Here is a 72,089-nt window from a genome sequence, read left to right as displayed (position 1 = left end):
CAGGCAGACGCCTGGAGTCGCTGTCAAAGGGATCCAATAATTTTTTGAAACAAGGCAGAAGATTTGCCATTTTCATTGAATAAAAAGGAGAAAGGGATCCAATAATACTACACACACGGACGTGTTATGGGGTTTTACACGATCTTCAACTGACTAATCTTCCCCTCTTGATTTTCAGCCGGGGTGGGGCCCAGCCTCCTTTAATCTTCAATTCTATTGGTCCAATTCAGTTAGCCCGTAAAATCCGTGCGTCTAGCATTGCTCCAAAGGGATCACATCACTAGCCTATTATTAGTCGCTTTTAATTTCAAGCACGGTTCATGGCGCTGGTGCATTGCTTTCAGCCTCCTACCAAACGGCGGCCCTTTTTGGCCCATGCATTAGTCAAATTATAGGTTGATACTGATACTGAAGCATATTGTATCGTGCTTTCAGTCCTGGGGTGTTTATCAAATGTATGTCAGCTAATGTCACGTTCGAGTTGTTATTATGCATGCCAAAAAGTTTGACGGTGCGAGACATAAACAGGGACGAGGCGCCTACCTTCCCACTGACATCGCGTTTCATCATTTATATACGCTTCAATTTCTGCCTGACTTTGCTAACGCGGCTGATGGATAACTTCGGAGCAGACAAAGCATATACTTCAGACTCTTTGGTGATTACACCTTTTGAACTGCTTCATCGCATCTTTGTGCCAACTACATTAGGCCATGCTGATGCGAGGGTAAATAGATTAATCTGAACATGCATGGTGACACGCAACACTGAACAATGATATGCTCAAATCCTCAAATGCACGTGTGCATCAAGGCTGATGGCTTGTCCTAACCGATGGCACAAGCTTTTCTTTACTATGCTTGGCAAGCATATCCACTCTGAAGATTTTTGTCCGTCAGGCTGCAGCCTGCATGCGGAGAGGCTTGCAAAAAGACAAGCCAACGAATTCTTGGTCTCGACTGTGCAATCTCAGCAAACTCCCGAAGTTGACTGGTCCTTGGCTGCATTCGCGTTGAACCCTACGTACACGCAAAACCAGAATCAGTATCAGATATGTATTGGCCGCGATAGACGGGCAAAATGTTTATGCATTGCTTTAAGTTTGTTTGGCAGCTCTAATATACTCGTCCACACATGGAGCACGGCTCTCCTTCGATTGCAAGCCACAACAAGATTTGGCTGTCGACTTGCGCCGCGTAGCTACTCGTCTTGCAAGAAAGGATGAAACTACAAGCATTAAGAATGATCCAAGAAGATCGTCTGCGTCTCGGCGTACAGAACGCGCGCTTGTTTCGTCAAGACAACGGGGCAAATTAATTGGGCGACGGCGACGCTTTACGTACTGTGCATCCCAATGCCTCATTTTGGTATAGTACGTAGTACTACTGTAGTACACGTTTTGGGTCGTGAATTGATTCATCAACTACTGCTTCGCTAGTCATTGCTGTACTAACATGTCAGTACTACAGCTAGTCATTAGTACAATCACCAAGCAGAGTTGCATCCTACCTTTCGGCTTCAGATTTCACTCTCGTGTGATTTTAAGGCTGCTTATTTGGCGGTGACTGCTCATAATTCACCAGCTAAGCCGTACAAGTGTGAAAAGCTGAACTTGATTTGCAGCGGAGCTTTCTGAGCTTGTTACTCCAAGTTGTCGACATTCAGGAGATGACAGGTACAATGTGATGAGGCCAGTATGAGCTGCAAGTGTCGGTCAGGAGATGGCAATTAAGAGAGCACTGTTGGCGTCACGAGGATGAGCGGCCCTCCAACTCCATGTCACTTTCAGGTGGGTTCTTGGCTCCCAGTTCTGACCATACATACAGCTAGCTCGGCTCAAAGCACAACCAAGTCGCACGCACGCACGAATGCATGGTGTAGCCGATCGGTGGTTCAAGAGGCGCACACACGGCGACCTCTAGAGGCCAGAGGCCACTACAGCTACAGCCGTCACAGTCTCGCCTTGCTTTCGGAAGCCCCGTGCAAGATTATTCAAGGCGGCCACAGGATCCGCGAGACACGAACCCTAATTGAAGTGAATGCTTCACGTGTAGCAGTGGCCAATGGCGTGTCGCTGCACGCCGCGGCGATCGGCGAGCGCGCGCTGAACGGGGAGATGTTTACGGGCCGTCGGCCGGAGCAGTAGATCACCATGTTTGGGGACGGCGACAGCCGTCGTGACTGTTGGAAATATGCCCTAAAGACAATAATAAAATGATTATTATATTTCCTTGTTCATGATAATCGTCTATTATTCATGCTATAATTATATTATCCGGAAATCGTAATACATGTGTGAATACATAGACCATAATGTGTCCCTAGTGAGACTCTAGTTGACTAGCTCGTTGATCAACAGATAGTCATGGTTTCCTGGCTATGGACATGGGGATGTCATTGATAACGGGATCACATCATTAGGAGAATGATGTGATGGACAAGACCCAAACCTAACCATAGCACAAAGATCGTGTAGTTCGTTTGCTGTAGCTTTTCTGAATGTCAAGTATCATTTCCTTAGACCATGAGATTGTGCAACTCCCGGATACCGTATGAGTGCCTTGGGTGTGCCAAACGTCACAACGTAACCGGGTGACTATAAAGGTACATTACAGGTATCTCCGAGAGTGTCTGTTGGGTTGGCACGAATCGAGACTGCGATTTGTCACTCCGTATGACGGAGAGGTATCTCTGGGCCCACTCGGTAATGCATCATCATAATGAGCTCAATGTGATCAAGTGGTTGATCACGGGATCATGCATTACGGTACGAGTAAAGTGACTTGCCGATAACGAGACTGAACAAGGTATTGGGATACTGACGATCGAGTCTCGGACAAGTAACGTACCGATTGACAAAGGAAATTGAATACGGGATTGATTAAGTCCTCGACATCGCGGTTCATCTGATGAGATCATCGAGGAGCATGTGGGAGCCAACATGGGTATCCAGATCCCGCTGTTGGTTATTGACCGGAGAGTCGTCTCGGTCATGTCTGCTTGTCTCCCGAACCCGTAGGGTCTACACACTTAAGGTTCGGTGACGCTAGGGTTGTAGAGATATGAGTATGCAGTAATCCTAAAGTTGTTCGGAGTCCCGGATGAGATCCTGGACGTCACGAGGAGTTCCGAAATGGTCCGGAGGTGAATAATTATATATACGAAGTGTAGTTTCGGCCATCGGGAAAGATTCGGGGTCACCGGTATTGTACCGGGATCACCGGATGGGTCCCGGGGGTCCATCGGGTGGGGCCACCCATCCCGGAGGGCCCCATGGGCTGAAGTGGGGAGGGGAACCAGCCCGTAGTGGGCTGGTGCGCCCCCCCCCCTTGGGCCCCCCTGCGCCTAGGGTTGGAAACCCTAGGGTGGGGGGCGCCTCCACTTGCCTTGGGGGGCACTCCACCCCCCTTGGCCGCCGCCCCCTTGGGAGATCCCACCTCCAAGGACGACGCCCCTCCAGGGGGCCTATATAAAGGAGGGGGGAGGGAGGGCAGCGGCACCCCATGCCTTTGCGCCTCCCTCTCCCCTGCTACACCTTTCCCTCTCGTAGAAGCTCGGCGAAGCCCTGCTGCGATCACTGCTGCATCCACCACCACGCCGTCGTGCTGCTGGATTTTCATCAACCTCTCCTCCCCCCTTGCTGGATCAAGAAGGAGGAGACGTCGTCCGCTCCGTACGTGTGTTGAACGCGGAGGTGCCGTCCGTTCGGCACTTAGTCATCGGTGATTAGGATCATGGCGAGTACGACTCCATCATCCCCGTTCTCTGAACGCTTCCGCTCGTGATCTACAAGGGTATGTAGATGCACTCCTCTCTCCCTCGTTGCTAGATGACTCCATAGATTGATCTTGGTGATGCGTAGAAAATTTTAAAATTCTGCTACGTTCCCCAACAGTGGCATCATGAGCCAGGTCTATGCGTAGTTATTATGCACGAGTAGAACACAAAGTAGTTGTGGGCGTCGATATTGTCAATTTGCTTGCCGTTACTAGTCTTATCTTGATTCGGCGGCATCGTGGGATGAAGCGGCCCGGACCAATCTTACACGTACGCTTACGTGAGACCGGTTCCACCGATTGACATGCACTAGTTGCATAAGGTGGCTGGCGGGTGTCTGTCTCTCCCACTTTAGTCGGATCGGATTCGATGAACAGGGTCCTTATGAAGGGTAAATAGAAATTGGCAATTCACGTTGTGGTTTTGGCATAGGTAAGAAACGTTCTTGCTAGAAACCTATAGCAGCCACGTAAAAACTTGCAACAACAATTAGAGGACGTCTAACTTGTTTTTGCAGCAAGTGTTTTGTGATGTGATATGGCCAAAGGTTGTGATGAATGATGAATGATATATGTGATGTATGAGATTGATCATGTTCTTGTAATAGGAATCACGACTTGCATGTCGATGAGTATGACAACCGGCAGGAGCCATAGGAGTTGTCTTTATTTATTTATGACCTATGTGTCAACATAAACGTCATGTAATTACTTTACTTTATTGCTAAAGCGTTAGCCATAGTAGTAGAAGTATTAGATGACAAGACAACTTCAGGAAGACACGATGATGGAGATCATGGTGTCATGCCGGTGACAACGATGATCATGGAGCCCCGAAGATGGAGATCAAATGAGCAAATGATATTGGCCATATCATGTCACTATTTGATTGCATGTGATGTTTATCATATTTTACATCTTATTTGCTTAGAACGACGGTAGCTTAAATAAGATGATCCCTCGTAAAATTTCAAGAAAGTGTTCCCCCTAACTGTGCACCGTTGCGAAGGTTCGTTGTTTCGAAGCACCACGTGATGATCGGGTGTGATAGATTCTAACATTCGAATACAACGGGTGTAAGACAGATTTACACACGCAATACACTTAGGTTGACTTGACGAGCCTAGCATGTACAGACATTGGCCTCGGGACACAGAAGACCGAAAGGTCGAGCATGAGTCGTATAAAAGATACGATCAACATGAAGATGTTCACCGATGTTGACTAGTCCGTCTCACGTGATGATCAGACATGACCTAGTTAACTCGGATCATGTTATACTTAGATGACTGGAGGGATGTCTATCTGAGTGGGAGTTCATTGAATAATTTGATTAGATGAACTTAATTATCATGAACTTAGTCTAAAATCTTTACAATATGTCTTGTAGATCAAATGGCCCACGTTGTCCTCAACTTCAACGCGTTCCTAGAGAAAACCAAGCTGAAAGATGATGGCAGCAACTATACGGACTGGGTCCGGAACCTGAGAATCATCCTCATAGCTGCCAAGAAAGATTATGTCCTAGAAGCACCGCTAGGTGACGCACCCATCCCAGAGAACCAAGACGTTATGAACGCTTGGCAGCAGCGTGCTGATGATTACTCCCTCGTTCAGTGCGGCATGCTTTACAGCTTAGAACCGGGGCTCCAAAAGCGTTTTGAGAAACACGGAGCATATGAGATGTTCGAAGAGCTGAAAATGGTTTTTCAAGCTCATGCCTGGGTCGAGAGATATGAAGTATCCGACAAGTTCTTCAGCTGTAAAATGGAGGGAAATAGTTCTGTCAGTGAGCACATACTCACAATGTCTGGGTTACATAACCGCTTGACTCAGCTGGGAGTTAATCTCTCAGATGACGCGGTCATTGACAGAATCCTCCAGTCGCTTCCACCGAGCTACAAGAGCTTTGTGATGAACTTCAATATGCAGGGGATGGAAAAGACCATTCCTGAGGTATATTCAATGCTGAAATCAGCGGAGGTAGAAATCAAAAAGGAACATCAAGTGTTGATGGTGAATAAAACCACTAAGTTCAAGAAAGGTAAGGGTAAGAAGAACTTCAAGAAGGACGGCAAGGGAGTTGCCGCGCCCGGTAAGCAAGCTGTCGGGAAGAAGCCAAAGAATGGACCCAAGCCCGAGACTGAGTGCTTTTATTGCAAGGGAAGTGGTCACTGGAAGCGGAACTGCCCCAAATACTTAGCGGACAAGAAGGCCGGCATCACGAAAGGTATATGTGATATACATGTAATTGATGTGTACCTTACCAGTACTCGTAGTAGCTCTTGGGTATTTGATACCGGTGCGGTTGCTCACATTTGTAACTCAAAGCAGGAGCTGCGGAATAAGCGGAGACTGGCGAAGGACGAGGTGACGATGCGCGTCGGGAATGGTTCCAAGGTCGATGTGATCGCCGTCGGCACGCTACCTCTACATTTACCTACGGGATTAGTTTTAAACCTCAATAATTGTTATTTAGTGCTAGCTTTGAGCATGAACATTGTATTGGGATCTCGTTTAGTACGAGATGGCTACTCATTTAAATCCGAGAATAATGGTTGTTCTATTTATATGAGAGATATGTTTTATGGTCATGATCCGATGGTGAATGGTTTATTCTTAATGAATCTCGAGCGTAATGCTACACATATTCATAGTGTGAATACCAAAACATGTAAGGTTGATAATGATAGTCCCACATACTTGTGGCACTGCCGCCTTGGTCACATAGGTGTCAAACACATGAAGAAGCTCCATGCAGATGGACTTTTAGAGTCTCTTGATTACGAATCATTTGACACGTGCGAACCATGCCTCATGGGTAAGATGACCAAGACTCTGTTCTCAGGAACAATGGAGCGAGCAACCAACTTATTGGAAATCATACATATAGATATGTGCGGTCCAATGAGTGTTGAGGCTCGCGGTGGTTATCGTTATGTTCGCACCCTCACTGATGACTTAAGTAGATATGGGTATGTCTACTTAATGAAACACAAGTCTGAGACCTTTGAAAAGTTCAAGGAATTTCAGAGTGAGGTTGAGAATCAACGTGACAGGAAAATCAAGTTCTTGTGATCAGATCCTGGGGGAGAATACTTGAGTCACGAATTTGGCACACACTTAAGAAAATGTGGAATAGTTTCACAACTCACGCCGCCTGGAACACCTCAGCGTAATGGTGTGTCCGAACGTCGTAATCGCACTCTATTGGATATGGTGCGATCTATGATGTCTCTTACCGATTTATCGCTGTCATTTTGGGGCTATGCTTTAGAGACTGCCGCATTCACTTTAAATAGGGCTCCGTGGAAATCCGTTGAGACGACATCGTATGAATTATGGTTTGGGAAGAAACCTAAGCTGTCGTTTCTAAAAGTTTGGGGATGCGATGCTTATGTCAAGAAACTTCAACCTGAAAAGCTCGAACTCAAGTCGGAAAAATGCGTCTTCATAGGATACCCTAAAGAAACTATTGGGTATACCTTCTACCTCAGATCTGAAGGCAAGATCTTTGTTGCCAATAATGGATCCTTTCTAGAGAAAGAGTTTCTCTCGAAAGAAGTAAGTGGGAGGAAAGTAGAACTTGATGAAGTATTACCTCTTGAACCGGAAAGTGGCGCAACACAGGAAAATGTTCCTGAGGTGCCTGCACCGACTAGAGAGGAAGTTAATGATGATGATCATGAAACGTCAGATCAAGTTGCTACTGAACTTTGTAGGTCCACAAGGACACGTTCCGCACCAGAGTGGTACGGCAACCCTGTCTTGGAAATCATGTTGTTAGACAACGGTGAACCTTCGAACTATGAAGAAGCGATGGAGGGCCCGGATTCTGACAAATGGCTGGAAGCCATGAAATCTGAGATAGGATCCATGTATGAAAACGAAGTATGGACTTTGACTGACTTGCCCGATGATCGGCGAGCCATAGAAAATAAATGGATCTTTAGGAAGAAGACAGACGCGGATGGTAATGTGACCATCTATAAAGCTCGGCTTGTCGCTAAGGGTTATCGACAAGTTCAAGGGGTTGACTACGATGAGACTTTCTCACCTGTAGCGAAGCTGAAGTCCGTCCGAATCATGTTAGCAATTGCCGCATTCTATGATTATGAGATATGGCAAATGGACGTCAAAACGGCATTCCTTAATGGTTTCCTTAAGGAAGAATTGTACATGATGCAGCCGGAAGGTTTTGTCGATCCTAAGAATGCTGACAAGGTGTGCAAGCTCCAATGCTCGATTTATGGGCTGGTGCAAGCATCTCAGAGTTGGAACATTCGCTTTGATGAGATGATCAAAGCGTTTGGGTTTATGAAGACTTATGGAGAAGCCTGCATTTATAAGAAAGTGAGTGGGAGCTCTGTAGCATTTCTCATATTGTATGTGGATGACATACTGTTGATGGGAAATGATATAGAATTCTTGGAAAGCATAAAGGCCTACTTGAACAAGTGTTTTTCAATGAAGGACCTTGGAGAAGCTGCTTATATATTAGGCATCAAGATCTATAGAGATAGATTGAGACGCCTCATTGGTCTTTCATAGAGTACGTACCTTGACAAGATATTGAAGAAGTTCAAAATGGATCAGTCAAAGAAGGGGTTCTTGCCTGTATTGCAAGGTACGAGATTGAGCACGGCTCAATGCCCGACCACGGCAGAAGATAGAGAAAAGATGAGCGTCGTCCCCTATGCCTCGGCCATAGGGTCTATCATGTATGCTATGATGTGTACCAGACCTGATGTAAACCTTGCCGTAAGTTTGGTAGGAAGGTACCAAAGTAATCCCGGCATGGAACACTGGATAGCGGTCAAGAATATCTTGAAGTACCTGAAAAGGACTAAGGATATGTTTCTCGTTTATGGAGGTGACGAAGAGCTCGTCGTAAAGGGTTACGTCGATGCTAGCTTCGACACAGATCTCGATGACTCTAAGTCACAAACCGGATACATGTATATTTTGAATGGTGGGGCAGTAAGCTGGTGCAGTTGCAAGCAAAGCGTGGTGGCGGGATCTACATGTGAAGCGGAGTACATGGCAGCCTCGGAGGCAGCACAAGAAGCAATCTGGGTGAAGGAGTTCATCACCGACCTAGGAGTCATACCCAATGCGTCGGGGCCGATGACTCTCTTCTGTGACAACACTGGAGCTATTGCCCTTGCCAAGGAGCCCAGGTTTCACAGGAAGACCAGGCATATCAAGCGTCGCTTCAACTCCATTCGTGAAAGTGTTCAAAATGGAGACATAGAAATTTGTAAAGTACATACGGACCTAAATGTAGCAGATCAGTTGACTAAACCTCTCCCTAGAGCAAAACATGATCAACACTAGAATTCCATGGGTGTTCGATTCATCACAATGTAACTAGATGATTGACTCTAGTGCGAGTGGGAGACTATTGGAAATATGCCCTAGAGGCAATAATAAAATTATTATTATATTTCCTTGTTCATGATAGTTGTCTATTATTCATGCTATAATTGTATTATCCGGAAATCGTAATACATGTGTGAATACATAAACCACAATGTGTCCCTAGTGAGCCTCTAGTTGACTAGCTCGTTGATCAACAGATAGTCATGGTTTCCTGGCTATGGACATGGGGATATCATTGATAACTGGATCACATCATTAGGAGAATGATGTGATGAACAAGACCCAAACCTAAGCATAGCACAAAGATCGTGTAGTTCGTTTGCTGTAGCTTTTCTGAATGTCAAGTATCATTTCCTTAGACCATGAGATTGTGCAACTCCCGGATACCGTATGAGTGCCTTGGGTGTGCCAAACGTCACAACGTAACTGGGTGACTATAAAGGTACGTTACAGGTATCTCCGAAAGTGTCTGTTGGGTTGGCACGAATCGAGACTGCGATTTGTCACTCCGTATGACGGAGAGGTATCTCTGGGCCCACTCGGTAATGCATCATCATAATGAGCTCAATGTGATCAAGTGGTTGATCATGGGATCATGCATTACGGTACGAGTAAAGTGACTTGCCGGTAACGAGACCGAACAAGGTATTGGGATACCGACGATCGAGTCTCGGGCAAGTAACGTACCGATTGACAAAGGGAATTGAATACGGGATTGATTAAGTCCTCGACATCGCGGTTCATCCGATGAGATCATCGAGGAGCATGTGGGAGCTAACATGGGTATCTAGATCCCGCTGTTGGTTATTGACCGGAGAGTCGTCTCGGTCATGTCTGCTTGTCTCCCGAACCCGTAGGGTCTACACACTTAAGGTTTGGTGACGCTAGGGTTGTAGAGATATGAGTATGCAGTAATCCGAAAGTTGTTCGGAGTCCCGGATGAGATCCTGGACATCACGAGGAGTTCCGAAATGGTCCGGAGGTGAAGAATTATATATAGGAAGTGTAGTTTCGGCCATCGGGAAAGATTCGGGGTCACCGGTATTGTACCGGGACCACCGGATGGGTCCCGGGGGTCCACCGGGTGGGGCCACCCATCCCGGAGGGCCCCGTGGGCTGAAGTGGGGAGGGGAACCAGCCCATAGTGTTCTGGTGCGCCCCCCCTTGGCCCCCCTGCGCCTAGGGTTGGAAACCCTAGGGTGGGGGCGCCTCCACTTGCCTTGGGGGGGCACTCCACCCCCCCTTGGCCGCCGCCCCCTTGGGAGATCCCATCTCTAGGGCCGGCGCCCCCCCAGGGGGCCTATATAAAGGAGGGGGGAGGGAGGGCAGCGGCACCCCAAGCCTTTGCGCCTCCCTCTCCCCTGCTACACCTCTCCCTCTCGTAGAAGCACGGCGAAGCCCTGCTGCGATCACTGCTGCATCCACCACCACGCCGGCGTGCTGCTGGATTTTCATCAACCTCTCCTTCTCCCTTGGTGGATCAAGAAGGAGGAGACGTCATCCGCTCCGTACGTGTGTTGAACGCGGAGGTGCCGTCCGTTCGGCACTTGGTCATCGGTGATTAGGATCACGGCGAGTACGACTCCATCATCCACGTTCTCTGAACGCTTCCGCTCGTGATCTACAAGGGTATGTAGATGCACTCCTCTCTCCCTCATTGCTAGATGACTCCATAGATTGATCTTGGTGATGCGTAGAAAATTTTAAAATTCCGCTACGTTCCCCAACAGTGGCATCGGGCCGTGCTCTGCGTTTGGCAGGACAGAGCTGCGGATCGCGGTTGCGCGCACGGAGAACCCGAGCGGGACCCCGACCGGCCGCGCCTGCGAGCAGTGCAATCGGCCCACCTGCGTTCTGTGTGTGTGGTTGAGATTGCGTCGGTTTTCTGTGGTTCGAGGAAATATCGCGCTCATCGGTGCGAGTAAATTGCACAGAAGTATCACAATTGGGGCATTGGAAGCAGATTGGTATCAAAATTGGTAATTTTTACGTGTCAGTATCAAGATTGGGGCGAGCCGTTGCGAAAAATACTAAAAGTGCATTTTATACGTATTGACAGAAAAACTGACCGGTTGGGCCCGCCCGTCAGGCGCCACGCTGGCTAGTGCGCGCGTGCTCGCGCACTGACTGCGCGCTGACTAGGACGAGGCCGGCTCGCACCGTTTTGGTCGCGCCTGTGCGACCGAGCCAGACCCCGACCCCGCTCTGCCCTCTTCCTTCTTCTCGCACCCTCGCCGGCGGCTGCCTCCCCGCCCGCCCCGCCGCCCTCCACACCACGCCGCCGGAGCCATGGATAGAAGTGCTTAGGCGCTGTCACCTCCACCGCGGTTGCTCCTCCCTCGTGCCCTCCTCTCCCCCGCGGCTGGTGTGCCCTAGCGACGATGGCCTCAGCGACTCCGGCAGGCAGCGATGGCCGAGGCGATGCAAGCGGCGGCGACCTCCCCTCTTAGGCCTCGATGGCAGTGACGGCTACTCCAGCTCGGAGTACAGTAGCGAGGACGAAGATTTTGCGGAGCCAGCGTTGTCGATGGAGCAGAGGCTGCAAATGGTGTGAATTTGGGTGGCCAACCCTAGCACCGCCCATCACTGGACTCATGGCTTCGGTGGTGTTTTGTAAGTGCTCCACTGTTCCATTCTTGCTCACTAAAATTGGGGGTTAGTGTTAGGATTTACTGCCTGCATGTTTAGCGCTCTAATTGCTAGTCCTAACTAGAGTAGAGAAGTATAATGGATTACATGAGTCCTAACTAGAGCAGAGCAGCATTATGTGTTACCTAACTGGAGCAGAGCAGAGCAACATTAGTGGATTACATTGTTATTTCTTAGTCCAAAATTGTCAGAGCAGCATTAGGCGTTACCTAGCTAGAGCAGAGCAGAGAAGCATAATGGATTAAATGAGTCCTAACTAGAGAATAGCACCATTAGTGAACAATTCTGTTAACTACTTATCTGAAAATACAAAACATCAGTTTGCTGTGAGTTAAGTACCCACTCAGTAATTATGGTTGCATTGAGATAGTTGTTTACATTGTTTGATTTTGTAGCAATTGTTTAGTTTATTCATATTGTAAGGGTAAATAAAATCTTTGTTTATATGTTAACTTAAACAAAGCTTTGTTTATATGTTAACATAAACAAAGCTTTGTTTATATGTTAGCCTATATGTTAAGTAAAATTGTTTATTAACCAATTTTGTCTGTTATTTCATTTTGCAGTTTGTATGATGACATTTTGGCTATTAGGTTCCATTTTGATGCTTTATAAATGTTTGAGCTGAAGCTCTGCAGTTCAGATGTAACATACCTGAATATGATTGCGGTGATGGAAACCCAAGGATTTAGTCAATATGATCTGCTATTTCACACTGAGAATCCAGATTTAGGGGAGAAAGGATTGGAGATGGTAGAGAGTAATGCTGAGTTGCAACTAGTAAAGAGGCAAGTTGAGAAGTGTAAGGTTCTAAATTTGCTAGTGAGGGCATGCCCACCTCCTTGCAGCCAGTTTGAGAGGCAAGAATTATCCACTGTTGTGTATGAAGAGCTTGTGTTATATGATCTCAGTGAGCCACCCATCTATGTTGTTGATGAAGAAGGAGTTGCCTTTGAAAGTCAGAGTAGCAGCTGCAGTGTAGCTCATGGTATTGGTGTTTGCACACAAGAGAGCAAGAATGTAAAAGGAAAACTGAAAGCTGTTTTGGAAATAGAAGAAGAAGAGGGATATGATGGCAGTGGTGGTTCTGATTGTGAAGGTGAAGATGACAGTGATGTAAACCCTTTTTATATGGGTGATGCTGATGACATAGAGGTCGATGAGGGAAAGAAGCAGAGAGAGTATGATGAAATAGAAGAGGAAGAAACAGATGATGAAGAATCTAAGGAGGAAGAGTGGTGCATTATGAGGGTGACACAGATGTTGAGGAACCTTTTCAAATGGATGAAGATGACAAAGTTGTTTCACAGGATGAAGAAACTGCAATTGTACATGAATAGAAGAAGAAGAAGAAGAAGAAACAGAAGTTTCCAGTTAGGAAAGGGCATACAACAAGGACACATTCAAGTGTAGTTCAAGAGGAGGAACCTGATTTCAAACCTTAATCTGATGAAGAAGAGAAAGGATTGTTGAAGGAGGCTAATGATGATGGTTATGAGCCACTGTCATTTGTGCTGCCAAAGAAAAGGAAGAGCAGGGCAAAGCAGAGGCCTCCTAGAAAATGGTACAATGAGAAAATGGAGGCACCACATGAGCAATTATGTCTAAAGATGTGTTTCAAGGATCAACATCAATTCAGAGAGGCTGTGTTGAATTTACACATCAGTCAAGGCAGAAACTTCAAATATCATAGGAACTCAGATCAAAGAATAATTATAGAATGCAACCAAAAACATTGCAACTTCTTTATGGTGGTAGCAGTTATAAAAGGTGAAACTACTTTTGTAATTAAGAAGATGAGAATTAAGCACACTTGCCCTATTAGTACAGAGACAACAAGGGTAAGTGCCAAGTGGCTTGCACAGAAGTATGAGTCACTGTTCAGATCTGATCTAACAACTGGCACTCATACTTTGATTGATGCCTGCATGGAGAAGTATGGTGTGGATGTGCCCAAGTCAATGGCATATAGGGCAAAGAACCTAGCTATTGATGTTGTGCTAGAAGACCACAAGAAGCAATACCCTAGGTTGAAATACTATGCTCAGAGAGTGATGGATACAAATCCTGGGAGTAGAGTAGTAGTCACTACTGTAACTCCAACACGCACTAAAAAATCCCCCACCAGGTCCAAGATTCCATGCTATGTTCTATTGCATCAATGGAGCAAGGGAGGGGTTTCTCAAGGGGTGCAGACCATTCATTGGTTAGTTTGTTCACCTTGTGCATTAGTTACATATTGTTTCATCTTGAAATGCATTTGAATGATTTAAATATTGAATTTGCTTGCTCATTCAAGTGTTGATGGGTGCTTAATCAAGTTAACTACTGGTGGTCAACTACTTGCTGCCACTGGTAGAGATGGCAACAACATATACCCACTAGCATTTGGTATTGTTGGGCAAGAGGACACACCTAACTGGTGTTGGTTTCTACACCAACTTAAAATCTGCCTAGGAGGAGAAGAGGACAGTTTGGTCCATATACAATAATGTCAGATAGACAAAAGGTATGTTCTTGCATCTTATGTCCCTGTTCCTATATGGTTGTTTTGTGCTAGATAGTAGCTTAGCTAGTTTAATTATGTGTCCCAGGGCCTACTAAATGCAGTGAATAATGTCTTTCCTAAGTGCAACCAAAGGTTCTGCCTTAGGCATATCTATGCAAACTTCCAAAATGCTGGGTTTAGGGGGGAAGATCTGAAGAAGTGTATGGATAATGCTGCCTATGCATATAGTGAACACAAATTTAACATTGCAATGAATGACCTTAGAGCTGAATGTGAGGAAGCTTGGGAGTGGCTTTGTCAAATACCCAAGAAAACATGGGCAAGGCATGCATTTGACACAAACTGCAAGACTGACCTTGTAGTTAACAATTTGTCTGAGGTGTTCAACAAGTATGTCCTAGATGTTAGGAAGAAACCAATTAGGACAATGTGTGATGGAATAAAGGATAAGCAGATGATGAGGTGGCATAGGAATAGGGAGAGTGGAAAGAATGCTAAATGGGACATAACACCCCATTATAGTGAGAAGCTAGAGGTTGAGAAGGAGAGGGCCAAATATTGCAAACCAATTCAAGCTGGTGTGGACTTGTGGCAAGTTACAAGTGGGCAGCAAACCCACGCTATTAACTTGCAATTGCACACATGTGGGTGCAGAAAATGGAACCTCGGTGGCATCCCATGTAACCATGCCATCTCAGCAATAAACAAGGGCAAAAGAAAACCAGAGGATTATGTCAGCAAGTTCTTCAAGAAATAATTTTATGTGGTAGCTTATGAACCAATGATCTATCCAGTTCCTAGTGAGCATGACTGGACAAGGACCCCTGGTCCAGACATTGACCCACCTGCATTTAAAGTGAAGAGAGGAAGAAAGAAAGAAAGAGAAGAGGATCAAGGGGAAATTTGAAGTTCCAAAGACTAAGGACACACCAAGAATGGGGACTATAACATGTGGCAATTGTGGACTGCAAGGACATAGGTATACAAGCTGCATGAAGCAGTTGAAGCCTGAGCTGGCTTTGAGGAAGAACAAACATGTGGTAATCCTCTTATAAGTAGTAACATGTTTTCCTTCTTGTATATTCCATTTTTTTAAGTACTAACTCATTTTCCTTCTTGTTTATGCAAGCCTCTTGCAAGGAATTCCAATGCTGGTGCTGCTGCTACTACACCAGCAACAAGAACTTCTCATCCAGCTCCTACAACAACACCAACAGCTGGAACAGGAGGTGCTGGGAGAGGTGCTGGGAGAGGTGCTGGGAGAGGAGCTGGGAGAGGTGCTGGGAGAGGAGCTGGGAGAGGTGCTGGGAGAGGTGCTGGTAGAGGTGCTGCACCAGGTGCTGGGAGAGGTGCTGGGAGAGGGAGAGGTACATTCTCTGCCCCAAGGCAATCTGGTCCCTCCACATCTACTGCTCCCTCCACATCTACTGCTGGGAGAGGTGCTGGTGGTAGACATAGTGGATGGAGGAGCTACTTCTATGCAAGTGGTAACTAGATACTTCATGTGTGTGTTCTTGCATCCTATGATACAATGTGATCTTGCTTTGGTGGTGTACTTTAAGAATCAATGTGATCCTATGATACAATGTTATTGATATGTTGTCTATGCTCAAAATGGTTCTTTTTATGATTGATATGTTGATGAGTACTCAAAATGGAGTTATTGATATGCTGGATATATTAATGGAGTTATTGATATGTTGTCTATGCTCAAAATGGTTCCTTTTATGATTGATATGTTGATGAGTACTCAAAATGGAACCACCTAGGGTCTAGGGTGGCTCGGGGTCGACGAAACCACCTAAAGCCATCATTTTGGGTTTTGGTGGCTCGGGGTCGACGGAACCACCTAAAGCCATCAACTAGGGTCTAGGGTGGCTCGGGGTCGACGGAATCACCAAAAGCCATCATTTTGGGTTTTGGTGGCTCGGGATCGATGGAACCACCTAAAGCCATCAACTTTGGTCTAGTGTGGCTCGGGCGCAACGGAACCACCTAAAGCCATCATTTTGGGTTTTGGTGGCTTCGGGTCGACGAAACCACCTAAAGCCATCAACTTTGGTCTAGGGTGGCTCGGGGTCGACGGAACCACCTAAAGCCATCAACTTTGGTCTAGGGTGGCTCGGGGTCGACGGAACCACCTAAAGCCATCGACTAGGGTCTAGGGTGGCTCGGGGTCGACGGAACCACCTAAAGCCATCAACTACGGTCTAGGGTGGCTCGAGGTCGACGGAGCCACCTAAAGCCATCAACTTTGGTCTAGGGTGGCTCGGAGTCGACGGAAGCACCTAAAGCCATCAACTAGGGTCTAGGGTGGCTCGGGGTTGACGGAACCACCTAAAGCCATCATTTTGGGTTTTGGTGGCTCGGGATCGACGGAACCACCTAAAGCCATCAACTTTGGTCTAGGGTGGCTCGGGGTCGACGGAACCACCTAAAGCCATCAACTATGGTCTAGGGTGGCTCGGGGTCGACGGAACCACCTAAAGCCATCAACTTCGGTCTAGGGTGGCTCAGGGTCGACGGAACCACCTAAAGCCATCAACTTTGGTCTAGGGTGGCTCGGGGTCGACGGAACCACCTAAAGCCATCAACTTTGGTCTAGGGTGGCTCGGGGTCGAGGAAACCACCTAAAGCCATCAACTTTGGTCTAGGGTGGCTCGGGGTCGACGAAACCACCTAAAGCCATCAACTTTGGTCTAGGGTGGCTCGGGGTCGACGGAACCACCTAAAGCCATCATTTTGGGTTTTGGTGGCTCCGGGTCGACGAAACCACCTAAAGCCATCAACTTTGGTCTAGGGTGGCTTGGGGTCGACGGAACCACCTAAAGCCATCAACTTTGGTCTAGGGTGGCTCGGGGTCGACGGAACCACCTAAAGCCATCAACTACGGTCTAGGGTGGCTCGGGGTCGACGGAACCACCTAAAGCCATCAACTTTGGTCTAGGGTGGCTCGGGGTCGACGAAACCACCTAAAGCCATCAACTAGGGTCTAGGGTGGCTCGGGGTCGACGGAACCACCTAAAGCCATCATTTTGGGTTTTGGTGGCTCGGGATCGACGGAACCACCTAAAGCCATCAACTTTGGTCTACGGTGGCTCGGGGTCGACGGAACCACCTAAAGCCATCAACTAGGGTCTAGGGTGGCTCGGGGTCGACGGAACCATCTAAAGCCATCAACTTTGGTCTAGGGTGGCTCGGGGTCGACGGAACCACCTAAAGCCATCAACTTTGGTCTAGGGTGGCTCGGGGTCGACGGAACCACCTAAAGCCATCAACTTTGGTCTAGGGTGGCTCGGGGTCGACGGAACCACCTAAAGCGATCAACATTGGTCTAGGGTGGCTCAGGGTCGACGGAACCACCTAAAGCCATCAACTTTGGTCTAGGGTGGCTCGGGGTCGACGGAACCACCTAAAGCCATCATTTTGGGTTTTGGTGCCTCCGGGTCGACGAAACCACCTAAAGCCGTCAACTTTGGTCTAGGGTGGCTCGGGGTCGACGGAACCACCTAAAGCCATCATTTTGGGTTTTGGTGGCTCGGGATTGATGGAACCACCTAAAGCCATCAACTTTGGTCCAGGGTGGCTCGGGGTCGATTGAACCACCTAAAGCCATCATTTTGAGTTTTGGTGGCTCCGGGTCGACGAAACCACCTAAAGCCATCAACTTTGGTCTAGGGTGGCTCGGGGTCGACGGAACCACCTAAAGCCATCAACTTTGGTCTAGGGTGGCTCGGGGTCGACGGAACCACCTATAGCCATCAACTTTGGTCTAGGGTGGCTCGGGGTCGACAGAACCACCTAAAGCCATCATTTTCGGTTTTGGTGGCTCGGGGTTGTCGGAAGAAAGGGATCAGTTGAACAAAGAGATTAAAAAGCTAGAATGGTAGATCCAGGATTTATTTCATTAAGTTACTGCATACATTGCATCACATAGCATAGAAGGAGGAACTGGGATTTATTACATTGCATGCATCAACTGATCCAAGGGGGAATGCATGTAGATAGCAAGGAGGATCTAGATACTACATCACATAACAGCTCATTCATCTGGATACAGAATTCTACTCCACCTCATCCTAGTGACCTGAAAGGGATGGAAATTTGCCCTCCTCCTTGCCCAGTGGATGACATCATCATCACTAGGGTTTGAGCCAAGGGGAAATGCCTCCAGGAACTGCTCCATGTCCTTGCGGTTGCGTGCTGCAAGGATCCGCTGAGCCAGGTGCCTTCTCTCCCTCCTTCTTGTCTCTCTGCGCCTGGCTACCCTTGGCACCTGTTCTTATTCATCGACGACCTCTCCAAGATCCATCTCTATCTCTCCTAGGGTTTTCTCTGGCGTCTAGGGGGAGGAGAAGGGATTGTGGCTGTTGTTCGTGGCAATTGGGGGTGCTTTATATAGTAGAAATGGTGGCTGGTAGGTAGGTAGTAGATTTATGGTGGCTGGTAGGTAGGCGGTAGATTTATGGTGGTAGGTAGGCCTAATATTAGAGTCAAATGTTAGTTTCAAAAGTAATAAAGAAGCCCATTATTAGGCCCACATTTTGTTCATTGAAATTTAACTGATAATTTTAACTAAACTTAACTGAAAATGTAAGTTAACTTAACTTAACCTGAATTTTAACTTAACTGAATTCTAGGAATACACAACCATTGTTCACATTACATAGTGGAGTTCAAATGCACAATCCATCATTTTCTCACAAAAGGATGGATAGCATAACTACTAGGTACATAAACAGCCAGAGTTCACAATTAGTACTAGAACCATACATTACACAATCATAATTCTAAGTTACTAGGTCATTGCACAGCCATCCTTACCAAAAGGTCTGCAATGCTGATACGTCCATTCTGCATCATGCTTTTATATCGTTATTTATCGCATTATGGACTGTTATTTAACTTTATGTCACAATACTTATGGCTATTCTCTCTTATTTTACAAGGTTTACATAAGGAGGGAGAATGCCGGCAGCTGGAATTCTGGTCTGGAAAAGGAGCAAATATTAGAGACCTATTCTGCGCAACTCCAAAAGTCCTGAAACTCAACGGAACGTCTTAAAAGAAATAAAGAAAAATCCACGCCAAAGATGAAGGCCAGGGGGCCCACACCCTGCTCACGAGGGTGCCCCCCCCTAGGGCGTGCCCCCTACCTCGTGGGCCCCCTGGTGGCTCTCTGATGCCCATCTTCTCCTATATGAGGTCTTTCAATGAGAAAAAAATAAGAAGGAACTTTTCGGGACGAGACTCCGCCGCCACGAGGCAGAACCTTGGCGGATCCAATCTAGAGCTCCGGCAGAGCTGTTCTGCCGGGGAAACTTCCCTCCGGGAGGGGGAAATCATCACCATCGTCATCACCAACACTCCGCTCATCGGGAGAGGGCAATCTCCATCAACATCTTCACCAGCACCATCTCATCTCCAAACCCTAGTTCATCTCTTGTATCCAATTCTTGTCTCAAAGTCCGGGATTGGTGCTAGTAGGTTGCTAGTAGTGTTGATTACTCCTTGTAGTTGATGCTAGTTGGTTTAATTGGTGGAAGATCATATGTTCAGATCCTATATGCATATTAATACCCCTCTGATTATGAACATGAATATGCTTTGTGAGTAATTACGTTCGTTCCTGAGGACAAGGGAGAAGTCTTGCTATGAGTAGTCATGTGAATTTGGTATTCGTTTGATATTTTGATAGGATGTATGTTGTCTAGCCTCTAGTGGTGTTATGTGAACGTCGACTACATAACACTTCACCATTATTTGGGCCTAGAGGAAGGCATTGGGAATTAATAAGTAGATGATGGGTTGCTAGAGTGACAGAAGCTTAAACCCTAATTTATGCGTTGCTTCGTAAGGGGCTGATTTGGATCCACATGTTTCATGCTATGGTTAGGTTTACCTTAATACTTTTGTTGTAGTTGCGGATGCTTGCAATAGAGGTTAATAATAAGTGGGATGCTTGTTCAAGTAAGAACAGCACCCAAGCACCGTTCCACCCACATATCAAATTATCAAAGTATCGGACGTGAATCATATGAACGTGATGAAAACTAGCTTGACGATATTCCCATGTGTCCTCGGGAGCGCTTTTCCTATTATAAGAGTTTGTTCCGGCTTGTCCTTTTCTACAAAAGGATTGGGCCACCTTGCTTCACTTTATTTACTTTTGTTACTTGTTGCTCATTACAATTTATCCTATCACAAAACTATCTGTTACCACTTATTTCAGTACTTGCAGAGAATACCTTGCTGAAAACCGCTTATCATTTCCTTCCGCTCCTCGTTGAGTTCGACACTCTTACTTATCGAAAGGACTACGATAGATCCCCTATACTTGTGGGTCATCAAGACTCTTTTCTGGCGCCGTTATCGGGGAGTGTAGCGCCTTTGGTGGGTGGAATTTGGTAAGGAAGAATTTATATAGTGTGCTGAAATTTACTGTCACTTGTTACTATGGAAAGTAATTCTCTGAGGGGCTTGTTCGGGGTATCTTCACCCCGACCAGTAGAGCAAAGATTTGCTCCTCAACCTACTGAACCTATTGAAAATGAAATTCCTTATGAGTATCCTTTGGGTATGATAGAAAAACTGCTAGCTAATCCTTTTACAGGAGATGGAACAAAGCATCCTGATGAGCACTTAATATATGTGGATGAAGTTTGTGGATTATTTAAGCTTGCAGGTGTACCCGATGATGTTGCTAAGAAGAAGGTCTTCCCTTTATCTTTGAAGGGAGACGCATTGATATGGAATAGGCTATGTGATGATATGAGATCATGGGACTATAAAAGATTGAAGCTGGAATTTCATCAAAATTATTACCCTATGCATCTTGTTCATCGTGATCGTAATTATATATATAATTTCTGGCCTCGCGAAGGAGAAAGCATCGCTCAAGCTTGGGGGAGGCTTAAATCAATGTTATATTCATGCCCCAATCATGAGCTCCCGAGAGAAATAATTATGCAAAGTTTTTATGCTCGGCTTTCTGATAACAATCGCACCATGCTCGATACTTTTTGTGCTGGCTCTTTTATGATGAAGACTATTGAATTCAGATGGAATTTATTGGATAGAATTAAACGCAACTCTGAAGATTGGGACCTCGACGAAGGTAAGGAGTCAGGTATGACACCTAAGTTTGATTGTGTTAAATCTTTTATGGACACCGATATTTTCCGTAAGTTTAGCACTAAATATGGACTTGACTCTGAGATAGTAGCTTCTTTTTGTGAATCTTTTGCTACTTATGTTGATCTCCCTAAGGAGAAGTGGTTTAAATATCATCCTCCCATAGAAGTAAAAGTAGTTGCACCTATTAAAGTTGAAGAAAAGACTGTCACTTATAATGATCCTATTGTTCCTACTTCTTATATTGAGAAACCACCTTTCCCTTTTAGAATAAAGGATCATGCTAAAGCTTCAACTGTTGTTCGTAAAAGCAATATTAGAACTTATACACCTCCTGAGAAAGTTAAAGTAGAACCTAATATTGCTATTGTTAAAGATCTCTTGTCTGATAATATTGATGGGCATGTTATTCAATTCGAAGGTGAAACTGCTAGAATTGCTAAACCTTGTGATAAAGATAAACATAGACATGTGGTAGGCGTGCCTATTATTTCTGTTAAAATAGGAGATCATTGTTATCATGGCTTATGTGATATGGGTGCAAGTGCTAGTGTTATACCTCATGACTTATACAAAGAAATTAAGAATGAAATTGCACCTGTTGAGTTAGAAGATATTGATGTTACTATTAAACTTGCCAATAGAGATACTATTTCACCAATTGAATTGTTAGAGATGTTGAAGTCTTGTGTGGGAAAACTAAATATCCTGCTGATTTTCTTATTCTTACTTCCCCACAAGATAGCTTTTGTCCCATTATATTTGGTAGACCCTTCTCAAATACTGTCAATGCTACCATAGATTGCACTAAGAATGTTGTTACTGTTGGCTTGGATGATATGGTTCACGAGTTTAATTTCTCTAAATTTAGTAAAAAACATCGTGGGGAAGAATTACCTAGTAAGGATGAAATTATTGGTCTTGCTTCTATTGCCGTACCTCCTAGTGATCCTTTAGAACACTATTTGCTAGACCATGAAAATGATATGTTCATGAATGAAAGAAGTGAAATAGATGAAGTATTCTTTAAACAGGAACCTATTCTGCATCACAACTTGCGTGTTGAAATCTTAGGGGATCCTCCTCCACCCAAGGGTGATCCCGTGTTTGAGCTCAAACCTTTGCCTGATAATCTTAAATATGCTTATCTTGATGAAAAGAAGATATATCCTGTTATTATTAGTGCTAACCTTTCAGACCATGAAGAAGAAAGATTATTGAAAACTTTGAAGAAGCATCATGCTGCTATTGGATATACTCTTGATGATCTTAAGGGCATTAGTCCCACTCTATGTCAACATAAAATAAATTTGGAAGCAGATGCCAAACCAGTTCGTGATCCTCAACGACGTTTGAATTCTAAAATGAAAGAAGTGGTAAGAAAAGAAATACTAAATCTTCTGGAGGCAGGTATAATCTATCCCATTGCTGATAGTGAGTGGGTAAGTCATGTCCATTGTGTCCCTAAGAAGGGAGGTATTACTGTTGTTCCTAATGATAAAGATGAATTGATTCCACAAAGAATTATCACAGGTTATAGGATGGTAATTGATTTCCGCAAATTAAATAAAGCTACTAAGAAAGATCATTACCCCTTACCTTTTATTGATCAAATGCTAGAAAGATTATGCAAACATACCCACTATTGCTTTCTAGATGGTTATTCTGGTTTCTCTCAAATACCTGTGTCGGCTAGAGATCAATCAAAGACTACTTTTACATGCCCTTTTGGTACTTTTGCTTATAGACGTATGCCTTTTGGTTTATGTGATGCACCTACTACCTTTCAAAGATTCATGATGGCTATATTCTCTGACTTTTGTGAAAAGATTTGTGAGGTTTTCATGGATGACTTTTCCGTCTATGGTTCCTCTTTTGATGATTGCTTGAGAAATCTTGATCGAGTTTTGCAGAGATATGAAGAAACTAATCTTGTATTGAATTGGGAAAAGTGCCACTTTATGGTTAATGAAGGAATTGTCTTGGGGCACAAAGTTTCTGAAAGAGGTATTGAAGTTGATAAAGCCAAGGTTGATGCTATTGAAAAGATGCCATGTCCCAAGGACATCAAAGGTATAAGAAGTTTCCTTGTTCACGCCGGATTTTATAGGAGGTTCATTAAGGACTTCTCAAAAATTTCTCGGCCTCTGACTAATTTACTGCAAAAAGATATACCATTTGTCTTTGATGATGATTGTGTAGAAGCATTTGAAATACTTAAGAAAGCATTAGTCTCTGCACCTGTTGTTCAGCCACCTGATTGGAACCTACCCTTTGAAATAATGTGTGATGCTAGTGATTATGCTGTAGGTGCTGTTCTAGGGCAAAGAGTTGATAAGAAATTAAATGTTATTCATTATGCTAGTAAGACTCTAGACAATGCTCAAATAAATTATGCTACTACTGAAAAAGAGCTTTTAGCAGTTGTATCTGCCGGTGATAAGTTCAGATCTTATATTGTTGATTCTAAAGTAACTATTCAAACTGATCATGCTGCTATTAAATATCTTATGGAAAAGAAAGATGCTAAACCGAGACTTATTAGATGGGTTCTCTTGCTACAAGAATTTGATTTGCATATTGTTGATAGAAAGGGAGCTGAGAACCCCATTGCAGACAACTTGTCTAGGTTAGAAAATATTCTTGATGACCCACTACCTATTAATGATAGCTTTCCTGATGAACAATTAAATGTTATAAGTACTTCTCGTAGTACTCCATGGTATGCTGATTATGCTAATTATATTGTTGCTAAATTTATACCACCTAGCTTCACATACCAACAAAAGAAAAAGTTCTTCTATGATTTGAGACATTACTTTTGGGATGACCCACATCTTTATAAAGGAGTAGATGGTGTTATTAGACGTTGTGTACCTGAGCATGAACAGGAACAGATCCTACGCAAGTGTCATTCCGAGTCTTATGGAGGACACCATGTTGGAGATAGAACTGCACATAAGGTATTGCAATCTGGTTTTTATTGTCCTACTCTCTTCAAGGATGCTCATAAGTTTGTCTTGTCTTGTGATGAATGTCAAAGAATTGGTAATATCAGTAGACGTCAAGAAATGCCTATGAATTATTCACTTGTTATTGAACCGTTTGATGTTTGGGGTTTTGATTATATGGGACCTTTTCCTGCCTCTAATGGATACACACATATTCTAGTTGCTGTTGATTACGTTACTAAGTGGGTAGAAGCTATTCCAACTAGTAGTGCTGATCATAACACTTCTATTAAAATGCTTAAAGAAGTTATTTTCCCGAGGTTTGGAGTCCCTAGATATTTAGTGACTGATGGTGGTTCACACTTTATTCATGGTGCTTTCCGTAAAATGCTTGCTAAATATGATGTTAATCATAGAATTGCATCTCCTTATCACCCACAGTCTACTGGTCAAGTAGAGTTGAGCAATAGAGAGCTCAAATTAATTTTGCAAAAGACTGTTAATAGGTCTAGAAAGAATTGGTCTAAGAAACTTGATGATGCATTATGGGCTTATAGAACTGCATACAAAAATCCTATGGGTATGTCTCCGTATAAAATGGTTTATGGAAAATCATGTCACTTACCTCTCGAACTAGAACATAAGGCATATTGGGCTATTAAAGAGCTTAACTATGATTTTAAACTTGCTAGTGAGAAGAGGTTATTTGATATTAGCTCACTTGATGAATGGAGAACCCAAGCTTATGAAAATGCCAAGTTGTTTAAAGAAAAAGTTAAAAGATGGCATGACAAAAGGATACAAAAGCGTGAGTTTAATGTAGGTGATTATGTATTGCTATACAACTCTCGTTTAAGATTTTTTGCAGGAAAACTTCTCTCTAAATGGGAAGGCCCCTATGTTATCGAAGAGGTCTATCGTTCCGGTGCCATAAAGATCAACAACTTCGAGGGCACAAATCCGAAGGTGGTAAACGGTCAAAGAATTAAACATTATATCTCAGGTAATCCCATAAATGTTGAAACCAATATTATTGAAACCATAACCCCGGAGGAATACATAAGAGACACTTTCCGGAACATTTCAGACTCCGAAAAGGAATAGGTATGTGGTACGGTAAGTAAACCGACTCCAAAACAATTTTTAAGGCAATATTTCTCTGTTTTGGAATATTTAGAAAATTAGAAAAATAAGTAGCAATCCGGGAAGGACACGAGGGCCCCACGAGGGTGGTGGGCGCGCCCTACCCCCCTGGGTGTGCCCCCCTACCTCGTGAGCACCTCGTGTGCTTTCCGGACTTCGTTTTCTTGCACATTACGTATTTTGGTCGGTAAAAATTCATTATATATTCTCCCGAAGGTTTTGAATCCCGTATCACGCAAAAATATCTTGTTTTTGTTTTCGAGTTGTTGCTGCTGCAGATCAGAGCAAGATGTCTTCTCAAGAGTCAATCGGGGAGAGCCGGGTATCTAATCCGGCACCGGAACCAAGGGCAAACAGCGACGCTGACCACTTTGGGCCAGCAACGGAGGAGGAGATGGAGGCTGACTTGATGAGAGTAGATGCTATGGAGGATCAAGAAGTCACCTCTCGCCTCCGAGCTGGGTTCACGATGGGGGAACTACAGAGCTCAGCTATTCCAAACTCGGTTATCCCTTCTAATGTTAGATTTCCTACTTATGAAAATATGAAGAGGAGTGTCACTTGTTCTCCCGCAGCTATGCAACACCCTTGGGTGCAAGGAGCTTTAGCTGTCACAGGAAAGCTTCGTAGGGAAATCATGGACCTCAAGCAGCAAGTCAATAAGCTCGAGGAGGAGAACCTTATCGTGAGAGGAATAATCGCCAAGAGTATTACACCAACAACAAACAAGGAGACATGATCACATGGGTATGGGCACTCCCCTTGGCAACTGCCAAGCTTGGGGGAGGTGCCCCGGTATCGTATCACAATCACAACTCCTATCTTTACCGTTTTTCTTAGTTCGATCCTATTAGTAGTATCTTGATCTAGTAGAATAAAGTTTATGGCATGATCTAGTTCTGAGTTTTGCTTTATGATCTCTCTATGTAATCGAGTCCGTGAGCTATATATAATAAAGATTAGTGTTGAGTCAAGGGCTTGATTATTTTGCCATGATCTTGGGTGAATAAAAGAAAAGAGAAAAGAATAAAAAGAAACAAAAAGTTCATATTGATCTTATTGAGAGTAATGACTTCACATAGAAAGAGTATGATGATTAAAAGTTGTTAGGAGTTGGCAGACATAGCTTTGGTCATTGTTGCAATTAATAGGAAGTAATAAGGAAAGAGAGGTTTTCACATATAGATATATTATCATTGACATCTTTTATGATTGGGAGCACTCATTAAAATATGACATGCTAAAGAGTTGATGTTGGACAAGGAAGACAACGTAATGAGTTATGTATTTCTTATATCTGAGATAAAGTATGTTGTCATGGATCCTCTAACTTGTTGAGCTTTCCTTTCCCCCTCATGCTAGCCAAATTCTCAGCACCAAGTAGAAATACTACTTGTGCTTCCAAATACCCTTAAACCAGTTTTGCCATGAGATTCCACCATATCTACCTATGGATTGAGTAAGATCCTTCAAGTAAGTTGTCATCGGTGCAAGCAATAAAAATTGCTCTAAATATGTATGATTGATTGGTGTGGGAGAAATAAGCATTATACGATCTTGTGACGTGGAAGTAATAAAAGCGACGGACTGCATAATAAAGGTTCATATCACAAGGGGCAATATAAAGTGGCGTTCTTTCGCATTGAGATTTTATATATCCAACCATGAAAGAGCATGGCAACCTCTGCTTCCCTCTACGAAGGGCCTATCCTTTATTATTATCTTCTACCTTATGCAAGAGTCATGGTGATCTTCACCTTTTCTTTTTCATTTTATCCATTGGCAAGCTCAGCATGTTGGAAAGAACATGACATATATATCTAATTGGATGTAGGGGAGCATGAACCATTATTGTTGACATTACCCTTGAGGTAAAAGGTTGTGGGGCAAAACTATAAGCCCCTATCTTTCTCTGTGTCCGATTAAAACTCCGTAAGCACAAGTATCGCGTGAGTGTTAGCAATTATGGAGAACTAAATGATAGTTGAGTATGTGGACTTGCTTTTTAGCTCTGACATAGACTCTTTCCAATGTTATGATAAATTGCAATGCTTCAACGACTGAGATTATAGTTTGTTGGAGCCCAATAAGGTTTGTGATTTATACTTTTGCATTGTGAATAGATCATCACTTGAACATAAGTAATCATATGACAAAATCTATATATGTTGATGTTATGAGAATAATCATGATGCCTTCATGTCCGTATTTTATTTTTATCGACGCCTCTACCTCTAAACATGAGGACATATTTATTGTTATCGGCTTTTCGCTTGAGGACAAGCGAGGTCTAAGCTTGGGGGAATTGATACGTCCATTCTGCATCATGCTTTTATATCGATATTTATCGCATTATGGACTGTTATTTCACTTTATGTCACAATACTTATGGCTATTCTCTCTTATTTTACAAGGTTTACATAAGGAGGGAGAATGCCGGCAGCTGGAATTCTGGTCTGGAAAAGGAGCAAATATTAGAGACCTATTCTGCGCAACTCCAAAAGTCCTGAAACTCCACGGAACGTCTTAAAAGAAATAAAGAAAAATCCACGCCAAAGATGAAGGCCAGGGGGCCCACACCCTGCTCACGAGGGTGGGGGCGCCCTCCCTAGGGCGCGCCCCCTACCTCGTGGGCCCCCTGGTTGCTCTCCGATGCCCATCTTCTCCTATATGATGTCTTTCGATGAGAAAAAAATAAGAAGGAACTTTTCGGGACGAGACTCCGCCGCCACGAGGCGGAACTTTGGGGGATCCAATCTAGAGCTCCGGCAGAGCTGTTCTGCCGGGGAAACTTCCCTCCGGGAGGGGGAAATCATCACCAACGCTCCTCTCATCGGGAGAGGGCAATCTCCATCAACATCTTCACCAGCACCATCTCATCTCCAAACCCTAGTTCATCTCTTGTATCCAATTCTTGTCTCAAAGTCCGGGATTGGTGCTAGTAGGTTGCTAGTAGTGTTGATTACTCCTTGTAGTTGATGCTAGTTGGTTTATTTGGTGGAAGATCATATGTTCAGATCCTATATGCATATTATTACCCCTCTGATTATGAACATGAATATGTTTTGTGAGTAATTATGTTCGTTCCTGAGGACAAGGGAGAAGTCTTGCTATGAGTAGTCATGTGAATTTGGTATTTGTTTGATATTTTGATAGGATGTATGTTGTCTAGCCTCTAGTGGTGTTATGTGAATGTCGACTACATAACACTTCACCATTATTTGGGCCTAGAGGAAGGCATTGGGAAGTAATAAGTAGATGATGGGTTGCTAGAGTGACAGAAGTTTAAACCTAGTTTATGCGTTGCTTCATAAGTGGCTGATTTGGATCCACATGTTTCATGCTATGGTTAGGTTTACCTTAATACTTTTGTTGTAGTTGCGGATGCTTGCAATAGAGGTTAATCATAAGTGGGATGCTTGTTCAAGTAAGAACAGCACCCAAGCACCGGTCCACCCACATATCAAATTATCAAAGTATCGAACACGAATCATATGAACGTGATGAAAACTAGCTTGACGATATTCCCATGTGTCCTCGGGAGAGCTTTTCCTATTATAAGAGTTTGTTCCGGCTTGTCCTTTGCTACAAAAGGATTGGGCCACCTTGCTGCACTTTATTTACTTTTGTTACTTGTTGCTCGTTACAATTTATCCTATCACAAAACTATCTGTTACCACTTATTTCAGTAGTTGCAGAGAATACCTTGCTAAAAATCGCTTATCATTTCCTTCTGCTCCTCGTTGGGTTCGACAGTCTTACTTATCGAAAGGACTACGATAGATCCCCTATACTTGTGGGTCATCAAATGCTCACTAATCTCAATTCATCTTGTTCAGTTCTGCAAGATGGCCTGGATCCCCGTGATCTTCTCCTTCAGCTTCTCCTCTGCCTTCATGAGCTCAGTAATCTTAAACTCTTGCATCTGCTTCTCTTCATTATGGTTTTCCTTGAGCTTCAGCAGATCGGCAACCTGGAACTTCAACTCTAGCTTCTCTTGGGTGAGCTTCTCCTCAAACTTTGTGAACTCTGCATTCTTGAACTCCAAATTCATCCTAGCCTCACTCATCAATTCCTTCTCTTTCATATTCTTCAACTTCAGGTTTTGGATGACAGTTGCTCGAGCACTTGTCAGGTTGCACAGGAGTTCATACTTCTGTTGAAGCTTCTCTATAGCTGCATCTTTCTTTGTCATGTCTGCATTCATACCAGCCACCAATTCAGCTCTGCATTGGTGCTGATATGTGACAGCGGACTGCAGATAACTGAAATCCACAACCCTATCCTGCTGAAAGTCCACAAGTTGATGCACATCTTTCACTAACTTGTCATAGTCTGCATCCAGCTTGTTCTTTTCTTTTGTCAAATGATGAATAGTTAAAGCACTTTGAAGATTATCACTCACCCTAGCAGACTTGCTCTATTCAACCATTGACCAAAGCTTCAACAATGCATTCTCCATTGTTGGGGGCCATTGCTCATCAACCCACTGAACAAACCCACAATTCTGACCTTCCTGGAAAAATTAGAAGGGAAAAATTCAGTACAGTACAACTACTAAGAGTACTAAGCAACAATTAGTTCATGGCAGTACCTAATGTTGGCACTGACATTAACTCATTTTGCACATCCATTTGGTAAGCAACAGGAGCACATTGTAAAATAAATTGATGTAATCCTACAATGGATGATCAATATATTTACCAGGTAGCAGAGTAACACTCCATTCAACTTAGAAGTTGCTAAGCAGCCATGTGCTAAGCAACAACACTTGCTAAGAATTGACCATTAATATAATGGAATCCTAACAGTAATAAGCAATACAATGTGAACTACTTTTCCCAGCTAAATACACTAAACTAGCCTGCAGCAACAAACTAGCTAATGAGACTACCTACTGTCAGCAGTAAGCAATTGTTACTAACTGCCTCCACTGAACTTAATATTGAGCAACACTGCATTTGTAAACAAGTGTAAATAAATAGCATGTGCACACAACATGAGCATATATTTTAGCAGAAATGCATTCCACTAAACTTAATAATGAGCATTCCCACAATGAGCACTATAGTAGGGCACATATGACTAACAAATTGAGCATACACATAACTGAATCATAGGTGGCAAACAAGACTCTGCCACTTTCAATGAACACATCCAGTGCTAATCACCAAGGCAAGAAAAATACCAGCTCTGCACATGCTAAGAACCTTCTCCCAGTGATTGTTCCTTCAAACACAACAAGCCTCCTTGATGGCTTCCCATGCTTCTCATAGACCACCATTAGATCTAGCTCAAGGCCCTTGTAATCCGGTTCCTCAAGTGAGAAAGGCACCTGCACAGTCAAAAGCACAGCACGAGGACACATCAAATCAAACGAAATCCTCACAACAAAGACCACCTACACACAAAAATCCCTAATTTTCCTAAACCTAACCCTAACCCTAGCTCCAATGGAGTAACTTACCTGGTTCAGCCCATCGGTGGAGGACTCGGAGTGCATGTATGGGAGGCTTGAGTTGTCATCGCTGCTCTCGTCCTCCAGAACCATGGCTACGGCGGCGTGGTGTGGCGGCCGGCGGCGGCGGGCGCAGGCGATGGCGAGGCAGAGAGTAGGAAGAAAGGAAGAAGAAGGCGAGCGGGGTCGGGGTCGGGTCTGGCTCGGTCGCACAGGCGCGACTATAACAGTGCGAGCCGGCCTCGTCCTAGTCAGCGCACGGGCACACGCGCACTGGCCAGCATGGCGCCTGACGGGCGGGCCCAACCGGTCAGTTTTTCTGTCAATATGTATAAAACACACTTTTAGTCTTTTTTGCAACGGCTCGCCCCAATCTTGGTACTGACACGTAAAAATTACCAACCTTGGTACCAATCTGCTTCCAATGCCTCAATTGTGGTACTTTTGTGCAATTTACTCCGTCGGTGCAGATGAACTGCAGTCTGCCTCCGCCGAGCCTTGCTCAGATGCTGGACTTGATGCCGGATTAATGTCCTTCGGCTTTACATGTCGGATCAGCTTTGATTCTTTTTTTTAATATTTTATTTTTTACAAACTTATCAAAACTATAATATCGATTTCAAAAATTGCATTTCTAGGATCTCGTCGGTCGCGTGTCGGCCGAAGGGGCGCTTTTGGTTCGTAGCCATGCTCAGCCAGTTTTTGTCCGCGCCTCGGCCGAAGAGGATCTTTTGTTCACGCATGGGCTAAACATGTGATCTTCGTTTTAGCTCCAGCCGGAAATCATCTCTTCGGTCATGTTAGGTCGAAGAGGACTTCTAGGCCCACCTCTTTGCATGAACAACCGAAGTTGCATGTTGTTATTAGTTCGGATGATTCCGTCGTGGATGAGAAGTTTTTTTCTTTTTCCGACTGTCCTTCATCATTCTCTCTCACGCCATTTTTTCCTTCCCGCTCTTTTTCTTCCCGCCATCTCACTCTTGTCATACAACTCCATCTCCGAGGCCATAGTAAACAGTGAAATTCCCGGATTCAGACATGTCACGTGCTACACAAAGTTGTATTGCCATCTAACACATTGAACAAATAGTCGACCCTAACAACCGTAATTTTTCATGTAAAATAATCTAACAAAACACTAGGGGATACTATCACCACTACACTGCTCCAGTTGCTGCATCTACGCATCTCAACATATATCTACACTAAATTAACCTTAATTACTTGAAATGTAAACAAAACCTATCCAATTTCATACCTCAACAAAGACTTCCCATGCCAACTAGGGTCGATTCCCATCTCCCCGAATGGGCCGCAAATTAGCATCTGAGCCCGATGATAAACTCAGAGTTGAGTCCGGTCGCATCCAGCAGTTGCTTGCGTCAACCATCTACAAAGATGTTCTTCGCCGACCCACAAATGCGGGAGGACGTGGACACTCGCATAAAGCTACAGGGTTAGGACCTCATGCCTTTCACAAAGCTAGGTGACATTCTCCGGGAAAGGCCGAAGGCGACATGCAAGAAGTGATTGACGATGTCCGTTTAGTACTTTGTGTACGACGAACATTGAATTTGTGTACGACAAAACTTTGTGATGTAAACGGTCTTCCTAAACATGCGTAGCGCTCTAGTTTGGTACGATTAACTTCGTTGTTTTACTATGTTGCTTCTATTTGCTAACATTTTAACTCTTTCTCTTGGTGTTGCTTAAGTATTATGTTGCATATTATCTATGAATTTGCTTCTGATGCATCTGTGTTAGGGATATAGATGACGAAGAAGTGGTATGTCATGTACAAGTACAAAGGGAGGGTTCCACGAGTCTACAACGAGTAGTCAGAGTGCCAAGCCCAAGTGGATCGCTTCGGGCGGCAGACACAAAGGGTTTGAAAGTAAAAGCCAAGCAGGAGCTAGTTACTTGAAGTTCATGCTAGCGGGAGAGAGGAAGAAGAACCGTCTGAAGAACTACTTCATAATCCCTTTCTTTCCCATCGTGATCGGTTTTTTGTTGTATGTGGTCATAGTTTATATCGATGATGAAACATATGTGTATGATCATGTAGTTGTATTCGAGACTTGTAATAACTTGTATCACTATTTGGATGATGATGAGACATTGTTGTATCACTATGATGACGATGATGAGACATTGCCTATATTGTTTGGTTTATACATTTTTCTGTTTGTACGGTACTGGTACTTCGGTAAATAGTATGATATTAAATTATGGTTCGGTTTCAGTATGTATTGAATTTATTTTGTCATGTTTTCGGTATATACCATAATAATCAAAGTTGATACAGATTTAAAAATAACACAATGATATTTTATAAATTTATGACTTAGGGGTCTAAATGTGGTTTTATTTTGAAACCAGACGAAACCATTAGAAATGCTTTCTGCTAAGTGTGTTGTGCATCGCAAGAAATAAAAGAATATAATCAAAAATAGTGCATGCACTAATTTGCATTGGGCACACACAAAAGGGTACACACCGACACGGCCAACTCAAAAAAATAAGGGAAACGTTTGGGCGCGGTGCACCGGTCGAACTTTCAGCCGGCTCGCTCGCCACACTAGCCCAACGCGCAATACGCAGTGGCCCCCGCGCACCCCGTCTCCATCTCCTACCTCCAGCTCTCATGCGCGCATCCCCTCCCCCTCCCCAGGCTGCGACGGAGGCCACCACGAGCTCCATCGCTGGCGGCCAGGCGCTCCCTCGCGCACCCGCCATGGCTGCCTGCTGCCATGGCCAGATCCATCCCCTACCTACATCCTTCAGGCGCACACATCCCCTCCCCCTCTCCTATCGGGCTGCGACTGGGCCACCACAGGCTCCATCGACGACGGTCAAGCGCTCCCTCGCCGGCCGCCATGGCTGCTTACCGCCATGGCCGGATCCACCCGCGTATACAAGTGTTGCAACCGTCACCTAGAAAATCTTCAACAGCTATTGAAAAAAGCTTCAACCATAGACACAGAAAGCTTCAATGGCACTTCATAATAAGGGGAAGCTGCAACCGTAGTCAGAGGCGAAGGACCAAAAATATTTAAGGTGTGGGGAAGTCTTAAGAAAAGATCTTTTTTATGCAAATCAAAAGATTCAACACACATTACAAACAAAAAACCAAATACAATAAAAATGTAGTCATGTTTCAATAGGAAAACAACCTTAAACATACCGATAATGAAGCTTTCAATGCCGCCTAGAAGACCCAGGCAATGGCAATGCCCTGCCCTCATTCTAAAAATCTTCCTCGATTTTAAGATCAATACTTTTGAAGATCTCTCGCTCAAGATAACAAATCATCAAATCATTAAGCGAACCATCTGTCATCCTGCTGCGCAACTCAATCTTGATGATTTTCATTGATGAGAAGGCCCTTTCAATTGTTGTCGTCGCTACCGGTAGTAGCAATTCCAACTCCATGAGGCGATATACAGTAGGAAACATGACATGCCTTTGAAGTTCGACCATCATTTTAGCTAGGTTTGCAATATCATGACAAAATCTAAAGTCTTCAATTCTTCTCGTATGGATAATGAATAGATCTAGGTTATCTTCTATATGTTCACGTTCATAATTAGAGAAATCATCATGATAAATCTATGTGAGCCTAGCAAGCTTATTCAGGTTGAACCTAGAAAAGGAGTTTCTTAGGTCAAGACAAGAGAAGTTCTGGAGCAGGTTTGAAGATACCTCATCAAAACGATGATCAAACTCCGTGGTGATGGAATCTATAGCAGCATAGAAGGTGTCCACACGAAAAAAAAGATCAGCCATGACAAGGTCTTTTTGAATTGTCCCGGAAGTCATTTTGGCATTTTTAGGACGTAGCCCATCAAATGCAACCTTGTTGTCATCACTGGAGCTTGCTGCCGCCGCCGTTTAAGCCCCAAGCACGTCGGCGCCGTAGCCTATCCCGTCGCCAGTTGCCCGCCCGGATCGCGACCTGACCAGCCACCATCTTGCAATTGCTCAGGGTTCGTCGCTTGCGCGTGCGTGTGGGTTGGCCCTCAATGGAATCGACGAGCTCGACCGCTTCCTGTTTGTGCCAGCAGGCCCAACTCGTGCGTTCTTGTGTTTGCCGGCCCAACTCATGCGTGCGGCGTGCCTGTGTGCCAGCGGCCTTTTTCTCGCTGCACTAGAACGAGGAAACAAGACAATCGACAATACATGCGTATGTATACATTTGTTTATGCCTAGAATCAAGGTATGGCGACTGCCATATCTTGCCCACCGGGGGCCTCTGCCAGTGACCGTAGTTGGATTTTGCTACTACCGGCTAAGCTTTTTGCTACATCCATCAAGCGGAGCTGCGACCTCGCGACGACAACAACGACGTTTTTGCTGCAACCGTAGTAGATTTTTGCTACTACCGCTGAAATTTTTTGCTACATCCATGTAAGGCGGAGTTGCGACCTCGCGAAGACGGCGACGGTGTTTGATTTTTGCTGCAACCGTAGTTATTTTTTGCTACTACGGGTGAAGTTTTTTGCTACATCCATTCAAAATGGCGTTGATTGACTGACGACCGCCATCGACATAATTCCCTGCAGCGAGCATCAATGGCGAGGGGCGGCGGCCGAGCTACAACCGCCGCCGTCAAGAGCTGCAACGCGGGTGGATTTGTTGCATGGCGACCGGCGACGAGGACGGCTGGCGACGACGGGGACCGACGGCCACCAGAGAGGACAGGAGTCGCGGCGCCGCGCTCCCCCGAACAGGATTGCCCGAGGAAGAAGAAAGAGAGCTGGCGATGATTCGTTTTTTTTTTTTTGCTTGGATCTGATCGAACGGTTGAGCGCACATGGCATCGGGCGGTTGCGGTGCGATCGGCCGAAACTTTCGGCCGGCGCACCGGCGCAGAGTGCTGCCCAAAAAAAAAAGAGATATCACTTCTACCCCCAAGCGTCCCACGTCAAAAAACATCAAGAACCAAAAAGAATCGACGTTGAAGGAAAAGGATTCTCGCGCCTCACGGTCTCGTGACCCTCTCCTCGTCGCCATGCACCGGCCAGGGCAGCACCGTACCACATACATGGGCGACGGACGCGCCCCCACCGAATCGACCGCGCCGCTGCCTGCCGACTGATGCCGCCCACAAACGGACGAGCCACCCCTCCGTGGCCAAATGCCCGCCACTCCGCCCATCACGGAACGCGCCGGGCGTTTTGCCGGAAATCCAAATCCACCGTAGCCCGCACCGACGAGCCCATTGCCCCAGCCCCGAAGACGTAACGGCGACGTGCCTGCCGCTGCAACGCACGGGGCAGTCAATGTGGCACAAGCCCAACGCACGACACGACGTCCCAAACTGACCGAGCCGCGAGTCCGCACTCCCCCAGAGTCCACCTGCACACACAGGCCTCGCCTGACCTCGGCGACCTGTATAAAAGACACGAGCACACGGCGGCATCGGCAACCCACCGGTCCACCGCAGCAGGCACGCACGCCTTCCTCGCGCGTTCCCAGTCGCAGGCCCCAGCCCCGGCCTTTAAAAACCCGTGAGCCCCCGACTCGCCGCTCGCCACGGCAAAAAGCACGAGCACCATGGCCGGGTACCGCCGCACCATCTCGTTCCCGACCCCGAAGGCGGCGGCGGCCGCCAGCGGCAAGCTCGCGGCGGCCTACCGCGTCCGCTCCGCCAGCCTCCCCTGCCGCTTCCACCCGCTGGTGCTGCAGCTCGACGACGACGTCGCCGCGCTGCGCCTCGTGCTCGGCGGCCAGGCCCCGTCCTGCTCGGCGCCCTCCGTCTCCGCGGCCGCCTCGCACATCGGCCGGGTGCTGGCCTCGCTCTCGGACCTGCTCCACCACCCGCAGGCGCAGGAGCCGCTGCGCCGCCTCGGCATGTCCCCGCTGGCCGAGCGCCTGCTCGACGACTTCCTCCGCCTCGCCGACGCGCACGGCAGCTTCCGCCAGGCGCTCGTCGCGCTCGCGGCGCTCCAGGCCGAGACGCGCGCCGCGCTGCGCCGCGGCGACCCCGGGCGCCTGGCGTCCGCGGCCCGCGCGCAGCGCCGCGCCGGGCGCGACCTCCCGCGCCTCGCGGCCGCCGCGCGCGCCGTGGCCACCAGGGCCCCCACGCCGCTCCCCGAGGACCTCCAGCCCGAGACCGCGGCCCTCGGCGCGGCGATCGCCGACTCGACCGTCGCCGTGGCGTCCGCCTCCGTGGCCGTCTTCTCCGGCGTTTCCTCCCTCTCCAACGCGGCCGCCGCCGCCCGCGTCGAGGTCGCCTCCACGCCGTGCTGGGTCACCGCGCCCTCAAGATTCTCCGCCGCGTCCGCATCAGACGCGCCAAGAAGCAGCCACCAGCGCGTGTGGTGGGTGGCGGACCTGGTGCGCTGGATGTCGCGCGCGAAGCGCCGGTCGGCCGGGAAACATAACACCACCAACGACGACGACGCGTCCACCTCGTCCACGTTGCAGCTCCGGCCGGAGGCGCGGATGAAGCCGGAGGAGAGAGCCCGCAAGGCCGCGTTCGAGCTCCACGACAGCCTGGAGCGGTGCATCGCGAGCGTGGACGGCAGCGGCGAGAAGGTGTTCCGGGCGCTGATCAACACCAGAGTCTCCCTGCTCAACATCCTCAGCCCAACCTTCTGATCCCACAGCAGTTTCACGTCCAAACGAAATTTAGGAAACGTTTTGCTTGAGCTTTCGTGGCTTGGACAGGATTTGTATATAGTACTCTACTACTAGTGGTATATTGTCCCGCGGGACGCGGCCTTCGCATGCGTTCGCCTGCATCTATCAACGGATTTGGAACCTGGCGTTACGAATCGCGCAATCTGCATTTCTCGGCCCGGCTCTTGACAGCAACCCTCCCAAATGAATTCAGACGCCGCGTATTCTTGTTCCCGGCAAAGATCCACGCCCTTGGCGTTGCCCGGTGAACTTTCTAGATCGAGCGGAAATTTTGGCTCATGTGATCGACCACAGAATATGCCAAGAAAAAAGTTGGTATACGATTGTGTGACCCCAAAGTCGCCAGCTTAGGTGAACCGAACGAACCGCAAGAAGGGATCCCTTTGGGTACCTGAAACGCTATGAATTTCGTGGCGGCGGTTGCAAAGCTGCAAGGAAAAGCGAGGCGGGAACGTCAGCAGAGCGGTACTGCTAATAACCGGTTAACCGAACCACACACAGGTCGCCATTGGCCTTGGCGAGCACGTATGGGAGCTCGCACGAGGAAGCCACGTGCTGTCTGTCGGGTCCGGGCCGTGCCAACCCTGCCCGCTGCCGGAGGGGGACAGGCTTGACTTGAGCGGCGGCAAGTGGTGCGTCTGTGCTGTGTGGGCAGGTGGCGGGGGGGCACCGCCGGCCGCGACAGCTCCGATCCACGGTGCGCACTCTACTGCACTGCACACGCATAATGCGTTCGCGTTCGGTGATGAGGATGAGTCGGTGCGGTGCGGATGCCCTCTTCGCTGCCTTTTCCACTTGCCCCGCCAAGCCGCCCCTCATTCACAAAGACCTAGGGTGCCGTCAGCTTGGCAAAAATATCATGCGCGTTGTCACGGAGCAACTACACCCGAGCTCCTCCGCTATATGTCGTGCAGACCGCATGGTATGTGATCGGTCATAAAATCGTGACTCGGCCAGACTCCTCAACCCGGCCTTGTATGCCCGACAGACAGGACCCATCAGAATTCCATCAAATCCCTCCCGGCCTCGTCCTTCTTTCGGCGTTCTGGCCTCTCAGCGCCGTGGTATGTCTAGCTATCGTCGGCCTCCGCCTTGCCCTCTACGTTTTTAATAAATTGCCCAAATAGGTTTTTTAATTCTTTTGTAGGCCAAATACTGGATTATGAGGGTTCGTCGAATGAGGAACATGAAAACAAGGAGCTTGATAAATTATTGCAAAATGAGTTTGATGTTTGTTGGAGTCAGGCGAAGATGCCGAGATGATCATGGTCATGAGCATCAAAAAGGAAATGGAGAGGAAGGTGTAGCACATTCTAAACTTTAAGGGTTCGGTTAAAGGAAGAAGAGTTTTCGGTCGGGATCGGGTCGATGAAGAACGGCTGCTCTACAATGACTATTTTATGTTTAAACTACTATTATTTTCACCACGAGCAAATGTTTTACGTGGGATATTCGAGTGTGCGATGGACATGCATGGATTTGATGATTTTGATATGAATATGGCTGTGTGACAAAAGGTCTCGCGTCCGGGTGCGTTTCGCGAACGTAGGGCTCAGCTTAACCAAGTCCCGATCCAGATGCTCTGACGCCCTGCATGCAGCGGTGACGGCAAAAATATCATGCGATTCGTCACTGGCGCGATAGTTTTGGCGACAATCATGTGCGTTGGCGATGAACGTGTGGGATCATGCGAGGGGCATGTGAGGCGTCATGTGATAAACTGGATGCAACAGAAAAGATATTCCGTTTCTCCCAGGGCCGGCGTCCGGCGACGCGACACATGAGGGCACAGCTAGCACATTTTCCCTCTCGGTGGCAGAACCACGTCCGATTCCTTTCTGTGTAAAGAACAGCGACAATTTGACCCCTCGCTCACGCACGACGTTGCAGGCCCCGCACCCTCAGCTCAACCTCAACGCATTGTAAAATGATCTGAAGGCTTCAGAACGAAGCAGTCAGTCAAAGCGTCAAAACCAAAACCATGGCCGGCACTCCGGCACGGCGAGAGCCGGTTCGTCGGCGGGAGCGGTCGTGCCGCGTGGCTCGCAGCTGCGACGGACCGCCCAGCTCGACGCGCTTTCGCACGAAGCACCGGCGGGCACGCACGTTGTACGCTCGTCTTCGACCAGCCACTCTGCCTGCCAGGCTCGCCATTAATCCCCCCACTCCCTGTTGTAGTAGTACAGATCAAACCGTCGAGCGAGCGGCCACATGTGGGAGGAAGACGGTTGGTTTCTTCTTTGTTTAAGGTAGAGCGTAGGCAATGGCGAATATGGCGCAGCGCTTGTGCCCGGTTGGTTCCCGACACGGTGCTCCCCCGGGGTCGGCACGTGAACCCGTTTCATTCGCACGTTGCTGTACCTCTACACGTTGCTGCTGCGGCCTTGCAGGGATGGTTCTCGTCTCGTCGCGCGTCCGCTTTTCTCATGCGTGCATGGCCTCTGCTGTGCGCTGTCCCGTGTCGCCCGGCTGGCTGGCTGGCTGGCTTGATCCAACAGCTGCGGCCTGCGGTGCGTCAGTCCGTGCCACGATGATGGGATGCGTACGCTGCTGCAGTCCTGCTGGTGCCGCACCTGCTGCTACAGGCCTACAGCACCACCAGTGCATATTCGGGGACGTATATTCGTTCCTAACAGTGAAACCAGAAAATGGACGAAATCATCGTATATTTCTCGGATGCCAAAACGTTTTAGAAAAATAGATACGTAGATGCTGCTCTTTGGATGCCTGCAATTTTTTATTAAAACCAAAACACGGATTGATTCAACTTTTTTCAGGAAAGCAAAAGTTGTTTGTTTTTAAATAAAATTTGACACGCTTTCTTTTTTAAAAAAAAAAACTTTCAATCTATTCATCTTCAATCATGGTAGTACAACGGACACTAGAAATAATAAAAATTACATCCAAAACCGTAGACCACCTAGCGACGACTACAAGCACTAAAGCGAGCCGAAGGCGCACCGCTGTCATCGTCCCTCCCTCGCCAGAGCCGGGCAAACATTGTTATAGTAGACAGTCGAAAAATCGTCGTGCTAAGGCTCATGAAACCAACGCACCAGAACAACAACCGCCGCATATGAAGAGTGTAGATCAAAAGGATCCAACCTGAAGACACAAGAACGAAGACGAACAATGAACAGATCCGAGCAAATCCACCAAAGACAGATCCGCTGGAGACACACCTTCACGCGCCCACCGATGATGCTACACACATCACCGGAACGGGGACTAGATTGGAAGACCTTTATTCCATCTTCAGGGAGCCGCCGCCGTCTCGCCTTTCTGAGCAGGACACAAACTCTAACAAAGCTTAAAAAAAATATGAAAGCGGAGCCCTCCACTGGCAAGGGCCGAGATCCACTCCACCTCCATGGCCCTAAAGCCACCGGAGACGGGACGGACCGGTGCCGGCGCCGGTGGGAGGCAAAGAATCTTAGTTTTGGGGAGGCGGCGGCTGGCTACGTTGGAGGCGGCATCAATGATGTAATTAAATTTGACACGCTTTCTTTTTGCTACTTTCACGTGTTGTTTAAAAAACAACATTATAACTTTTGAACAAGGGGATGATACATAAACATAAAAGAAACGGCTAAAATCTGACACCAGATTTTTAGCACTTTGGAGCAAACGTACTGGATGCCGTTAGATTTGGGCGCACGGATATTGATGCACAAGGTGAGCCACTCCAGAATTTTTTTTGTTCGATCGGACGTGTCGACCGGCAAACGACGAACACACCTTATCCTCTCTCTGTCACCCCTATCCTGCATCTCCTGCTCGCTCTAGAATCTGCTCTCGAACTCCTGCATCACAATCTTTCTTTAGTTAGCATGCAATTCCGAGAGAGGTTGTACCTTCAATTCACGTATTGCCCAAATCACTAATTAAAGAATACTCGTTGTAAAGAATACTCCATTTTCTTAAGTCGGTGACAGCATGTCACTTGTCGCAACTTAGGAGTTTTTTTTTCATAAATCTGTTTATTTAAAATGTTTTATCTTTTAAACCGTGCATCCAAATCTTGAACCGTTTTGATCATTGGATTCCTCGCGTCGAGATCTTCAAACCTAGATCCCATGTTGATAGGTTCTGACGAACGTTTTTTCATGAAAAAATCGGACGAAAAAACCGGGAGAAAAAACCGAACCGGGAGCACGGTTTTTTCCTTTCCGAAAGAGGCACGCCCGTGCCTCGCGAAATCACACCCGTGCCTCTCGTGGAAGCAAAATCATGACTCTCATGGAAGGAAAAAAAACAGAAAACGCGTTTTTTCAGTTTTCGAGAGGCACAACCGTGACTCTCGCGAAAGCACACCCGTGACACTCGTGAAAAAAACAGAAAACGCGTATTTCCCACCCTTTTTGAGATGCACGGCCGCGACTCTCGTGAAAGCACAACCTTGCCTCTCGCGGAAGCAAAACCGTAACTCTCGTGAAAGAAAAAAAAACAGAAAACGCGTTTTGTTTTTCCATTTCCGAGAGGCACGGCCGTGACTCTCGCGAAAGAAAAAAACAGAAAACGCGTTTTTTCGTTTCCGTAAGGCACGGTCGTGACTCTCGCTAAAACACAACCGTGCCTCTCGCGGAAAAAAACCGTGACTTTCGCGAAAGAAAAATAACGTGTTTTTTTCACGCAATTTTTTTTTCAAATTTTTTTGATCGAAAAGCTAAGGAAGACCGGGGGAAAACCAAAACGTCGAAAAAACTCAGAAAAAAACCGTTTAAAAAACCGAAAACGTGTGCGGAAAAAAGAAAAAAGCAAAATTCGAAGGGAGCGTCCAGAGCGCGACACGTGGCGAATAGCTGAGAGCACGCCAAGTGGCGCTGATCGTTGCGAGGTTCCCGAACGAGCGCTCGTTAACTAGTTGCTCCCACATATTGCGCAGTTTAGATGCGGGCAGTAGGGCCAGCTGTTTTTTTGTCGTTGACCGTGACATGAGATTGTAGACGGGGCCATGGAAAATTTTATTAAAGTCATGTTCAAGCCCATGACAATTTTCTCAGCAAATGTGTCCTTAATCATGGCTAATTTGTAGAGTCTTGTTTTTTGTATCAGTGCTTGGTGTCTCAGTAAAGTGCTTGGAGTTTCCCCCTATGTGTCATGGCAAAGCATTAACATGATTTACCCAAAACATGGCAAATTTTAATCCGAAAATTTGCCATGATCACACGAAAATTGAGAAAAAAATGGCATGTCTTCACACTTTCGCCATGGCAAATTTAGGTCTTCATGTGATTTGATGTTCAAATTCATATATATCATGGTGACAATTCTTGTTAACCTACCACGGCAAACTCTCCTTCTTCAAAAGGTTTGGCAAACTCTTTTGCAACAATGGCAAAAAAAAATTTTATGGGACCATGGCAAATTAAGTTCGTGGAGCATGGCAAATGTACTTTATGGATCATGGTAAATTCCTTTTTCTTTTGCTACAATGGCAAAAAGTACTTTTTTGTCATGGTACCATGGCAATTTTTGCTATATGAATGAGATGAACAAAATTATTTCACATACATGACAAATTTCTTATGCAAAGCATGACAATCTTAATTAAAATATCATGACAAATTTTGATATGCATCTGTCATGATAATTTTTGGTCTTAATTTGTGTCATTTTACATACATGCATTTCTTATACAAATACATGATAATGTTTAATTAAAACACCATGGTGAATTTTAATATGTGTATATCATGGAACTTTTTGTCATAATTTGTGTCATTTTACATACATGAAAATTTTATTATGCAAAATGGCAATTTTAGTGAAAATACAATGGCAATTTTTAATATGCATCTGCCGTGGCAATTTGTTCATGATTTGTGCTTGTACTGTTAATTCTATTCTTCCCACGGAATTTTCCGCCTTGGCAATCTCCAAGAATAATTTTTGCCACAGTAATTATGGGAAATCAGTATCTTAGCATTATCAGAGATGTTGTTAGACTATTTTTGACATGTTTTATTTTCAAATTGAAAATGGTTGCAAACTTACCATTGCAAAACAAATAGTATGTTCTACTTGAATGGCATTTTTTTGGAAGTTTTATTTTTTTAATAAAAAATTCATGGCAATTTTCATAGTTGGGTGCAATAGTCACGTGGACAAAAATCAATTCCCTGTTATTCTTTTTATTCTCGGCATTTCTTTGGCTAACCACATGGCAATTTTCCATTTTGTACGTCATGGCAGTTTTCTCAGTTTTTTTTGGTGTGTGAAATGAAGTTAAAACATGAGTTTTTGAGTATTGATAGATGCCTCATAGGAAAACCAAGATTTTTTCTTGGCCCAACTGGAGCCTCGGACGGGGGTGGATTTTCTAGTTTTGTCATGAAGGGGAAGCGGTTTCGGGCGAGGGTTTGGGCGAACGAATCGTTCCCTTCCCCAGGAAGAACATTTTCGTTCGGTAGATCGATCGCCCCTTTTGGAACGATTCATTCATTTTGACAAGGCTAGAAATCCGATGTTCCCTACATATCTGGGTTCAAAAAAAATCACATGGTATAGCAAGTCCTTCACTGTCCCATATGTCAATTCACTATTTTAGAAACTAACGAATATCATCTCAATATGGGAAAACAAAGAAACCCCCCAGAAAGATGGGTTTTAAGCCATGGCGGTCCACATCATTTTCTCCCAAGGGAAGAAAGAAAGCCTCCACCACAACTGGGTTGTTATACAACTCATAATCATTTGGAGACCTCCTAAACCTCAAGAGCTATGTCTCCTTTATAGCGAGCCGGAAGTGTCCACAGTTATGGGCCGGCCCATTTTTGCGTTTTCCTGCGTTCGTTTGGTCATCGCTGTCATGCTCGGTTTTCCTTTCTTGTGTTGTTAATGTGTTCAGACAGGTCTAATTTAATGGGTTTCTTCTATCGTTTTTCCATTGTTTTTGTTATGGTTTTCTTTGTTTCTTTGTCATTTTTTTTTCCAGTTTTCTTCGTTTCTTGCTTGATTTTAACTCGTTTCTTCTATTGTCTTTGTTATTCTTCGGTTTCGTTTCTTTATTTCTCGTTTCCCCAGTTTTTTTGTTGTTCTTTATTTCTTTATCAGTTTTCCTATTTCCATTCTTTTGCATTGGTTTTTTTGTTTCTTTTTTGGTTTCCTTTTGTTTTTCATCGTTTCTTTGTTACATTTCACTATTTCCACTCTTTTGCATTGATTTTCTTATGTTTTATTCTCCTGCTTATTTTTTCTTTAGTTTTCTTTGTTTGTTTCTTGGGTTTCTTTATTTTAATAAATGCTTGATTAACTTTTTAAAATACTTCAATAACATTTTCTAAATGCTTGATTAGCATTTTTTAAATACACGATCAACCTTTTTCCACTGCATATTGTAATCTTTTGGATACATTATTCGTATACAAAAGAAATATTTTTACATAAATGTTTAACCTTTTTGAAATGCTTAATTAAAAAGTTTAAATAATGAAATAAGAATTTTCAAATGCTTGATTAATATTTTGAAATATGTGGTCAAAATTTTCCATACACATTGTATATTTACTGTATACATTATTTGTGTACACGAGAATCATTTTTAACATTGTATATTTACTGTATACATTATTCGTATACATGAGGAGTATATGGGTAACTTTTTCATTCACAATGTATATTTTTTGTTCATACATGAGAAACATTTTTTCTATACACATTTATCATTTTCGAAATACTTGATAAAGGAATTCTCATGATTAACTTTTTCATAAACATTGTATATATTTTCTGTATACATAAGATACATTTTTCCATACACATGTAACAAATTAATGCTTGATTAATTTTTTTCAAATATTTTATATGAAAGTCTTTTTGTAATATATTATTTTTAATATTTGGTAGTATAAACAAAAGTGATAAAAGAAAGAAAAACCGAAAACAAGAAATCTGAAAAAGAAGGAGAAAACAAGGCTGTGGGCTGTAACCTGTGCGCTGGATAGGCCTAGTAGCTCATTACAGGCGAGGCTGCCCTACTTCTTACTATCAGTGAGACATAGGCCCTGTTTGGATCATGGAGTTAGAGCTAGTTTGGGTTAGTTGGAGGCTCAAATAATCCAAAAGTATCCAAACAGGGAGGGTTAGAGTGGGTTAGTTTCATCTAACCCAACTATTCCAGTGGAGAGGTGCTTATTTGGGTTAGAGTGGGTTAGAAAATAACTCTAACTCTAACTGTGTTAGAGTATCCAAACAGGGCCATAGGCGTGGGAGCGTGGCCCTCCAAAACTGCGCTTCAGGCCCCAGTTCGCAGCCGTGGCACTCACGCAGATGCTAAAGTCCCATCCAAACTGAAGGTATTTTTGTGCAGATTGTGTCATGAATCGCTACCAACTGCGGATCTACTGAATCATAGAAATATATCTAGTTCTCGGGTCTGCGCTTTATGTGCATCGGCGGATAATTGGAAACATGCCCTCATCGATTGTACGATGGCAAGGTCAGTATGGTCTTTAGCTGCCGAAGATATAGTTGATTGTATGACTGAGAACCTGACGATGGATGCAAAAAACTGCTTGTTCCAAATGCATGATAAGTTATCGCATGGAGAGTTTACCCTCATGGTGGTCACATTATGGGCGATCTAGAGATCGAGAAGAAAGGCTATTCACGAGGAGATTTTTGAGAGCCCGTCGCAACAAATTCTTTCATGAATTTTTTCCTTCGGGACATTGAAATCATTGAAAAGAGAGCCCCTACTGGCAGCAGGGTAACAACAGTCAGGCAGACAATGTGGCAGCGACCACCTGATGGTTTTGTGAAACTGAACGTGGATGCTGCTGTAACTAATGATGGCGCTCACGGTGCAGTAGCAGTCGTTGGAAGAGACCAGGAAGGTAATTTCTTAGGAGCCTCAACTATCACTTACAGATATACTCCCTAGGTCCCAAAATATAAGAACGTTTTTCACATTACACTAGTGTCAAAAACGTTCTTATATTATGGGACGGAGGGAGTATTTCAAAAGCAACTACGCTTGAGGCTTTGGCTGTCCAGGAAGGTTTGGCCATTGCAGAAGACATCTATGTGCCAAAGATTCAAATTGCTTCGGACTGTTTGACAGTGGTGCAAGATATCAAGCAAAACTCGGCAGCATCTCATGGAGCTATTGTACAAGAAATTATAGAACGATTGAGGAGTTTTTCATCTTGTAAAATAGTCCATGAATTTAGGAGTTCAAATTTCGAGGCTCACAATCTAGCTAAGCATCCTCTAACCCTTGGTTTGGCCGCCATGTCTGGTTAGGCCAGCCGGGGGAACTTCATTTCATACATGTAAACGTTGTGCAAGGTTAAATAAAGCTTAGCGAGATTGTCTAAAAAAAAGATGCTCACGTGCACCGGATTCGGCTTGCCTGCTCCCTCTCCATGCTCCCATCCGTGCTCCCACTTCATCCTACGGCTGTTTTTTTTTCCTATTTCTTTCTAATCTAATCATCTCCTCCCTGATTTTAAGGGGGTGGGGCCGAGCTTTATTTTGTTCCAATCAAATTAAGCCACGTACGCGGGAGCACGCGCCGGGAGCAGGCAAGTCAGTCAATGGTTGACGGGTAAATATTAACCAGTTGACCTGGAGTTTTGAAGGTGTGACAGGTACGCATATTGGGTTATCTGGCTTGTTTTTCTTTGCAGTGATGTTGAATTGGCCGTTAATTTTTGTGAGAAATCATGGATCTTAAAGAAAACTCACAATTTTGAAAAACAATTCATGGATTTAAAAGATATTAATGATTTGGGAAAAATTTCATAGATTTAGCAAAAATTCGTAAAATCAAATAAATTTCTCTGATTTGAAAAATATTGCAGATTTGGAAAACAATATTAACCAATTTGAAATTATTTATAAATTTGAAGAAAATTTCAAAAACATTCATAAAAAGGGAGCAACAAAAAATGAAACAGAAAATAAGAAGGAAAAGAAAAAAGGAAAACAATTTATCAATAAACAGAACCAGACAAAAATCGTTGGGGAAAAAATCATAGAAGCCCAGACCAAAAACCGGTGGTAGGAGAGATGTTTGTTGACAACCCACTTATAGGTCAACAATATGGGGAGGTGTGCACCCTGGTGCTATTTTTTTTTAAATAATACATTTTTTATTAATTTTCATAAATATTATGCTGGGTAATTTTTTTTAAAAAAATAATACACCGTCGGCCCGCTGCAGGCCGACTGGGCCTAGTCGGCCCACAGCAGGCCGATTGGATTCAGTCGGCCTACAGCTGGCCGACTGGCCCCTGTCGGCCCACTGTGGACCGACTGGAGCTAATTGGCTCACTGTGGGCTAATTGTTTTTGCAAAAAAAGTAGGCATAAAAAAATATATGTTTTAAAAAATGTTAATCATATAATTAAAAAATGTTAACCGTGTATAAAAAAATATGTTCCTGATGTATACAAAAAATGTACAATATATATGCAAAAATATTGACTACAAATATGTTTTAAAAAGTGTTAATCATGTATTTAAAAATTGTTAAATGTGTGTATAAAAATGTTCCTTATCTATACAAAAAATATAGAATGTGTATGGAAAAATGTTGACACCAAAAAATATGTTTGAAAAAATGTTAATCATGTATTTGAAAAAATGTTCCTTATCTATACAAAAAATATCGAATGTGTATGAAAAAAAGTTGACACCAAAAAAATATGTTCAAAAAAAATGTTAATCATGTATTTGAAAAAATGTTCAACGAGTACACAAAAATGTTTCATGTATTGGAATGAAAGGTTAGACATGTATAAAAAAATGTTCCAGCTCCGGATCCGGTATGGGAGCATCACGGACCTAAGTATGATTGGTTGCTCTTTTTGTACGGAACTCGAACATTTTTTTCAAACATATTTTTTTGGTGTCAACTTTTTTTCATACACATTCTATATTTTTTGTATCGACAAGGAACATTTTTTATACACACATTTAACAATTTTTTAATCATGTATTTGATAAAATGTCAACTTTTCAAATATTTTTTTTTGGTGTCAACTTTTTTTCATACACATTCTATATTTTTTGTATAAATAAGAAATATTTTTTATACACACATTTAAAATTTTTAAATACATGCTTAACACTTTTTAAAACATATTGTACATTTTTTGTATACATCAGCAACATTTTTATACACGTTTACATTTTTTAATTATATGATTAATATCTTTTAAACATATATTTTTTATGCCTACTTTTTTTGCAAAAACAATTAGCCCACAGCGAGCCAATTAGCTCCAGTCGGCCGACAGGACGCAATCAGCCCACAGTGGGCCGACAGGGGCCAGTTGGCCAGCTGTAGGCCGACTGGTATCCAATCGGCCTGCAGCGGGCCAACGGTGTATTATTTCTAAATTTTTTTTATCCAGTGTAATATTTATGAAAATTACTAAAAATGTATTATTTAAAAAAATAGCTGCACCCTGTACCATTTTGCCTCTATTAGGCCGTGGGTACTATATCTCGCATAAAGCGAGGGGTCTTTCCGTCTCAAAGCTTTCGGCTCTCCTTGTTGTAGTTCGGCTAGCTCGATTGTTCGTTCTATTTTTTTCCGTTCTTTGAAATACATCAGAAACATTTTTATATACACATTTAATTTTTTTGAAATACATGATTAACAATTTTTGAAAACTTATATTCCTTATGTCTATTTTTTTCATACATATTGTAAATTGTTTTGCATATATATAATAACTTCTTCTAAAACACATTTAACATTTTTCTATTACATGGTCAACATTATTTTTGTACACATTTAATATATATATATATTTCAAATGCTTAAGTAATATTTTGCTAATACAGGAGTTTTTTAAATACATTGCCAACATTTTTTGTATACACATAAAACATTTTGCAAATGCTTAATTTATTTATTTTCAAATACAATATTAACATTTTTCTAAATACATGGTCAACATTTTTTCTATACACATTCGACATTTTTGAAATGCTTGATTAAAATGTTTCAAATACTTGTTTAAAATTTCCAAATACTTTGATTAACATTTTAAAGACATCATCAAATTTTTTCACACACATTGTATAGTTTTTGTATGCATATTTCATATACATGAGGTTTTTTTTTATCTATACACATTGAACGCTTCCCAAACACTTAGTTAACATTTTTTTTCAAATGTTTTATGTAAATTTGTTTTTGTAATGCATTTATTTAGAATATTTGGAAGTATAAACAATAATTAAAAATGAAAGCAAAACAAATAAAAACGTAAAAAAATAAGATTGTGGCTTGGCGCGTACCCGGGCCGGTCTATCTGGCGCTCCCACAGGGTTCCGCTCTCTCTCTCTCTCTCTCACACACACACACACACACACACGCGCGCGCGCGCGCGCACGCGCGCACACACACACACACGCACACGCACACACACACACACACACACACCTCAATTGAATGGTAGAAGCTTCCATCCAAAAATATGGAAGAGGCTACATAACATATCCTCTTAAGCCAAAAAAGTTCCAAATTTATTTACTTTAACCTTTGCTATAACTTTGATTTCAATAATGAGATAAGAGATGCTACGTTCATTTAATTAGAAAAAAGGTTGACATCGCTAACATGACAAGGAAAAGAGTCGAGAACTAACCATTAATTGGATGATCACAAAGATGATTGTAGCTTCAGCTCGCCTGGATCAGACCTCAACTAGGTTTGACGTTATGTGTGTCTTGCTAAAAGCAAAATATTTTTTTTCAGTGAGAGGCGACGTTTTCATTGATAACAACACGAAGTGCGGTGACTTCATTAATCTTTACATTTCATGGCCCCAGTCTTCAGTAGAGCAGATAATGTATGATCTTGCCCGCACGTAAACTTTTTCAGGGGTGGTGTATCGAAGCGAAGTTGAAGAAAATAAACCAGGTGATCCGAAGTTTATCATGCCGCACCGACAATACTCACTCATAGTATAGAGATCCCATTTATCCGCAATTCAATGTTTTGCTGTAGCTCCTGCACTAAATGCACGTTGCATGGTTGCACTTAGATCTTGATGAAAGGAGTGGTTGAAGAAGGCACCTTAACATGGCATTTTAGGGGATCCAATGCTCGAACGCTCATGCAAAAGGCATTTCCATTGTTCTTTCTTCCACGGTGCTATTTGTTGGCCCGGTGAGTGATGATTCACTGGACCAACACACAGCAGGGCCGCCCCTCGACCCGACGACCACGGAGATGATTACATCCATGGCAAAATAGAGTGGTGGTTATTGGAGTAGCTGTGACAAGTTTATCCGCGCAAATGAACAGGCCCACTGATTAAATCAGTGCCGCTGCTCTTGCACGGCAGGGTCTTCCTGCCGCACGGGTAGCAGCATGCCTCTCATGGCCTTATTATGGGCCTGTCCACTCGATGATTGTATGCGACGGCTGGGCTCACGTACGAATCATTTCTGTTGTGGCCCAAAGTGCTGTTTTTAGCTCTCGTACAGCCATTCTTGCTTTGGATTTCTGTCAATGAGAGAATCTCTGAAAGCCTGGGCAACAAGCATGCATGGGGCATGATGACTGATACTAGTATGCTCTACTGACTGACGAAGATGAGAACACGGGATGAAAGGAGACAGCGTGAGCTTAAATGCACGGTTAGAGTGCCGTTCTAACTAACGAGAGACAAGAGAAATCACACTAGTACTCCCTCCGTAAATTAATATAAGATCGTTTAGAATACTAAAACAATGATCTAAACATTCTTATATTAGTTTACAGAGGGAGTAGATTATAGTCTTATTAGGCTATTTTTAGCAGGCCCCATTTGCATTGACAGTCAAACATGTTTGTCCCGGTGCTGCCATTGTCGTTAAGCACGGGGCCACGGCCATGGGAGGGGAGTTTCCCTGTTGGAGTATCTCACATGCCTGCTTAAAGACGAAACCAACGGTGCCGTGGGACACAAATAAGCGCCTCATATCTAGTACTACCTATATTCATCTTCCTCTGGGCGATAATTATTCATCTACTATTGATCACTCACTGTACTAGCACGGTCCCTAGCTAACATGCAGTTACGCACACTATCCATTTCATACCGTTCTCCTTCTTCTTTATACATATCGCATGTTTTTTTCTTTCTAAGTATCGAATTTTTAGTTGTGGCCCGGCAGCAATTCACAAGGTACGATGAACGATGCGCTCCATGCATGCTTGGAATATTCTACTTTTCACCCGCAGAAAACAGGAATATTCGACTTTCACATCACTTTTACAACGTCCGGAAAACGGCAATGGGATGGGGAAAGAGGGCGCAAAGCCAGAAAGAATGTGAAAGGGAGGCGATCCGCAGTGAGGTTCGCACAAGATTCAAGTGATGATGAGAGCGAGGCGGCAAAGCGCATGGGCATGTGGCCTGCATCGAACAGTGGCCTTTAATTCGGACCAGATTTGACCAACTGTATTTTGCAACTCGTATGCCACGAGTAGGCATCTTCATCATGAAGGCGCATATAAAAGTTGTTTCGGGGGTCCTGAAAGATGGATCATATCATACGGATGGACCATGAGAGATATGGAACGTTATGGTCCATGCTGTCAATAAGGCAGATTCATCACCACGTACGTAACATACTGATTGACTTTGCTCCGTCGTTGAAAACCTCGTATATATTCTGTATATTCGATCTAAACCATTATGATCGTGCGTTAAGCAAGACTTGACTTGTTGCCATGGAGGAGAAAAGAATGGCTTGGAGGAGTGATTCTGCATCTCCCTAGCTACAAACTGCACGGGCAGTGACTAAGACGAAGCCAAGTTGCGAGTACATGCAGTTATGATGACCTACTAATAAGTGAAGTCAAACACGAGTGATCCTATGAGCAGAGTTCTGTATGCTGTCTGAATATCGCTACCAAGTTATTTCTGCAGGTTACAAAGGGCATTTTGGTTGGAGAGTTATGCATCGGCCCGGCCCCATGTGTGCTTCATTTCATACCGTTGATGAGGAAGTAATCCCCACATCATCACAGGGAGATCATGGCAGGGTCTTAGGCCACATGATGGAGGACTCATGCCTCGGCAGCGTAATCAATTCGTTGATGCGAATTAGGTGGCTCATGGGGCCTCTGGTTTAGCCAGTGGGGTGCCATAATTGAGCGTCACTGGCCCTAACAGATGCGTACTGTCAGGCTCGTCAGCGTCGTTCCAGAACACGATGGACTGGGCGTTATGATTGCCGTTTAGGCCAGACAAGGACGGCCTAGTTAGTACTCCCTCCGTTCCTAAATACTTGTCTTTTTAGGCATTTTAACAAATGACTACATACGGAGTAAAATAAGTAAATCTACACTTTAAAATATGTCTACATACATCTGTATGTAGTAGACAGCCATGTCTTGTGAAACTCTTAAGTATCCACCACATGTTGGGACTAGCTTCCACAACTGAATGCTCCTTGGGAGTTAGGGACGGGAACGGGATTAACAACTTGTTTTATACTATCACTGCGTACTGTATATAGTTTTATAGTGTGGCCATTTGATGGCATGATGATTCCCTCGCCAATGGAGTACAATAATGGCAGTAGCCTGCATGGACTATGATAGTATATCCTGCTTGATTTGCCGTCACGTGAGCCGCTCGGTCGGCTAGATCGCACGGACAGTAGGATTAGGCCCGACTCTTACGTTATGTGGCTGTAAATCTGACACCGTCGGTACCATCTCCGGTTAACAAAGCAGCAGCAGTAGGGCTAGTTTCACTTCACTTTTGACGGGGAAAGGCCACAGGACCAGAATAACAGGATCAAATGCCGAACCAAAAGTGTCGCCTTTTGTTGCCGTGGCTTGCTAGGGCTCACGTGGCCGTGTACAAATAATTGATCGTGGATGAGTGTGATGAGTGACTTGTGCCTAGCTAGCTTTGTGCCGCTCTTTAGCAGCGGTACGTACGGCTCTACGCCATGGTGAGCTGCTCGGCGCCATGATGGATCCTCGCCGTTTCATCAGTGGACCGACCAAAAGTACGGAGTACGTCTCAGTCTCAGCTCCTTATCCGGTGCTTAACTATGGCGCTTGCCACCCAGCCAGCCAGCCAGCTACCACCAGCCGTTAACTATAAGTCTATAACCATAGCTAATCAGGAGCATCATTTAGCCAGTACGTGCACTTCATCTTCCCCATCCCAAATTGTCGGGAAATGAGGTCGGTGCCCATGGCCATGCCGTGCGGGATGGGGTTACGGTACGTGCATGGCTGAATGGGACGGATGAGTCACCCGGGAGTGCTGTGTGATTGCTCGATTGAACAAGACCATGTAGAGTGGCGTACCGCTTGACTGGATGCCACTGTGGGAAAAGGGCAGGAGCCCCGAGTGAACAGTGCAGGGGGTACTGGCACACGGGCAGCATTGAAGGTGGAACCGGGAAGGTCACGAGATGAATGCCTGTCCGTCGCCGGTAGTGGTTGCATGGAGTTGAAGACATGGCAGATTGGCAGGAGCCGCTGGGCCAGCGAGAGGTTAAAGGAAGCCGGAGGAGAGGCCCCAGGAGTAAATTCTGCCTGCGGCGTGATCTCGTCCCAGCAGAGCTGAGCTTGTGTCCATCGCCATTGCTTCTCTGGTCAGCAGATTTTGGGCGTCTGCGCTCCGGGAGATTGGACCGGCCCCCGCCCCCGCTTTGGAACAGTGGGTCGGAGGCATGAATGAATGCGTGCATGCGGAGATGGATCAAAGAAGAAAGTGGGGTGAACAAGGACGGGGGATTCAAAGCGGGGAGTTCGCGTTGAGTGCACGGGCGTTTCTTCGGACCACGTTGACGCGTCCTTTGATCGTTATATAAACCATCGGTTGGTTGCTCATTTTTTTAACAAGACAAGGTCCCAAGGAATATCAAGAAAATGGGTCCCAAGGAATATCAAGAAAATGGGTGCTTTGCTCTGTTTATATATTGGCTTCTCCTTGAGTACACCCCGTCGTTGATTGAATCAACGATGGAGATTAAAACATAACCTTTCAACTAAATGGTATTTTTTTTTAAAGAAAAGAGGGGTTTCCCCTTCCAATTTCCATTAAGGAAACCAAACATAACCACGGGCTATAAGCACCAGTTCACTTACATAAAGCAACGAGAACCCCTAGGTAAAGACATAAACCAGCATCATCTTCCAGGCGCACCAGCCAAGCAGCCGAAGAAATGCCACCCGCAACACGAACCAAATTCAACAGCAAAAGTCATGGAGCACGAGCGACAACATATAAGTTCCACCTTCAACACAAACATGCCGAAAGCTAGACCACTACTAATACTAGAGGAAGTGGCATAGAGACAGAACTAGCCAAGCAATCGCCACCCAGCTTCAGATCTCCAGCATTGCCACATTATATCTCCATCCCTGCGAATCTTTGTATACATCACTTGCTACTCACTCTAGTAGCTTTGAGCCCAGCTCCAGCACCCTTGAGTTTTGTTCCTTCGTCTGTAAAATGGCCCAAGATAAAAATCCAGTATGCCATCATTCATACCAAATTCATTGGATCGTTGTAAATATTTTTATCAAATGTAACATCATTTCTACATTTCCAAATAAACCAAAACATAGTTGACACTCCTATTAGGACCAGCTTTTGCCCATTCTTCTTAAAAGTTTTGATCCACCGTCCAAAACAATCATCTACTGATATTGGAGTGGATCTCAGATTAAAAGTGCATTTCAACAAGCTCAACATCGGTGAAGCACCTGAACAAGAGAAAAGTAAATGATCCACAGTTTCATCTCCACCACACAGAACACATTCTTTAGACCCATTCAATCCTCTTTTTTTAACAAAGAATCTTTGGTCAGTATGCTTTTTTTATTTATCAGCCACAAAAACACTTTCATTATAGCAGGAACCTTAACTTCCCACAAATATTTTGGTGGAAAATTAAAATTTCTAGCAATTAACTTTCTACATATAGACTTAACTAATTTTTTATCTCCAGTTAGAGTCCATTCCACTCTATCTTGGCCATCACTTATTTCTATTTCTTGACATCTAGCCTTGAGATTGTTCCAATTATCCAAAGTCTCACCATGTAAAGTTCTCCTAAATTTAAAATCACGCCATCCCTTTTGTATGGCTTCAGCTACATTTATATTATGGTCAAAACTTAGGTTGTATAACCTAGGATAATCCTCTTTAAGAGGATGGTCATCCACCCAGATATCCTCCCAAAATCTGCTGTTTTGCCATCTTCTAAAAATTTCTTTGTGAATTTATAGAATATATCTTTTACTTTAAGCAAACTAGCCCATAATTGAGAGTCCCCAGGTTTCTTCTTGCTTCTAGATATACAACCATCAGGCACATATTTGTTAAGCAGAACAGATTGCCATAATCCCATATCATTTTTCATTTTCCAAAACCACTTCAGAAACAAGGATATATTCATAATATCCAAAGTAAGAATCCCCAATCCTCCTAAGTCTCTAGGAATACAACACTCTCCCCACCTGATCAAGTGATCTTTTTTTCATCTTCCTGCCATACTAACATGCCCCTATAAAAGTCATCCTTCTTCCTAACCCAAATGGGAGAGGATAGAAAGACATCATGACAGTGGGATGTTAGCCAAACAACTTTGTGCTATAGTAATTCTCCTAGCTATAGATCCTAGCAGTCTACCCTGCCAACATCCACATCTTTTCTTAGTTTTTTCTATTACTCCATTCCAAAGTTTATTATAACTCTAATATAAGAGACAAGCATTCCAAGGTATTTCATAGGCAATTTTCCCATTTTGCATCTTAAAATTTCTTGATAGATTCCCTTCTTTTCAGCAGCCTCCCCGAAGAGGAGGAGATCACTCTTGTGAAAATTATTTTTCAGTCCTGGCATTTGCTCGAAAGCACATAATATGAATTTCATTTTTTTGCACTTTCAATATCATCTTGCAACAAACAAATAGTGTCATCAACGTATTGTAACATGCTAATACATTTGTCATCAGCATTCCCTAACGCCCCTTCAACCATATCGTTAGCATTATTTAGAATAACAACCAAATCATCAGTTGCTAAATCAAGCAGTAAGGGGGGCATGGCATCTCCTTGTCACAACCAGTGGCGGAGCCAGGAAAATCAAATCGGGAGGGCCAAATGTTGCTAAACCTTGTTTGGAAGGGCCAGATCATTAAAATGCATTGTTTTAACAGCAAAAAAGTCAATGTTTACATAAGTATTAGGCCTAAACCAGTGACATTAGGGGGGGGGGCAGTGCCCCTGCAGGTCCCCCTGTCTCCGCAACTAGTCAGGACCCTTTATAAATTTTACAGTAGGGCCCAATCTTGTCATTAACCTTAACACCCACCTTTCCTCCTCTCATGGTCATCACCACCCAGTCACACCATTTGTCTCGGAACCCTTTAAGTTTCAACATTTTAAGCACAAAGGGCCATTTTATTTTATCATAGGCTTTTTCAAAATCTACTTTAAAGATCAAGTTACTTTTTTTAGTGTGTATGGCGATCAAGGCTTCACGTGAGATCACTGCACCTTCCATGATATATCTCCCCTTAATGAAGGCGGTTTGGATGGGAGCAATGACTGGGGAGACACACAACCCCAACCTATTCATCAGTACTTTATTAATTATTTTGAAGCTAACATTCAGCAAACATATGGGTCTACAATTCTGTATCTGTTTAGCATCAATACTTTTTGAGACTAAAGTAATAATCCCAAAGTTTAGTCTGGATGTATCTAACTTTCCTTGTCTACATCTCTGACTCCACATTTGGCTCTAATTTTCTCCTGATTAATTGTGTCCATATCTATCTCTAGTATTGGCCCAACTATAGCAACTACCTCACACATACCAAAAAAATGTCTAAAATAGTATGGAACCCCTTCAAACCTAACCCAATTATGTAATTTCCCAACAACTTGATGAACAAGGGCCACCTCTGAACTTTGATGATACGCCTCCAACGAATGTATAATTTTTGATTGTTCCATGCTATTATATGCATTTAACTAAGATGTTTTATATGCATTTATATGCTATTTTATATGATTTTTGGGACTAACCTATTAACCTAGAGCCCGGTGCCAGTTTCTGTTTTTTCCTTGTTTTTGAGTGTCGCAGAAAAGGAATATCAAACGGAGTCCAATTGACATGAAAATTTACGAAGTTCATTTTTGGACAAGAAGATGCCCACGGAGCATCGGAGATGGACCAGAAGAGTCCCGAGGTCACCACGAGGGTGGGGGCGTGCCCTACCCCCTGGGCCCCCCCCCTGCCTCGTGGCCGCCTCGTGGACCCCCCCTGACTTGTTCCTGACGCCAACGCCTCTTATATATCCCCAAACTTTCAGAAAATAACCTAGATCGGGAGTTCCGCTGCCGCAAGCCTTTGTAGCCACCAAAACCAACCGGGACCCTATTCTGGCACCCTGCCAGAGGGGGGATCCATCACCGATGGACATCTTCATCATCCCGGAGCTCTCCATAACAAGGAGGGAGTAGTTCACCCTCGGGGCTGAGGGTATGTACCAGTAGCTATGTGTTTGATCTCTCTCTCTCTCTCTCTCTTTCTCTCTCTCTTGATTCGGCACGATCTTGATGTATCGCGAGCTTTGCTATTATAGTTCGATCTTATGATGTTTCTCCCCCTCTACTCTCTTGTAATTGATTGAGTTTTCCCTTTGAAGTTATCTTATCGGATTGAGTCTTTAAGGATTTGAGAACACTTGATGTATGTCTTGCATGTGCTTATCTGTGGTGACAATGGGATATTCACGTGATCCACTTGATGTATGTTTTGGTGATAAACTTGCGAGTTCCGTGACCTTGTGAACTTATGCATAGGGGTTGGCACACGTTTTCGTCTTGACTCTCCGGTAGAAACTTTGGGGCACTCTTTGAAGTTCTTTGTGTTTGTTGAATAGATGAATCTGAGATTGTGTGATGCATATCGTATAATCATACCCATGGACACTTGAGGTGACATTGGAGTATCTAGATGACATTAGGGTTTTGGTTGATTTGTGTCTTAAGGTGTTATTCTAGTACGTACTCTAGGATAGATCGAACGGAAAGAATAGCTTCCTGTTATTTTATTACGGACTCTTGAATAGATCGATCAGAAAGGATAACTTTGAGGTGGTTTCATACCCTACAATAATCTCTTCGTTTATTGTCTGCTATTAGTGACTTTGGAGTGACTCTTTGTTGCATGTTGAGGGACTGTTATATGATCCAATTATGTTATTATTGTTGAGAGAACTTGCACTAGTGAAAGTATGAACCCTAGGCCTTGTTTCAACGCATTGCAATACCGTTTTTGCTCACTTTTATCATTAGTTACCTTGCTGTTTTTATATTTTCAGATTACAAAAACCTTTATCTACCATCTATATTGCACTTGTATCACCATCTCTTCGCCGAACTAGTGCACCTATACAATTTACCATTGTATTGGGTGTGTTGGGGACACAAGAGATTCTTTGTTATTTGGTTGCAGGGTTGCTTGAGAGAGACCATCTTCATCCTACGCCTCCCACGGATTGATAAACCTTAGGTCATCCACTTGAGGGAAAATTGCTATTGTCCTACAAACCACTGCACTTGGAGGCCCAACAACGTCTACAAGAAGAAGGTTGTGTAGTAGACATCAAGCTATTTTCTGGCGTCGTTGCTGGGGAGGCGAGTGCTTGAAGATATATCTTTAGATCTTGCAATCGGATCTTTTTGTTTCTTGTTTTATCACTAGTTTAGTCTATAAAAGAAAACTACAAAAAATGGAATTGAGGTTGCCTCATATGCTACATCTTTATAATGTCTTTCGTGAAAATAAGGATTCCGATAGTTGTGCCAAAGTGTTAGAAGAAGAATGCATTAAAATGTTTGGCACTAAATCTTTGAATGATGAGCATGATTGCAATGTTGTTAGTAGGAATTTCTTGAATATCAATGATGCTAATGATATTCAATGCCACAAGCTTGGGGATGCTATGTTTGATGAAGATGATATTTTTAGTCCCCCAGGTTTTGATGATAACATTTATTATGATGAAAGCATGCCTCCTATTTATGATGATTATAATGGTGAAAGTGGGTTTGGAAGAGTGTCAACTTTAGGAAGTAATGATCCCACTATTTTGGAGGTTGTTGAATCTTATAATATTTATGAATGTGGATTTGGAGAGGTCATGACTTTATTTAGTAATGATTCCACTATTTTGAAAGAGGTTCCAATTGATTATGAGAACAAAGTTGCTATCTGATACGTCTCCAACGCATCTATAATTTTTGATTGTTCCATGCTATTATATTGTCTGTTTTGGATGTTTAATGGGCTTTAATATACCTTTTTATATTATTTTTTGGACTAACCTACTAACCAAAGGCCCAGTGCAAATTGTTTTTTTACCTATTTCAGTGTTTCGCAGAAAAGGAATATCAAACGGAATCCAAACGGAATGAAACCTTCGGGAGAGTTATTTTTGGAACAAACGTGATCCAGGAGACTTGGAGTGGACGTCAAGAAAGAAGCGAGGAGGCCACGAGGCAGGAGGGGGCGCCCAGGGGGGTAGGCACGCCCCATCCTCATGGGCCCTCGCAGCTCCACCGACCTACTTCTTCCTCCTATATAAACCATATACCCTGAAAACATCCAGGAGCACCACGAAACCCTATTTCCACCGCCACAACCTTCTGTACCCGTGAGATCCCATCTTGGGGCCTTTTTCGGTGCTCCGCCGGAGGGGGAATCGATCACGGAGGGCTTCTACATCAACACCACAGCCTCTCCGATGATGTGTGAGTAGTTTACTATAGACCTTTGGGTCCATAGTTATTAGCTAGATGGCTTCTTCTCTCTCTTTGGATCTCAATACAAAGTTCTCCTCGATTCTCTTGGAGATCTATTCGATGTAGTTCTTTTTGTGGTGTGTTTGTCGAGATCCGATGAATTGTGGGTTTATGATAAAGATTATCTATGAACAATATTTGATTCTTATCTGAAATCTTTTGTGCATGATTTAATATCTTTGCAAGTCTCTGATACGTCCATTTTGCATCATGCTTTTATATTGATATTTATTGCATTATGGGAAGTTATTACACATTATGTCACAATACTTATGCCTATTCTCTCTTATTTTACAAGGTTTACATGAAGAGGGAGAATGCCGGTAGCTGGAATTCTGGGCTGGAAAAGGAGAAAATATTAGAGACCTATTCTGCACAACTCCAAAAGTCCTGAAACTCCACAGGAGCATGTTTCAGAATATATAAAAAATATTGGGCGAAAGAAGTACCAGTGGGGGGCCACCCACCGTCCACGAGGGTGGGGGGCACGCCCTACCCCCCTGGGCGCGCCCCTGCCTCGTGGGCCCCCTGGAAGCCCTCTGATGCCCATCTTCTGCTATATGAGGTCTTTCTTGGAGGAAAAAATCATAAGCTAGCTCACGGGACGAAACTCCACCGCCATGAGGCGGAACCAATCTAGGGCTCCGGCGAAGCTGTTCTGCTGGGGGAACTTCCCTCCGGGAGGGGGAATTCATCACCACCGTCATCATCATCGATCCTCTCATCAGGAGGGGGTCAATCTCCATCAACATATTCACCAACAACATCTCATCTCAAACCCTAGTTCATCTCTTGTATCCAATCTTTGTCCCAAAGCCTCAGATTGGTACCTGTGGGTTGCTAGTAGTGTTGATTACTCTTTGTAGTTGATGCTAGTTGGTTTATTCAGTGGAAGATCATATGTTAAGATCCTTTATGCATATTAATACCCCTCTGATTATGAACATGAATATGATTTGTGAGTAGTTACGTTTGTTCCTGAGGACATGGGAGAAGTCTTGCTATAAGTAGTCATGTGAATTTGGTATCCGTTCGATATTTTGATGAGATGTATGTTGTCTTTCCTCTAGTGGTGTCATGTGAACATCGACTACATGACACTTCACCATTGTTTGGGCCTAGGGGAAGTGAAAGATCGAGGATGTCACCTAGAGGGGGGGGGGGGGTTAATAGGCATTTAAAATAATTACGGTTTAGGCTTGAACAAATGCGGAATAAACCTAGCGGTTAATTTGTCAAGCACAAAACCGAAAAAAACTAGGCTCACCTATGTGCACCAACAACTTATGCTAAGCAAGATAAACTACTAGGTGATAGCAAGATATATGACAAGAAACAATATGGCTATCACAAAGTAAAGTGCATAAGTATAGGGGTCGGGTAAGAGATAACCGAGGCATGCGGAGACGATGATGTATCCCGAAGTTCACACCCTTGCGGATGCTAATCTCCGTTTGGAGCGGTGTGGAGGCACAATGCTCCCCAAGAAGCCACTGGGGCCACCGTAATCTCCTCGCGCCCTCGCATAATGCAAGACGCCGTGATTCCACTAAGGTACCCTTGAGGGTGGTCACCGAACCCGTACAAATGGCAACCCTTGGGGGAGGTCACCGAACCCATACACTTTGGCAACCCTTGGGGCAGTCACCGGTACCCGTCAAATTGCTCGGGGCGATCTCCACAACCTAATTGGAGACCCCGACGCTTGCCCGGAGTTTTAAACCACAATGATTGAGCCCCGAACACCACCAACCATCTAGGGCGCCCAAGCACCTAAGAGGAACAAGCTCAAGGGCACCAAGCACCCAAGAGTAATAAGCTTCTCAACTTGTAAATTCCACGTATCACCGTGGAGAACTCAAACCGATGCACCAAATGCAATGGCAAGGGCACATGGAGTGCCCAAGTCCTTCTCTCTCAAATCCCACTGAAGCAACTAATTCTAGGGAGGAAAATGAGAGGAAGAACAAGAAAGAGAACACCAAGAACTCCAAGATCTAGATCCAAGGGGTTCCCCTCACATAGAGGAGAAAGTGATTGGTGGAAATGTGGATCTAGATATCCTCTCTCTTTTCCCTCAAAAACTAGCAAGAATCCATGGAGGGATTGAGAGTTAGCAAGCTTGAAAAGGTCAACAATGGGGGAAGAACACGAGCTCAAGAGATAAGGCTCAAAGGGGAAGAAGACCCCCTTTTATAGGAGCTCCTGAATCCAACCGTTATGTGCTTAGTCCGCGCACGAGTGATACTACCGCTCAGGGGAGCGGTACTACCGCCCGGGCGGTAGAACATAGAGAGCGGAGTAAAATAGAGGGCGAGGCAGAGCCGTATGAGCGGCACTACCGCTAGGGCCAGCGGTACTACCGTTGGCAGCGGCGGAACTGCCGTTTGGCCCAGCGGTACTACCATTGGGACCGCGCACAGAGAGGAGGGCCATTGAGCGACACTAGGGGCTGTGGTAGCCGTGGTACTACCACACACGAGCGGCACTACCGCTCCTACTGCCGCTACTACTGTCGCTGAACCCGACACGAGAAAACCACGTCTCGAGTCGAGGCGGTACCAGCGCGGAACCAGAGTCGTACTACCGCTTATGGCCATGGGCGATACTACCGTTGTGAGACAGCGGTACTACCGCTTGTGGCGATACATGGTACTGCCGCTCTGGCCCCCCAGTACTACAGCTAGCACCAAACATATGCCACTTCCAAGAAAACAAGTATACTCCAAGGAAAACCAGAACTGCCATAACTTCTGCAAATGAGCTCTGAATCGAGCAAGCTCAAGCTTGTTGGAAACAAGACGACGAGTAAGAAGAGGCAGGGGAGGTATGCCTAAAAAATAGAGGAGTGAAACCTCCAACAAAGAAGAACCGACGTAACCTCCAACGTCGAAAACATCATAGAAGATGCGAGTAAACTCCGTTTTCGATGAACTCGAGCTTGTCATCAAGATGACCATAAGCTCCAAATCTCACAAAGAGAAGAATCAAACAAGAACCAATAAAGATGATGCAAGGATGCAATGGTTTGAGCTCTCTACGAAAGATATGACTCATCGAGAGCACCCCTTGATAGTACGACAATCAATCCTATAACCCGGTCTCCCAACTACCACCATGAGACTGGTAAAATAGAAAACCTATCAAGGGCAAACCTTTGCCTTGCACATGGTCCACTTTGTTGGGGAACGTAGTAATTTCAAAAAAATTCCTACGCACACGCAAGATCATGGTGATGCATAGCAACGAGAGGGGGAGAGTGTGATCTACGTACCCTTGTAGATCGACAACGGAAGCGTTTGGTTGATGTAGTCGTACGTCTCCACGGCCCGACCGATCAAGCACCGAAACTACGGCACCTCCGAGTTCTAGCACACGTTCAGCTCATGAAAATCCCCGGACTCCGATCTAGCAAAGTGTCGGGGAAGAGTTCCGTCAGCACGACGGCGTGGTGACGATCTTGATGTACTACCGTCGCAGGGCTTCGCCTAGACACCGCTACAATATTATCGAGGACTATGGTGGAAGGGGGCACCGCACACGGCTGAGAATATGATCACGTGGATCAACTTGTGTCTATGGGGTGCCTCTTGCCTCCGTATATAAAGGATCCAAGGGGGGGTGCGGCCGGCCCTAGTAGGAGGCGCGTAGGAGGAGTCCTACTCCTATCGGGAGGAGGACTCCCCCCCTTTCCTTATCTAATTAGGAGAGGGGGAAGGAAGGGAGAGAGGAGAGGGGGGGCGGCGCCCCTCCCTCCTTGTCCAATTCGGACTAGGGGGAGGGGGGCGCGCGGCCTGCCCTGGCAGCCCCTCCTCTTCTCCACTTCAGGACCATGAGGCCCATTAACCCCCCGGGGGGTTCTGGTAACCCCCCGGTGCTCCGGTTTTATCCGAAACTTCCCCGGAACACTTCCGGTGTCCGAATATAGCCGTCCAATATATCAATCTTTATGTCTCGACCATTTCGAGACTCCTCATCATGTCCGTGATCACATCCGGGACTCCGAACTAACTTCGGTACATCAAAACTCATAAACTCATAATATAACTGTCATCGAAAACCTTAAGCGTGCGGACCCTACGGGTTCGAGAATAATGTAGACATGACCGAGACACGTCTCCGGTCAATAACCAATAGCGGAACCTGGATGCTCATATTGGCTCCTACATATTCTACGAAGATCTTTATCGGTCAGACCGCATAACAACATACGTTGTTCCCTTTGTCATCGGTATGTTACTTGCCCGAGATTCGATCGTCGGTATCTTAATACCTAGTTCAATCTCGTTACCGGCAAGTCTCTTTACTCGTTCCGTAATACATCATCTCACAACTAACTCATTAGTTGCAATGCTTGCAAGGCTTATGTGATGTGCATTACCGAGAGGGCCCGGAGATACCTCTCCGACAATCGGAGTGACAAATCCTAATCTCGAAATACACCAACCCAACATGTACCTTTGGAGACACCTGTAGAGCTCCTTTATAATCACCCAGTTACGTTGTGATGTTTGGTAGCACATAAAGTGTTCCTCCGGCAAACGGGAGTTGCATAATCTCATAGTCATAGGAACATGTATAAGTCATGAAGAAAGCAATAACAACATACTAAACGATCGGGTGCTAAGCTAATGGAATGGGTCATGTCAATCACATCATTCTCCTAATGATGTGATCCCGTTAATCAAATAACAACTCTTTTGTTTATGGTTAGGAAACATAACCATCTTCGATTAACGAGCTAGTCAAGTAGAGGCATACTAGTGACACTTTGTTTGTCTATGTATTCACACAAGTATTGTGTTTCCGGTTAATACAATTCTAGCATGAATAATAAACATTTATCATGATATAAGGAAATAAATAATAACTTTATTATTGCCTCTAGGGCATATTTCCTTCACACTTGAGCTAGATGATGACGATCTTGACTCCCTCAAGTTGGACCACCTTTCTTGATTGCGTTGGCTCGATGAAGACTAGTTGATTGCTCCCCCATACTCCACTATGGGTGAGCCACTCTTCCGCACATCTTCACAAGTCCATTGTCACCACAATGGACGACAAGCTTCAAGCGTTTGATCTCTTCGTGATGCTCCACTTGAACTTGCACACCGCAACCTAACCCCACAAAGAACTCTCACATAGACCACGGGTTAGTACACAAAGCATAATGGATAATGCTTACCATACCATGGGATCACTTGAATCACTCTTTGTACATAGTCTTGATCAACCTTGAATCTTTCCAACTTTCTCCATTAAGATGATGTCTTGAAGGTAAACATGAATGTTCACACAATCTTCTTCTTCAAGACATGCTTGCAATAAGCTCAACACTCACATGACCAATCTTTGGATAATTCCTTAAAAGCACCATGGTCAACTCATAAACTCCTTGAAACCAACAAATGGACTTCAAGAAAAATCTATGGACAAATCCTTCAAATAAAACTCAAGGCAATCATTAGTCCATAGAGATTGTCATCAATTACCAAAACCAAACATGGGGGCACCGCATGTTCTTTCAGGAAGGCATTGGGAAGTAATAATTAGATGATGGGTTGCTAGAGTGACAGAAGCTTAAACCCTAGTTTATGTGTTGCTTCGTAAGGGGCTGATTCAGATCCATATGTTTCATTCTATGGTTAGGTTTACCTTAATACTTCTGTTGTAGTTGCGGATGCTTGCAATAGGGGTTAATCATAAGTGGGATGCTTGTCCAAGGAAGGATAGTACCCAAGCACCGGTCCACCCACATATCAAATTATCAAAGTACCGAACGCGAATCATATGAGCGTGATGAAAACTAGCTCGACGATAATTCCCATGTGTCCTCGGGAGCGTTTTCCTTTATATAAGAGTTTATCTAGGCTTGTCCTTTGCTACAAAAAGGATTGGGCATCTTGCTGCACCTTATTCACTTTTATTACTTGTTACCCGTTACACATTACCTTATCACAAAACTATCTGTTACCGATAATTTCAGTGCTTGCAGAGAATACCATACTTAAAACTGCTTATCATTTCCTTCTGCTCCTCGTTGGGTTCGACACTCTTACTTATCGAAAGGACTACGATAGATCCCCTACACATGTGGGTCATTAAGACTTTTCTCGCGCCATTGCCAGGGAGTGAAGCGCCTTTGGTAGGTGGAATTTGGTAAGGAAAATTTATATAGTGTGCTGAAATTTACTGTCACTTGTTACGATGGAACATAATCCTTTGAGGGTCATGTTGAGGGTATCTTCACCCCGACCAGTAGAGCAAAGAGTTGCTCCTCAACCTACTCAACCTACTGAAAATGTTTACTTCGAAATTCCTTCGGGTATGATAGAGAAACTGCTAGCTAATCCTTTCACAGGTGACGGAACATTGCATCCCGATTTGCACCTAATCTATGTGGATGAAGTTTGTGGATTATTTAAGCTTGCAGGTATGCCCGAGGATGTTGTCAAGAAGAAGGTTTCCCCTTTATCTTTGAAGGGAAAGGTGATAACCCACAAATATAGGGGATCGCAACAGCTTTCGAGGGTAGAGTATTCAACCCAAATTTATTGATTCGACAGAAGGGGAGCCAAAGAATATTCTCAAGTATTAGCAGCTGAGTTGTCAATTCAACCACACCTGGAAACTTAGTATCTGCAGCAAAGTGTTTAGTAGCAAAGTAATATGATAGTGGTGGTAGCGGCAACAAAAGTAAAGACAACAAAAGTAATGTTTTTGGTATTTTGTAGTGATTGTAACAGTAGCAGCGGGAAAGTAAATAAGCATAAACTAGTATATGGAAAACTCGTAGACACCGGATCAGTGATGAATAATTATGTCGGATGCGGTTCATCATGTAACAGTCATAACATAGGGTGACACAGAACTAGCTCCAATTCATCAATGTAATGTAGGCATGTATTCCGTATATAGTCATACATGCTTATGGAAAAGAACTTGCATGACATCTTTTGTCCTACCCTCCCGTGGCAGCGGGGTCCTATTGGAAACTTAGGGATATTAAGGCCTCCTTTTAATAGAGAACCGGAACAAAGCATTAGCACATAGTGAATACATGAACTCCTCAAACTATGGTCATCACCGGGAGTGGTCCTGATTATTGTCACTTCGGGGTTGCCAGATCATAACACATAGTAGGTGACTATAGACTTGCAAGATAGGATCAAGAACTCACATATATTCATGAAAACATAATAGGTTCAGATCTGAAATCATGGCACTCGGGCCCTAGTGACAAGCATTAAGCATAGCAAAGTCATAGCAACATCAATCTCAGAACATAATGGATACTAGGGATCAAACCCTAACAAAACTAACTCGATTACATGATAAATCTCATCCAACCCATCACCGTCCAGCAAGCCTACGATGGAATTACTCACGCACGACGGTGAGCATCATGAAATTGGTGATGGAGGATGGTTGATGATGACGACGGCGACGAATCCCCCTCTCCGGAGCCCCGAACGGACTCCAGATCAGCCCTCCCGAGAGGTTTTAGGGCTTGGCAGCGGCTCCGTATCGTAAAACGCGATGATTTTTTCTCTCTGATTTTTTTTCTCTCCGAAAGCAAATATATAGAGTTGGAGTTGGCGTAGGAGGGTCTCCAGGGGGCCCACGAGGTAGGGGGGCATGCCCTAGGGGGGGCGCCCCCCACCCTCGTGAGAAGGGTGTGGGCCCCCTGGTCTTCATATTTGGCGAGGATTTTTTTCTAAGACCTCCCATGGAGTTTCAGGTCATTCCGAGAATATTTGTTTTCTGCACATAAAACAACATCATGGTAATTCTGCTGAAAACAGCGTCAGTCCGGGTTAGTTCCATTCAAATCATACAAGTTAGAGTCCAAAACAAGGGCAAAAGTGTTTGGAAAAGTAGATACGACGGAGATGTATCAACTCCCCCAAGCTTAAACCCTTGCTTGTCCTCAAGCAATTCAGTTGACAAACTGAAAGAAAGAAAGAAAAACTTTTACAAACTCTGTTTGCTCTTGTTGTTGTAACTATGTCAAGCCAGCATTCAAGTTTTCAGCATAGATCATAACTAACCACACTTGCAATAATTCTCAGGTCTCATCATTACTCATATCAATAGCATAATCAACTAGCAAGCCATAATAATAAATCTCGGATGACAACACTTTCTCGAAACAATCATAATATGATATAACAAGATGGTATCTCGCTAGTCCTTTCTGAGACCGCAAAACATAAATGCAGAGCACCTTTAAAGATAAAGGACTGGCTAGACATTGTAATTCATGGTAAAAGAGATCCAATCATAGTCATACCCAATATAAATTAACACTGATGAATGCAAATGACGGCTGTGCTCTCCAGCTAGTGCTTTTTAATAAGAGGGTGATGACTCAACATAAAAGTAAATGGATAGGCCCTTCGCAGAGGGAAGCAGGGATTTGTAGAGGTGCCAGAGCTCGGTTTTGAAATAGAGATAAATTGTATTTTGAGAGGTATACTTTCATTGTCAATGTAACAACTAAGAGATGGCGACATCTTCCATGAAAACCACATTATAGGCGGTTCCCAAACAGAATGGTAAAGTTTATACTCCCCCTCCACCAACAAGCATCAATCCATGGCTTGCTCGAAATAACGAGTGCCTCCAACATGCATCAGGTCCCAGGGGGAGTTTTGTTTGCAATTAATTTTGATTTAGTTTGCATAAAGCATGGGACTGGGCATCCCAGTGACCAGCCATTTTCTCGTGAGTGAGGAGCGGAGTCCACTCCTCTTGAGAATAACCCGCCTAACACGGAAGATAAGGACAGCCTTTGTTGATACATGAGCTATTCGAGCATACAAAACAGAATGTTTATTTGAAGGTTTAGAGTTTGGCACATACAAATTTACTTGGAATGGCATGTTGATACCGCATATAGGAAGGTATGGTGGACTCATCTGGAATAACTTTGGGGTTTAAGGGATTGGATGCACAAGCAGTATTCCCGCTTAGTACAAGTTAAGGCTAGCAAAAGACTGGGAAGCGACCAACTAGAGAGCGACAACAGCCATGTACATGCATTAAAATTAATAAACATTGGATGCAAGCATGAGTAGGATATAATCCACCATGAACATAAATATCATGAAGGCTATGTTGATTTTGTTTCAACTACATGCGTGAACATGTGCGAAGTCAAGTCACTTAAATAATTCAAAAGAGGATACCACCCCATCATACCACATCATAATCATCTCAATAGCATGTCGGCATACAAGGTAAATCATTATAACTCATAGCTAATCAAGCATGGCACAAGCAACTCTGATCCCTAATTGTTATTGCAAACATGTTTATTCATAATAAGCTGAATCAAGAACGACGGGATCATCATATTTACAAAAACAAAAGAGGTCGAGTTCATACCAGCTTTTCTCATCTCAGTCAGTCCATCATATATCATCATAATTGCCTTTCACTTGCACGACCGAATAATAATAAGAGTGCACATGCATTGGACTAAGCTGGAATCTGCGAGCATTCAATAAACAGGAGAAGACAAGGCAATATGGGCTCTTGGTTAAATCAACAATAATGCATATAAGAGCCACTTCAGCAATTTAATTATGGTCTTCTCCTACTGACCCCCAAATAAAAGAAAAGAAATAAAACTATTTACACGGGAAAGCTCCCAACAAGCAAAAGAAGAACGGGAAATATTTTTGGGTTTTCTTTTTAATTATTACTACTATAGCAGAAAAATAAACTACTACTATTTTTTTTGATTTTTCTTAAGGTTTAACAAACACACATGAAGAAAGCAGGAAAAAGAAAATAAACTAGCATGGATATTACAGTGAAAAAGTATGAGCACCGACATCTAGCAATGAGTGTGTGTGAACATAAATGTAATGTCGGCGAGAAATACGTACTCCCCCAAGCTTAGGCTTTTGGCCTAAGTTGGTCTATGGCCACGGCTGTCCTGGCGGATATCCATAATAATAGTTGTTGGGGTCGTACTATGATGAGGAAAGATAGTTGGGATCATACTGATGTGCAGCGGTTATCGCCTGCTGAGCTGCAGTGTGGAGTCGGGCTGCCTCCGCTCTCCTCTCGTACTCTTCTGCCTCCTCTCTGGTAATAACATATCTTCCTTTTGTCTGTGAATCAAAGAAGGCAGGAGCAGGGAGAGTAATACGGAAAACACGTCGTTTATCAAAAATTAAATGATATAAGAGAGGTGATTCAGGCCTCTCGACAAACTGGTGCTAAGATATAGAGTTATAATCTAAATATGCAGGAGGCAACTCCATATCACCCTCACGAATGTCTATTTCAAGAAAATGAGCTAAGCGGGTTGCATAAATTCCTCCAAAGAAATATGCATTATGTCTATTATGATGAAACCTACGAGCTACAATGGCTCCCATATGATAAGATTGGTCTCCTAACACAGCACTCCTAAAAATGCTAAGATCAGGGACACACATGTGACATGCTTCATCCTTAGCATTTATGCATCTACCGATGAAGAGAGCAAAATAATGTATAGTAGGAAAGTGAATGCTCCCTATGGTAGCCTGCGTTATATCTCTAGATTCCCCCACAGTTATACTAGCAAGAAAGTTTCTAAACTCAGATTTAGGGGGATCCCTAACACTACCCCATGATGGAAGTTTGCATGCAAGAGTGAAATCCTCTAGGTCCATGGTATAAGATTTGTCATAAAGATCAAACATGATTGAAGGAGAATTACGCGAAGATGAATACTCAAACCTCCTCACAAATGAACTTGTGAGATCATGATACTGGGGGCATTTGTTAGACTCAAAATCCTCAAGACCGGCATTGCGCAAATATGATTTGAATTCTTCTTTAATTCCTACACGATCCATAAAATTTTCCGACGGCCATTCGCAAGGCCGTACTGGAGCGTCTCTTGGTGGTTCCTCGTCAGCATCACGCATAACAATTCTGGGTCCTTGCTTCTTAGAGGAACCACCTTGGAACATCTTCCTAAACATATTGTTTTTCTCTAAAAAATTCTGAAATTTTTAGTAACTTCAAAATAAAAGTAAACCAAATTCAATAAAACTGATAGCAACTACTCCTACAAGTGCCTAGAGCCTATATCAAGCATTAGAACTACTTGGAACCATATAAATTTGACATGCAAGCTCAAGAACACGGTCACCTATGCAGCACAAATTTGCAAAGAATAAAGCACTAGAACAAAAACTAATTGGACCAATGGAGGAGTCACATACCAAGGAACAATCTCCCCAAGCAGTTTTGAGAGAGGTGCTTTGAGCAAGGAGATCGAAAATCGCAGTAAAACTGGCTGGAACTCATGCTTGAGTTGATTTTTCGGGTTTGTGTGAGATAGAGGAAGAAGATGGGTGCTGGGATATGTGGAGGAGGGCCACCGTGGGCCCACGAGGCAGGGGGGCGCGCCCTATAGGGGGGGGCGCCCACCACCCTCGTGGCCAGGTGGCAGCTCCTCCCGCGGTAATTTTTGCACAATAAATCCTCAAATATTCCTGAAAAAATCATATTAAATTGGCATGGCATTCTGAGGACTTTTATTTTCGGGATATTTTTATATTGCACAGATAAGTCAGGAAACAGACAGAAAATACTATTTTTACTTTATTTAATATAAATAACAGAA

At 44.2% G+C, this 72,089-nt stretch overlaps 2 protein-coding genes and 1 pseudogene across 2 annotated transcripts; 2 read left to right on the top strand and 1 right to left on the bottom strand.

The window, feature by feature from the left end:
- The first annotated feature begins 12,938 nt into the window (after nucleotides 1-12,938).
- Nucleotides 12,939-14,018, top strand: LOC147986362 (uncharacterized; annotated as a pseudogene).
- Nucleotides 14,019-29,379: 15,361 nt separating this feature from the next.
- Nucleotides 29,380-31,095, bottom strand: LOC147986361 (uncharacterized). Its single transcript, XM_087541977.1, has 4 exons — nucleotides 31,012-31,095; nucleotides 30,755-30,879; nucleotides 30,057-30,060; nucleotides 29,380-29,964 (listed from the first exon to the last, which is right to left on the bottom strand). The coding sequence occupies exons 1-4, from the start codon at nucleotides 31,093-31,095 to the stop codon at nucleotides 29,380-29,382; spliced, it is 798 nt and encodes a 265-aa protein (XP_087398103.1).
- Nucleotides 31,096-36,385: 5,290 nt separating this feature from the next.
- Nucleotides 36,386-37,789, top strand: LOC125533840 (uncharacterized). Its single transcript, XM_048697176.2, has one exon. The coding sequence runs from the start codon at nucleotides 36,559-36,561 to the stop codon at nucleotides 37,603-37,605; it is 1,047 nt and encodes a 348-aa protein (XP_048553133.2). The 5' UTR covers nucleotides 36,386-36,558; the 3' UTR covers nucleotides 37,606-37,789.
- Nucleotides 37,790-72,089: the final 34,300 nt, after the last annotated feature.

The sequence above is a fragment of the Triticum urartu genome, chromosome 2A (genome assembly GCF_056163025.1).
Source record: "Triticum urartu cultivar PI428250 chromosome 2A, HENAU_Tu73, whole genome shotgun sequence".
Classification (NCBI taxonomy): Eukaryota; Viridiplantae; Streptophyta; class Magnoliopsida; order Poales; family Poaceae; genus Triticum; species Triticum urartu.
The sequence above is the reverse complement of the archived record's forward strand: the minus strand, read 5'-3'. Positions and strand labels throughout refer to the sequence as shown.

Bases quoted from the DNA above. Each gene is read 5' to 3' on its own strand.
- LOC147986361 (XM_087541977.1), bottom strand. From the start codon at position 31,095: ATGGTTCTGGAGGACGAGAGCAGCGATGACAACTCAAGCCTCCCATAC. The intron at 30,880-31,011 runs GTAAGTTACTCC...TTGACTGTGCAG, and splicing joins CCACCGATGGGCTGAACCAG to GTGCCTTTCTCACTTGAGGA.
- LOC125533840 (XM_048697176.2), top strand. From the start codon at position 36,559: ATGGCCGGGTACCGCCGCACCATCTCGTTCCCGACCCCGAAGGCGGCG.